The sequence below is a fragment of the Suncus etruscus genome, chromosome Y (assembly GCF_024139225.1).
Source record: "Suncus etruscus isolate mSunEtr1 chromosome Y, mSunEtr1.pri.cur, whole genome shotgun sequence".
NCBI lineage: Eukaryota > Metazoa > Chordata > Mammalia > Eulipotyphla > Soricidae > Suncus > Suncus etruscus.
The window spans coordinates 135,215-207,303 of record NC_064869.1 but is presented as its reverse complement, the minus strand read 5'-3'; the positions used below and the strand labels follow the sequence as shown (position 1 = coordinate 207,303).

The window sequence follows — 72,089 nt, the reverse complement described above, 5'->3', positions numbered from 1 at the left end:
TATCTGAGACCCTGGATTTGGGTGTAGCTACCTGAGACCCACCCATTTCTGGGAGGGATCTTGGGAACTGAATATTAGGTGTAACCTTACCTGCAAAACCCCGCCCATTCCTGGGAGGGGTCTTGGAAAATTTAGATAAGCCTGGGATCGAGGGGATTCGGGGCTTTTTCTGTGCTGCTGGGCGTTCTGGCTTTTGGGTCTCTGCGTTTTGGTCTTGGACCAGCATGGAGCCCAAAGGGAAGATGGCTGAAAGGAGTTTAAGATGCAGGGCCAAGAATAACTAGTGCTTGAAAGGTTATGATAGGCCACACACATGTGGTGAATAGGGCATGAATAAAGTTAATGCTTCCTGATGCCTGTCTCTGGATGAGTGTGATTTCGCCTTTCACCTGGGCCTGGGACCCGCCGGCTGCATGGGGTTGCTGAGCCACGTGGCCTGGGATGCCAGAGAGAGAAATCCATCGCCATCCACCACCATCCAGCACCATCTTTAATTATTTAATGCAACAACTGGCGCTCCGAACTCTGACCTGAAACCTGGACCCAAGAACACAGCAATGATGGTGAGATTTCTGCTTTTCAGTTTCATTTTGGCTCTTTTCGGGTGCACTGAGCCCAAAACCCTGGGCCACGTGAAACAATTTTCAAAGATGGCCGACACCCCATCTGGGGGCTCAAAGGCCTTTGAAACAAGGGAAGTGAAGGCTTGCATCACCTCCAGCCCAGACCCAGGCCCAGGACTGAAACTTTGTTACAATAAACAAAAACCTCGGCCTCCTCAAAAACTGATTAAAAGTCTTAATTGGAAACGGAGGAGAAAAAAGACTATTGAAAATGGACTGATTTTCTGAGAACAACCTTCAGCTTGAATTTGGATTTCGACTTTGGAAATTTCGGACTGGACTTTTACAACTCTGAACATCCAAAAGACCCCTGCAAAAAAGCTGTGGCCAAAAAGCCACAGCGGCTGTGGCAGCGAAACTTGCTTGCAAAGTGCGTCTGGAGAGGAAAAAAGGCAGCTGCAATCAACAAAGAACTCGGCCCTGTAGCATAAAAGTGGCGAAAAAGTGCCTAATCCGGCACAAAGCGGCGAGCCTGGGATCCGCCCTCCAGATCACAAAGGTGAAACAGCACAATCGAACCGGCTGCGAACCTGGAACCACATGGTCAGAAACAGTGCAAGCAAAACCGTCTATGGAACCTGAAACTATGGAAGGAAGCCACGTGGTGAGATCAGCGTGGGACAAACCAGCATCTGGACTTTAGGTGTAGGGACTAAGCGGGTAGTTATATATTTTACTCATAGTTGGTGATGGGATAAGTTTTAGTTAGTGGTTTAAAAAAAAAAATATATATATATATATATATATATATATATGAGTATTAGCAGTTTTAGCCCATTTAAACATCTGATTTCTAACCGCCTGCATCTTTGTCTTGTTTAAGTCATTTTCTTTATAATTTAAGTGTGTTTTGTTGTTTTTCATAGTTAATATTTTCAATTGCAAAACGTTTTACTGTGTGTATTTTAATGTACTTAGCCTGTTTTTAAAATGTATGTTATGCATTTATGCTGTAGTACTTCTGTGTAGAAAAGGTTAATAGGAACAGAAAGTTCCCCCAATATAGTTTAAAAGTATAGGAACATGAAAGTTCCAAAATAGTGCTTGGTAAAAAAGCATTAAAAATATTAAGTTACAGGTGTATAGTATATTTTGCAGAAATGTTATGTTTTTGAAAAGAGCTGGTATATTAATTTTCACTCTATTACATTGGTGCATGAAAATATTAACCCACCTTTGGCTAAAGGTGGAGTCAGAATTACAAAAGGGTCTTTATATTTCAGAAAAGGGGGAAATGTTGGTGTACCTATCTGAGACCCTGGATTTGGGTGTAGCTACATGAGACCCACCGATTTCTGGGAGGGGTCTTGGGAACTGAATATTAGGTGTAACTTTACCTGCAAAACCCCGCCCATTCCTGGGAGGGGTCTTGGAATAGGTAGATAAACCCTGAAGCCAGGGAATTAAGGGCTCTTCCCTGCTGCGCTCGCGGGCTTTAGGTTCTTTGACTCATTTGGTCTTTGACGAGGATGGAGGCCAAAGTAAGATGGCTGAATTATAAGATGCAGGGCTAAGAATGGCCGAATGCTTGAAAGGTTATGAGATAGGCCACACACCTGTGGTGGTTAGGGCATGAATAAAGATGATGCTTCCTAATGCCTGCCTGTGAGTGAGTTCTATACCCGTCACTTTCCTGAACCCCAGACCCGCCGGTAAATGGGGGATGAAGCCACGTGGCCGGGGCCTAAGAACAAAGGCCTCCATCCTTCACCATCCATCGCCATCCAGCCCCATCTTTAATTATTTAATTCAATAATACTTTATTTAGAAATAGAATACTATATTTAGAAAACCCAAAAGACTCTATCAAAAGCTTCTAGAAACAATAGACTCATATAGCAAAGTGGCAGGCTACAAAATTAACATGCAAAAATCAATGGCTTTCTTATAACCAATAATAATAGAGAAGAAATAGATGTAAAAATACAATCCCTTCCACATTAGTGCCCCACAAACTCAAATATCTTAGTAACTTAACTGAAGATGTGAAGAATGTAATACAAAGAAAACTACAAAACCCTGCTTCAAGAAATAAGAGGACACACAGAAATGAAGGCACATACCATGATCATGGATTGGCAGGATTAAGATCTTTAAAATGGGGGCCGGTGAGGTGGCGCTAGAGGTAAGGTGTCTGCCTTGCAAGCGTTAGCCAAGGAAGGACTGCGATTCGATCACCCAGCGTCCCCTATGGTCCCCCCAAGCCAGGGGCAATTTCTGAGTGCTTAGCAAGGAGCATCAAATGGGTGTGGCCCAAAAAACCAACCAACCAAATAAACAAAAACAGATCTTTAAAATGGCAATACTCCCCAAAGCATTGTACAGATTTAATGCAATCCATCTAAAGATACCCAGTAACATTCTTCAAAGAAGTGGATCAAATACTCCTGAAATTAATCTGTAAAATAAATAACTGCAAATAACCAGAGCAACCCTTGGGAAAAGAAATATGGGAAGCATCATTTTCCCCAACTTTAAAATGTATTACAAAGCTATAGTCATTTAACAGCATGGTATTGGAATAAATATAGACCCTGCGAACAGTATAATAGACTAGAGTATTCAGAGAATGCTCCCCAGACACACAATCAACTACTAAACTAATAAAGGGTCAAGAAATGCAAAATGGAGCAAGGAAAGTCTCTTCAACAAGTGGTGTTGAGATAACTGGTCAACAAAGTAAGAAAGTCAGATCTCCATCTAACACCCTGCATAAAGGTCAAATGCAAATGGATTAAAGTCCTTGATATCAGACCTAAAAATAATGTATATAAAACAACACGTAGGGAAACATTCCATGACTAAAACCCAACTACATTCTTGTTTGTAATCATTGTGTTTAAATAAAAATATTATTATTTAAAACTAATAAATAAATAAATTTTGTGATATGTATAAGACAACAATATAGAAGAGGCTGATTGAAAAAGCTCAAAAATTATGTATGTACAATCTAACCTTTGACACTTTTTACAATCAAGTCTGATCTCACCAGCAATAATTCCTAGTAATCAGAAAATTTCCTCACCATCTTAGTGCAAAAAAAAAATTATTCCAAGTTTTACTATCTCTATGGAAATTAACAGCTACTGTAAGTTTCCTGCCATTTTGTACTTACAGAACAACAAAACAACTTACCTTTCTCAAATTTTGAACATAAAAAAATGAATTGTCAGTTTACACTCTACTTTTGCCCATCTAGCTCTCTCTCTGTCTCTCTCTCCCTGTCTCTGTCTCTCTGTCTCTCTCTCTCTGTCTCTCTCTCTCTCTCCTTTTTGCTTTTCTGGGCCATACCCAGTGATGCTCAGGGTGTTTACTCCTGGCCTTGCGCTCAGAAACCACTTCTAGCTTGGAGATGTTGGGGAATCAAACCACAGTCTGTCCTTCATTAGCACATATAAGGCAAATGACCTACCACTGCACCACCTTCTTTTTACTAAGCCCTTTGACTTTTAAAAGTCCCCTGGATCTCAGCTTTCCTCCTGGTTGAATTTGTCTTAGTAGAATAAAAGTAGTTTTGGATTTGGCTTGGGCAGTAGAGAGAGATCACGAGGTGAGAAGCCAACCCACTCAAAAATTCTCTCCGAAATGGCTTGGTTTATTAATTCTTTGTGGCTAGCTACTCTGCTTCAGACTCATTCATCTGGGGTTGAGATACAATACATGTGGTGATTTCATAGTGATTTCACACTATGTTTATTATAAAACTACTCACAATAACTAGAATTTATAGCTGAAATAGAAGATTAAATAAGGAAACTTTAATACATATAACAATGGAATTCCATGCAGCTGTTAGAACTTTAAATCCTGAAATAATTATATATTGACAGATATGGAGAGTTTATGTTGAGTGAAATTAATCAGAGGAAGAGAGATACACACAGAATGACACTCTATTTTGTAAAATATAAAAAATGAGAGTATAGGGTAAATATCAATGGACAATAGGATGAAGATCAGTAGAAGTTTAGTAGTAAACTTGTCTCCATAATAAGAGAGTGCAGTTAGATCAAAGGTGTACCAAATGACAATGGTAGTCAGAAATGACATTCTGGACAAGAACTGGGTGCTGGAGGCAAATAAAATAATATTCATGATTCCTCTCAGTAACAATATTGAAAGCTACATTTTCTAAAGGAAAAAATAGAAGAACAATAAGATAAATAAAGTCTGTTCCTTACGTAGCCATGGGGGAGAGGAGGAAGAATGGCAGGTGGGAAAATAGGACACTGGTGACAGGAAATGTACACCAGCATGTTTATTTTATATTATAAACTAAATGAATAACTTTGTAACAGTATCTTTGAATAGTGATTTAAAAATTATTATCAAAACTAAGAATATTTATGCACCAAATGAAGGAAAATGAAGATAATAAAGCTTAACAAATATAAAGAAACACATTGACTAAATATGATAGCAGTTACACTCCAGATCCATATAAAGAACAACAAGATGGGAAAGAGAGAGGCAGAGAGAAAGAGAGAAGGAAGTAAAATGACTGCCCTAGAGGCAGGTAGAGGGGAAGGTGAGAGGGACAAACTTGGGAAATTGGTGTGGGAAATGGGAACTGGTGAAAGGGTTGTACATTGTATGATGGAAACTCAAACATGAACAATTCTGTAATCATGGTATTTAAATAAAGGATTTAATTAATTTTAAAAAGACACAAAGTCCTAAACAAGGAGTTGTAAGAATATGATGTTGGGCTTATACACAAGATTCTTCATTCTCCCAAATAGAATATAGATTCTTTTCTATTCTTCAGAATAGATCATGTTATTCAGTTCTAACTCAAACATATATGAACTTACCATATATATAGAGATTGTAAAAGTAATTTCTAACTATAACTACATAGAAATAGAAATTAACCATAGAAAGAAAATATAAAAATAAGCAAAGCAACAGGATCAAAGGGAAAATCAAGGAAAAAAAATAAAAAAGACTCCTTGGAACTAATGACAAAGTTACAAGCTACCAGAATGGGATACAGCAAAAGCTGTAACCCTGAGGAAATTAAACACAATGCAGGTCTATGTGAAGAATAAAGAGCCCGAGACCAGAGAGATGGCATGGAGGTAAGGCATTTTCCTTGTATGCAGAAGGATGGTGCTTCAAATCCCAGCATCCCATATCGTCCCCTGTGCCTCCGAGGGTCGATTTCTGAGCGCAGAGCCAGGAGAAACCCTGGATCGGCTGCTTGCAAGGCAAATGCCGCTGTGCTATCTCTCTGGCCCCTATGATGCCTTTATTTTAAATCACATGAGATATAAGACTTTAAGTTGAACAAGTATTCCATATTTATGAACTGGAAGACTCAAAATTGTTAAAATGACTAAAGTCATTTATAAAGTTACTTTATAGATTCAATGCAGTCCTCATGCAAATTCAAACATTTTCAAAACCCTAGCAAAATCAATAAAAGTCTGTATGTATAGATCAGAAGAGACTACAAATAACCAAAGCTATATTTTATTTTCTTAAAAAAATAAGAAATGTGGGGCCGGAGAGATAGCATGGAGGTAAGGTGTTTACCTTTCATGCAGAAGGTCATCAGTTCAAATCCTGGCGTCCCATATGATCCCCCGAGCCTGCCAGGAGCGATTTCTGAGCATGAAGCCAGGAGTAACCCCTGAGCGCTGCTGGGTGTGACCCAAAAAAACAAAAACAAAACAAAAAAAAGAAATGTGGGGCCGGCGCAGTGGCGCTAGAGGTAAGGTGCCTGCCTTGCTTGCGCTAGCCTAGGAGGGACCAGGCGTCCTATATGGCCCCCAAGCCAGGAGCGATTTCTGAGCACATAGCCAGGAGTAACCCCTGAGCGTCACCGGGTGTGGCCCAAAAACCAAAAAAAAAAAAAAAAAAAAAGAAATGTGGGGCCTTGTTGTGTATGTAAATATTTTGGGGGATTACTATGTTGCTCACCCTAATCTGATTAGGTGATTGTGCCCTACCCTAGGGTGTGACCTGGCATTCTGCCCCCACCCTAGGGTAGGACCTGATTCTGCTTCCACCATTGGTTGGTATCTGATCCCACCATTGGGTGGGACCTGACTCTGGACTATAAGAGCAAGGGTCTGTGGAAGGCGAGAGGCTTTTTGCTGGCTGGAACTGAATCGGAGTCTTTGGACTTCAGTTTTGTCCATCCGAATAAAGCAAATATTTCCACGAGCCTGATTGTCTGCGAGCTGTTTACCCGCCGTTTCACCTCAGAACCGTGGGCTAGACAGGGTGGCAGACACGTGCTCCGAGCTGGAAGAAAAGGGCCTCATTCTCCATCCTTCCATCAGTCAACCTCTTCAGGGGCTGTCCTGCTACATAATGACGCCCGGACAGGGACCTGAACCCTGGACCCTCAGAACTGTAAGTGAAATATTTCATTGGAAATTTCCTATGCTGACCATCAAATGGTTTCTGTGGTTAGTCATGTGGATTTTACCACCCTTAGTCTTACGCATTGGTGCTCTAGTATACAAGTGGATCATTCCATTTTGTTTAAAACTAATTGGTTTTGATCTAAGGACAATCACTGCAGTTGGATGGTTGTGGTCTATATTTCAAATGAAAAGTGTAGTGTCTCTAGCCATCATAGTTTGTGGAATTTCTGTGTTGACTAACGTTATTATTATGAGCATAGTTATTTGCTGTTATTTCTATTTAGGAAATAGAAAGTGTAGAAATGGTGAGGCTAAAACCAGTATAGATAATAAGGAAATTTATCTGACGAAAACTCAGACCAAGGTGCAGGCTGACGAATCCAGCCCCACCATCAACAATATAGAAATTTTTGCTGGAAGAAAAACAACTCAGAATGTTAAGCCTGATTCTAGTGAATTGCTTGACAGTAGTGACTCAGATAATGATCTACCTCCAGTGCTAACTCCACGAAGTATGCCTCCTTCTAGTCACAAAATTGAATCGCAGAGCAGAGCAGATTCAAAAAATGAACCACATGCTCAGTCTCAGAGCTCTATTCAGAGTAATTTTGCTAATCAGGCCTTATCCCCTATAGACGGGGTAAATGTTTCTAACTATGTACCCTATCAGATGGAAGAATTAGATCGGTTTAAAAGATCATGTAAAGAAAATGGGCCAAAATCGCCATACAGTGTGGAGTTATTAAGACTTTGGAGTCATAACTCATCTTGGACTTTGTATGATTTTAAAAGAATCGCTGAAATATGCCTGTCGTCTAAACAGCGAACTGAATGGGAAATGTACTATTCAGAAGGCGTAAAAGCTAAATTATATAGTCCGGATGGTATGAAAAAGCAAGTGGCAGGTGTTACTCTATCGTATGAATTATTGATGGCAGAAAATCAATTTGCAAATATTCAGACACAAGCAGCTTTACCTAAGGAAATCTTAAATTTAATCAGGGAGATTGCATTGTCAGCATGGGAAAAAATTGATTCTAACAGCATTGGTAGAGGAAACTTTTTAAAAATTACCCAAGGCCCTTATGAGTCATTTGCAGAGTTTGTAGGTAAGATTAAAGATGCTCTGAAGTTACAGGTGGAAGATGAGGAGATTAGAAACTTCCTAGTTAAATCTGTGGCCTATCATAATGCAAATTCAGCCTGTAGATTAGTATTGAATACATTAAATGAAAAGTCAGATCTGAATGATTACCTTTATGCCTGCCGGAATGTCTATGTGGAACCCCAACCCCCACCCCACTCAGACTCAGTACAAACCTTCCCAGTTACCAAGGGAAAAATGTCTTACTCCCCTCGGGGACAGAACACTTTCCGGAAACCAGGTCTTTGCCCAAAATGCAAAAGGGGTCGCCACTGGGCGAAAGATTGCAGATCCAGAAACCTCATTAATAATAACCTAAGTAGAGGTTTTAACACAGTCCCCAGGAGGCAAATCACCTGCTACCATTGTGGAAAACAGGGACATATCAAAAGAAATTGTCGTCTCCTTATAAATTCAGCTCCCCAAGAACACACATACAAGATGCAGGGAAACGCCCACAGGGCCTCCCCCCAGGCCCTTCCAAATCAGGGGCAAAGTTCACAGACAATAATCCTTCCAAGCCCAGCCCAAGAAAATTCATCACGATAAGGGAATTAATCCACTCTACTTCAGGGAGTGCCGGATTAGACATATTATGCCCAGAGGACATTACAATTTACCCAGGAGCATGCCCTTACATGTTAGAAACTGGCATTGTAGGCCCGCCACCCCCAGATACCATGGGTTTGATTCTTGGCAGAAGTTCCCTCAACATAAAGGGTATATCAGTAATCACTGGTGTCATTGACTCAGATTCCATGGGAGAAATCATTGTAGTTATTACTGTACCAGTTACATGGACCTTTAAAAAAGGAGAAGCGATTGCCCAGATAGTAATAGTGCCTTATGTCAAATTTGGGACTTCAGATAAGACTAGAATTGGAGGTTTTGGAAGCACAGATCCGGGTGCTGCTCAAAACCCAATCGTGGCTCTGGTTACTAAATGTAAAGATGAACACCCAATGATCAAACTTCACTTGGAAGGCAAACCCTTTGATGGAATGATAGATACGGGTGCTCAGGTTACCGTAATTTCTGATAAAGAATGGCCAGAAAATTGGCCTCTTCAGGAAATCCCGTATTCCCTAGAAGGAATAGGAGGCCTGAGTTCCTGTCTGTTGAGTACGAGGACTATACTATTTTACGGCCCAGAAAATCAAAAAGCAATAATCAGACCTCACGTGGGCCCATTTTCACCATCCCTGTGGGGCCGTGACCTACACAAACAGTGGAAAGCAGAATTCCACATCCCATTAGCTCCAGAAGAGCCCGAACCTTCTTTTGATTTAAAAACCCAAAATTTTTAGTGGGGGCCACTACCGTAAAAACACCAGCACCAATAAAAATAAAATGGAAATCTGATGAACCAATTTGGACAGGTCAGTGGCCCCTTAAAACTGATAAATTAAAGGTGCTGACAGAATTAGTGGAGGAACAGCTAAGTTTAGGACATATTGAACCATCTTTTTCTCAATGGAATTCACCTATATTCACTATAAAAAAGAAATCCGGTAAATGGAGACTTTTGATGGATCTTAGAGCTATAAATTTATCCATGATACCTATGGGCAAATTGCAGACTGGTTTACCATCACCTGTAGTTATTCCAAAGGAATGGCCACTAATTATAATTGATCTGAAAGACTGCTTCTACCATATTCCTATCCACCCAGATGATAAAAAACGTTTTGCATTCTCAGTTCCTTCTCTCAATAATACCCATCCCTGCAGACGTTTCCAATGGACTGTTCTCCCCCAAGGCATGCTGAATTCCCCAACCATGTGTCAGTTTTTTGTAGATAAGGTTTTGAGCCCTGCTCGTGAAAAATTTCCTCAAGCCATGATATTTCATTATACAGATGATATCTTGCTCACAATGAACAACGAAACAGATTTACAGGAATTATACTCTTATGTTACTGACTGTTTACAAACATCAGGACTGAAAATAGCTTTAGAAAAAATACAGATAATGCCACCGTATCAATATTTGGGTTTTATTTTGGACCGGACGTCTATACGTCCACAAAAATTTTCTATCAAAAAAGAAAACCTCAGAACGCTTAATGATTTTCAGAGACTTTTAGGTGACGTAAATTGGCTCCGCCCTGCACTAGGAATCCCAAATGCAGAGTTATCTAATCTGTTTAAAACGTTGGAGGGTGATCCTGCTTTAGATAGCCCGAGAAATTTAACAACAGCTGCAAAAAATGAATTGGACATCTTCTTGAGCAGATTACAAAAATCGTTTCTCTCAAGATTCATCCCAGGAGAAAAGGTATTACTGTTAATCTTTCCTACAATAGAAACCCCCACAGGGGCCTTGATGCAACAGTCAGGACCTTTGGAATGGGTGTATTTACATAACAAACAACCTCGCTCAGTTGTCCCCTACTTACAACTGATTTCAGAGATTATTATCAAGGCAAGACTCAGATCTATATCTTTACTAGGTTTTGATCCAGATATAATAGTTTTGCCAGTACCAAAAAAGGAAATTGAGTCAATATTGCCAACTAATGAATCTCTACAAAGGGCCCTCTCAGATTTCACAGGAGAAATATCCTCCCATTATCCAGCAGGAAAAATTTGGGACTTTTTAAAGAAAACTCAGTTTGTTATTTCTTCAATTGTTCGGGATTCCCCTATTCCCAATGCCAAGGTTTTTTACATTGATGGATCCCAAAATGGAAAAGGAGGAATAACTGGAGACAACATTAATATGACCATAGATACCAAATATAAATCTGCACAGAAAGTTGAATTAGCAATGTTAATTTACCTATTAGAAAATGTATCTGAAGCCATGAATATAGTTTCTGATTCTTTGTATGTGGTAAATTTATGTCATGTGATAGCCACTGCATCCCTTAATGCTAATAACCCGATCATACAGGACTTACTTAAACAATTACAGCAGCTTCTTCAAAAACGAACTGAGCCCATCTTCATCACACATATTAGAGCCCACTCAGGTCTTCCAGGACCTATGGCTCAAGGAAATAAAACTGCTGACTTGCTAGCAATGCCTATATTTAAATCACCTGTAGAGGAACATTCAGCCCTACACACAAATGCTCGCCGTTTACATGTGAATTACCAAATTCCATGGAGGCAAGCTAGAGAAATCGTAGAAAACTGCAACGTATGTGCACCGTTAACAAAAAAGACTCACATAGCAGGAGCAAACCCAAGAGGCTTACAGTCTAACGAACTTTGGCAAATGGATATAACTCAAACAGATTTATTTCCAAGGAAACCTTATCTTCATGTTGTGGTGGACACTTATTCTCGGTTTATGTGGGCAATTCCCATGTCTTCTCAAAAATCTAAGGCTGCTTGTAGTTTTCTTTTACAATGTTTCTCTGTGATGGGTATTCCATATTCTATAAAAACTGATAATGGGCCAGCCTATGTTAGCAAAACTTTTGAATTTTTTTGTAAGGAATGGCAGATAAGACATCTCAGAGGAATTCCTTACAATTGTAGGGGACAGGCCATTGTAGAAAGGACTCACAGAACCTTAAAAACTCAATTACAAAAAAATAGAAAAAGAGGTTTACCACCAACGGATTTGCTGTCTTTGACTCTTATCACACTAAATTACTTTAACTTACCCCAAGGGGAAAGCTACACTGCAGCGGAAAGACATTTTAAAGAAGATATTCAGAGACAAGAAACAACCCATAAACCTATTTGGATCAAGGAGGATGAAAAATGGATAGCTGGCTATCTTCTCCTAAGAGGAAGGGGTTATGCCTATGTTTCTATAAATGATGACCCTCCCAAGAAATTTTGGGTTCCATTACGTCTTGTTAGAAATCGGGCTAGCACAAATGATCAGGTTCAGACTACAAACTCCCCTTCAGAGAAAAAACAGAATACTTCAGACACTAACAGCAGTAATATTACTAAGGTCTCTGGGGCAGGGAACGATTTAGCTGTCACACACCATACAATGAGTGAGACTGATGGTAGTGATAAACCCTTACACTCCGAGATGCAAAAGGAAAGACAGGAACCTGTCTTAACTGGGCTCCAAAATATAGGAAACTCTTGCTACATGAACTCAATATTGCAATGCTTGTATAATATTTCAGACTTAACTCAGTATTTTTATAAAGATCATTATAAAAAGGATATTAACAAGAAAAATCCGATGGGGCATGAAGGTAAATTAGCCGAAGAATTTGGTCGGCTCATCAAAACCATGGGAAATGGATTTCATAGATATATTAACCCTGAAAGCTTCAAAGTAACAATTGGTTTACTTAATGACCAGTTTGCTGGACACAATCAGCAGGATCCTCACGAACTACTGATGTTCCTAATAGAGGGATTACATCAGGACTTGCTTACTGTAAATCTAATGACAGACAAAACTACACATCTCATGGGAAATGAAAATTATGAACAATTTAGTCCAGAACACCAAAAGGCTCATAAATCTATTATTTATGATCTCTTTCAAGGACAATTCAAATCTATACTCCAGTGTCTCACTTGCCACCAAAAGTCTGAGGTTTATGAGACATTTGTTCATTTGTCTTTGGCTGTTACATCTACAGATAAATGTACATTACAGGAATGCCTCTCTGAATTTTTTAAAGAAGAAGAATTAAGAAATGACAACAAAGTTCTGTGCAACAGTTGCAAAAATAGAAGGGATTTTTCAAAGAAAACGTACTTATGGAAACTGCCACCAGTACTTATAATACACTTGAAACGTTTTGCTTTTGATGGCAAACAAATAAAAAAATTGCATACTTACGTAGATTTTCCTTTAGAAGACCTCAATTTAGAGGAATTCACTTCAGAGAATAAAAGCAAGATTAAGAAATACAACTTATCATCGGTGTCAAACCATTATGGTAAAGTTCACTATGGAGACTGTACTTCATACTGTAAAATTGCTGCAAAACAACACTGGATAAATTTTGATGACAAGAAGATCAAAAAAGTCCCTAATACATTGGTGAAATCCACAGCAGCATACATCCTGTTTTATACTTCTTAGAGATCTACAATAAACACCAGATAATCATTTTACTTCCTTATCAGTTGCTATTAATGCTCTAGGATTCTTTCCACAGGCATGATCAATGAATATAGATTGAAAATCATGAATCCCCAATGTGTTTCCTTGTAGGATGGATTTATGTCTTAATTTCATTATTGCTCTAGGTCTCAGTTAATCATGAAATTTTACAAATTAATTTAGTCAAGGTTCACCTGAAAGAGAAATTTCTCATCATATTAATGTTGTTTTTCTTTCTAGGTATACTCATTTAACGACTTTCACTCTTTTTATTTTAACATCATTGCTTTATTTCCCTCAATTTAGGTTTTAAGACGCTTACATAATGATAATTTTAGGTGGACTTTCTTCACAGTGCTTCTTGCCTATGATTGATTATCATAAAGTTACTGTTATACAATAACTTTGTATATATACTGATATACACGTATAGTAGAGTTGTCCATGTTTGTATTATGCATGAAATTCTCTTTCAGATCTGCTAGGCAAAACCATAAAAAAAAATTTTTTTGTGAATTTGAAATGATTTATCTAAACAATTGCCGGCTATTACATTTTAAGAAGCTTTTAATTGATTCAGCTGAATTCTCTTTTCTTTTGCTCTATTTTGGATCCTTTCCAACAAATATTTTTTAGTATGAGTGAGTGTTATGGCCATATTTTTTGTGAAGTCTGTGTGTGTATGTCTTGTTTAGTGTCTGTCTGTTCTACATATTTTGTATATAGTTTCCTTTTTCCTAACTTTATCTTCCCCAAATTAGTCTTCCTTATCCTTCCTTCTCTCTTCCTAGTCCTTAACATTTTAATTTTCAGGATTTCACATGTGCAACCCATCTCCTTCACCCACAACTACAAGCTTCCTGATCTCGGCGGGAAGAAGAAATCCATGACTGTTGGAGTTTTACACCATATATGCTGCAAACTTGTTGGAAATGAAGCCACCTGGGATTTGTATCACAATGTAACACCAGAGAAAAGATCCATGGACAAGACCCACAGTCTCTGGATCCCAGTTAAACTGTGCTATCTGAATTTCTGGTTTTCCATCCACATACAAAATGCTATTGTTGACCGTTTCTACAATGGCTACCCCAAGATTGCACCGATCCCAAAGGAAATACAGAAGCCCAACCAACTTATGATGTAATGATGTAACGCTTGGGGATGCCCCAACACATGGATGACTGTACTGGCCTTCCTTCTTCATTCAGCTTGATGTTATCTCCTGTACAAGGCTTCAACCGGCTTTTCCAGACCCATCAAGTGTCTTCTGCCGGTCTTTTTGGAGTTCCAGACCCCTCATATTTACAGATTGGTATTGAACTCTGTAGAAATTACATCTGTTGTTTTTCCTATAACTGTAATCCTTTGAAGTTATGTTTGGTACTACGCTTCTTTTGACTATCGTAATTAATGTTTTTCTATTTTAGTTTTTAATATTAGGAATCGATGTTGTATTACATTAAGGTTTTGCTTTCTTGACTTTAGGTTTGTGAGTTATATATTATTGTCTATAATTTCCCAAATGATATTTTTGTCTGTTCTCAGGGTTTTTTGCGTGGGCGCATCATAGGCAAAATACTAGGTTTATAGAAGGTTCCATCCATTTTGGATGGGCCCTCAAGTTGTTTATTTACACAGGGAGGGTCTCTGCCTTAAACATTTTGTTTTGGTTTGTGACTTAAGCTCCCATCTATAAATAGTCGACATCAATTTCAGACATCTTATGGACTTCAGACCGGATTAAGAACTTGGACTAAGTTCAGATACCTATTGATCATCATTGCAGTGGCTCCCCACTGTGCAGAGGGTGTATGTGCCACTTCTTCCGAAATAAAGGCCTAGTTCAATGCCCTCAAAGATGGGCTTTCTGGTCTACCTGAACTTGAATGAAAATGGAGCTGGAGAGATAGCATGGAGGCGAGGCGTTGGCCTTTCATGCAGAAGGTCATTGGTTCAAATGCCGGTATCTGCCAGGAGCAATTTCTGAACGTGGAGTCAGGAGTAACTCCTGAGCACTGCCAGGTGTGACCCAAAAACGACCACCACCACCACCTACAACAACAACAAATAAAGAAAAGGTGCTTCTTCTTGCCTGCTACACAACCTTTCTGGTGTCTCTTTGAAAGATCTATGTACGTTTTAGATTTATCTTCTCAGGAGCTTGTAGTTGATTCCTTGATACATGTTTCTGGTTTTAGACACCCTGTGCTTAGGTTAGAAGTTTTTCTTTACATTTTCCTGTGATGCGCTTATGCAAACAGCCGCTCTTTTATTATTGACTAATTTTTCTTTTAATAATTGTAGACAATAAGTTTAATTGTAAACAATTAAGTTTGTTTACTAAAAACAAAAGGGGGAATTGTTGTGTATGTAAATATTTTGGGGGATTACTATGTTGCTCACCCTAATCTGATTAGGTGATTGTGCCCTACCCTAGGGTGTGACCTGGCATTCTGCCCCCACCCTAGGGTAGGACCTGATTCTGCTTCCACCATTGGTTGGTATCTGATCCCACCATTGGGTGGGACCTGACTCTGGACTATAAGAGCAAGGGTCTGTGGAAGGCGAGAGGCTTTTTGCTGGCTGGAACTGAATCGGAGTCTTTGGACTTCAGTTTTGTCCATCCGAATAAAGCAAATATTTCCACGAGCCTGATTGTCTGCGAGCTGTTTACCCGCCGTTTCACCTCAGAACCGTGGGCTAGACAGGGTGGCAGACACGTGCTCCGAGCTGGAAGAAAAGGGCCTCATTCTCCATCCTTCCATCAGTCAACCTCTTCAGGGGCTGTCCTGCTACAGGGCCTGTGAGGTGGCGCTAGAGGTAAGGTGTCTGCCTTGCAAGCACTAGCCAAGGAAGGACCGCGGTATCCCCTAGCATCCCATACGGTCCCCCCAAGCCAAGGGCAAATTCTGAGCGCTTAGCCAGGAGTAACCCCTGAGCATCAAAGGGTGTGGTTCCCCCAAGAAAAAGAAAAAAAAAAAAAAAAAAGAAAGAAATGTGAAGGTATCTCTATCTCTCATTGGAACTGTATTATAAAGCTATAGGGAATAAAACTGCCTGAAATAAAGGCAAAATAAATCCCTGTACTGGAATAAAGATAGAATCTGTGACAAAACTTCATAAATATGAAATTAATTTTGATAAAGATGTTGAAAACATGAAACGTAATAAAGATAGCCTTTTCAACTAATGGTGCTGGGAAACCTGGATCAATATATGTAAGAAACTAAAGCTTGATCCCAATCTCATATCTTACTCATATATACTCAAAAGAAACATAGGCTTAAAGGCGTCTAATATTTGCATTCAACACATAAGATAATGGTTTGCTATCAATGCAAAGGTCCAAGATTGCCAGGGCTGCAGAGGTCCAATGTTCTCAGGGCCCAGTGTTACAAGGCTAGCACCTTGGGGCCTCCTATATACCCAAGGATGCTAACATGTAGTGACCACCCATACAGAATCGAGAAAGAAAGAGGATAAAGAAACCAAGTATACTTTTTATTCCTTCTAGAGTCTAAGGCCTTACACTGCCACCCAGGGGTTTCAGAGAAAGGAGAGAAATAGATGGAAATTCACTGGACAGAAGCGGCCTAGGGAAGACCTGATATGAGAAAGAAAGAAAGAAAGAAAAAGTGATAGCAGATAGCATCTCATCAATACTTTATCTCCAGCCTCCCATAAACTGGCAGTTGCTGCTCTGATTACTATTCTGGGCAATCCCCAAAAGGTCCAAGTTTTTCCTTTTATACCCGGCATGACAAGAGGGCATGTCCTAGGGGCATGTCCAGGTTCAACTATCAGTGGGGTTATCCAAGGTGTGTTTCTAAGTCCAAATACCATACATAAACATTTCCACATTTTATGTTTTGCATATTTTTTAATTATATGAAGAGTTATTATTAATGGTGAGTAGAGGACAGTCAGGTGATAGCTGCAAAAGCCATGGTGGTTGTCAGCTGCATTTTTCTTCCTGAGAGTTCACTTAGAAACTACAAATCAGAGATGAAATAGTGTTTAAGATACAAAACAGGAGCAGGATTTTTAGCCGGCACCGACGGGCAGCTGGCAGGCCTCCCCATGTGCCAGCGGCCTTTTGGTCCGGCCTAGGGTCAGGGGGGCCCGGACCTGGGTCACCCGACCCCTCTCTCCCCCATTCCTCCGGATCTCCAGGTGGGTTCCTGGAAGGAGTTGACGGGGCACCCTGGGTTTTCCCCACTCCCAGGCCAGGCCCGGACACTGGCCTAGGGTGGGGCTCAAATCCCTGTCCTTCGGGCTTGGGAGGGTCCCTCTCTTTTCCTGGAGCAGGAATTTTAGCCGGCACGGACGGGCAGCTGGCAGGCCTCCCCATGTGCCAGCGGCCTTTTGGTCCGGCCTAGGGTCAGGGGGGCCTGGAACTGGGTCACCCGACCCCCGTCTCCCCCATTCCTCCGGATCTCCAGGTGGGTTCCTGGAAGGAGTTGACGGGGCACCCTGGGTTTTCCCCACTCCCAGGCCAGGCCCGGACACTGGCCTAGGGTGGGGCTCAAATCCCTGTCCTTTGGGCTTGGGAGGGTCCCTCTCTCTTCCTGGAGCAGGAATTTTAGCCGGCACAGATGGGCAGCTGGCAGGCCTCCCCATGTGCCAGCGGCCTTTTGGTCCGGCCTAGGGTCAGGGGGGCCCGGACCTGGGTCACCTGACCCCTCTCTCCCCCATTCCTCCGGATCTCCAGGTGGGTTCCTGGAAGGAGTTGACGGGGCACCCTGGGTTTTCCCCACTCCCAGGCCAGGCCCAGACACTGGCCTAGGGTGGGGCTTAGGGGGTGGAGTTTGATCTGGTGGTGGCAGATAGCTGCTCAGCTATACTCAGGCTGTCACTGGAAATTTCATACCAGTCTACATTTTGCAAACCACGCGGGGGCTAGCGCCCCCCGCGTGAACATTTGCTCCTCCCAACCATCAGTACCCCAGATTTATCCTTCTTAACTTTAGTAACACATAGTTCTAATCTCTGACCTAAGACATACAGTAGTTCTAACAAATCCCAGAACTATTTAGAAGGACACAAATTGAACACATATTGAACACATATAACTTTTGAATATTTTATGGGTATTTTCTTTAACTGATGTAACTTTCTATATATTTTTCTACCATGATGTTTCTATCCACTTTTCATCTTGTCTTTTCTTTGTAAGCTGTATAGTAAGGATTGTTGTTGGAACTGTCCCTCAGTTTGATGCCTATGATTGAACTATGTCATGGAAATTGCTGGTCTTATTCCTAGTGCCTCCAGATGCACCAATAACGCTTCATGGCATTGATCCTTGTTTGCATAGACACATTAAAATGGGAAAACACCATACATATAGATAAGTCCTTATCTAATAAATCTCAGTACAATGTACCTTACACCCTGAACATTGATATAATGACCTGGCAACGCCCTCAGAAGAATGGGCATCCTCCATTCATGCCGGAACCAGGCAAGCTATCTACGAAACATCCAAGGTCTTTTATAGCAACAGCTGGAAGCAGTCCTCTACCAGGAAAGACACTACCAAGGGTCTGACATCGACCCCCTAAAAAGAGACTTCCGTTTACACTGAGAAGACTTGACAACAACAATGACCTGCTCTACAGGACATGGTTCTCTCTAGTGCCCCTTAAGTGTGAGGTGAAATGAGAGCATGCTCTGCACCATCCTGACTGCAATATGGGATATGCAGACTCCAGGATCTTTAATACAGAAGCATGATACCAACAACAGAGACTATGTGAGGAATGGAGGTGTATTGCTACTACAGACGATGACTTGAATTGGACAAACTAGTTTGCCTGGAGCCTAGAGTCAGTCCTATGCCAGGAAACTTCAGGGGTAGGGTCTCCTTGTATTTAGACCGTAATTTGTCTTTCCATGTCCCTTATGTTTTGGTGGGTCTATGCAAACAAATGCCACTTTAATACCGTTTTTTACTAAGTTCCCTTGACACCAATCCTTAAGGAAAACAACCCACTAAAACTTTTGAGGTTAACTTAAACTAGTAAGCATGTGCATGGAACTAGAGAAATGTACATTGCCCTCAATGTTTAAGGAGTTACATAAGTCTAATGTCTTTAGATCATATTGTGTGCTGCTAAGAAATAGTATGTACTACAACTGGGGATTTGAGGGACAAAGTAATTGTATTGTACATGGGTTTAGTTTTGTTTTTCTTAATGTTCTTTGGCTGAAAGTTCAAGGCTGGGATATCATGGATGGGAATACCGTGAATTTTGTTTATGGGTGATTGGGCTTCCACTGTAACTTTACCCTGTCCTCTTTCTTTGCATCTTTGTTGTCATAATTAAAATAAAAAAAAAAGATACAAAACAGTAACTTTGTAACTATTTATCAAGTCTATGCCTACTCTAAGAAAGTGAAAAACTGCATTGCTTTAAGACAGGGGTCTCAAACTCAATTTACCTGGGGGCCACAGGAGGCAAAGTCGGGGTGAGGCAGGGCCACATAAGGGATTTCACAATTTACCTGGGGGCTGCAGGAGGCAAAGTTGGGGTGAGGCAGGGCCGCATAAGGAATTTCACACACACACACACACACACACACACACACACACAAAGGGACAGTGGGTAGGAGCAGCGGAAATGATGTCTGTGCTGCGCGCAAAGTATTCGCGATTATTCACTTAACAAATATTTGCAATAAAAAATCGCATTAGTAAGGAAAAAATCGCAAAAAAATCGCATTAAACATTTGCATCCCCTGAACGAAACTGCTCTGGGTATGCGAATGTTTAATGCGATTTTTTTCTTACTAATGCGATTTTTATTGCGATTATTTGGTAAGCGAATAATCGCGAATACTGCGATATTTGAAGGCTGGCCACAGGCCACAAAATGTTGTATGGAGGGCCGCAAATGGCCTGCGGGCCTCGAGTTTGAGACCCCTGCTTTAAGAGTAAAGGGATGACCAATTCTTTCTAGCTGCTTCCTTCTGATAGGAAACAGTTGTGGGGTTATTGGAGTTTTTCACTTTCTATCTCTATCTAATTTTTTTCTTTGTTTCTCTAAATCTCACTTTTCTTTTGCATTTATTTGGGATGGGTTGTGCTCAGGGGTTACTTCCTGGCTCTATGCTCAGAAATCACTCCTGGCAGGCTCGGGGGACCATATGTAATGCTAGGAATGGAACCAGGGCCATGCTGGATTGGCCACGTGCAAAGGCCCAACCACTGTACTATTTATTGCTCCAGCCCTAAATCTTTTTTTTCTATGAAATCTTTTTCACACTTGATCTATTTTTTTCTTTTTATGTTCAATTTCATTTCTCTCTGAATCTCTATTTTGAATCATTTTCTCTCTTCCATTCATTTCTCTCTTCTTTATTTCTCTCTTTACAGCGTTCATCTTTTCACTTAATTTTTTTCTTTTATTCTGAAATCCTTATGGAAGCCAGGATTCACTTAACCTGTTAAGGGCGCTATTTACAAAGGCCCAATACTGCCAGGACTGCAAACTGTAGAGGCCTGAGGCTGCCATGACCCGGTGCTGTAAGGGCATGCAGAGATCCATTGGACCTGGCTTTCCAGGCCTTGTGTCCACCCAAGAATGTGTAAGATTTTCTTTCAAAAACATTCAAATGATAATGCAGTCATGGACTGCAACAGACTCCCTATGCAAAGTCTATACTCTAGTTCTCAAGTTATATACATAATTTAATTGTTGCATATTTCATCCAATTTCCTTTAATTCTTTTAATTTTTTTGTTTTGTTTTGTTTTGTTTTTGGGTCACACTTGGCAGTGCTCAGGGATTACTCCTGGCTCTATGCTCAGAAATCGCCCTGGCAGGCACTGGGACCATGCAGATGCCGGGATTTGAACCACCGTCATTCTGCAAGAATGACAAACGCCTTGCCTCCATGCTCTCTCTCTCTCCTGCCCCTCTTTTAATTTCTTTTAATTAATTATTTTAATTCCCATCCTTCTTTCTTTGGTACCATTCCTATCCCTGCTCCTTTATAAACTTCACTAGTCTCTGTTTAGGGATTCAGTTAATTTATTTTGTCCAATGCTAGGTCCCTATTCTCTGGCATAACGTGCAATAAAAGATTCTAAAATTTGTTACTTGGTCTATTTGTATATGTGTTAACTGCACAAGAATTATGGAGGTCTCCTACAGTAAAATCAACATCATAGAATGGAAATTTTTAATTTAATTAGTTCATGATCAAATAGCTTTTAAGTGGTTAGATTATCACTTCTGGAATTTTGTTTTAAAATATTTTATGAACCTATTTTTATAGTTTTGTAATTCTGATTTTATACAAGCTTGTAACAATAAATATATATTTTTTGCCTCATGTGTAACTCAAGAAATCAGAAGTAACTCAAAGCACTGAGATTTAGACCATAATGCAAGAGATAATGCTTGTTATAATCCAACAAAAGTTGCTTGATACACAACAAAAATAGCAGTTTTCAAAGCAGAACTATAAAGAAACCAATAGATGATTAGAAGTTATGATATGTTAGAATTATCTACCAGGTTAAGCAGACATTTATATTTAGTAGTCTATAATTATGTACTAACAAAGATAGATGGCTAGATTTTAAGAAAGGTGACTTTCTGTTTAGGTTAACATATTAACCTTATTAATAAAAAAAAAGGAGGACCTATTATGACAAAAATTGCATAAGAAGCTAAATACAAATACAGTAGTGCTGAATCCATGAACACTTACCAACTGCACTCAGATATTGCAAGAATCATACCTGAAATCAGGTGACAATGCTTCACATTCCGTTGTTCCCAAAGGTTCCAGCATTCTGCTCCAGATCCCATTACTGCCTAACTGTTAACAAAAATAAAATTCGGGGCTGGAGAGTTAGCACAGCGGCATTTGCCTTGCAAGCAGCTGACCCAGGACCTAAGGTGGTTGGTTTGAATCCCGGCCTCTCATATGATCCTCTGTGCCTGCCAGGAGCTTTTTCTGAGCGATAGCCAGGAGTAACCTCTGAGCTCCATCAGGTGTGGCCCAAAAACCAAAACGGGGCCGGTAAGGTGTCTGCCTTGCAAGTGCTAGCCAAGGAAGGACCACGGTTCGATCCCCTGGTGTCCCATATGGTCCCCCCAAGCCAGGGGCAATTTCTGAGCTCGTAGCCAGGAGTAACCCCTGAGCATCAAATGGGGGTGGCCCAAAACAAAACAAAACAAAAACAAAAACAAATAAAAATAAAAAATAAATAAAATTCAACTGAGAAAATTTTATAGAACATATTGGTTTTATCCACTGATTTTAGCAAATAAAACTCAGAGAAAATGTACAAAATTAATGACTTTCATTAATGGACTAGGTAAGTAATATTAAAGAAAACAAATTGGTAAATACAAGATTATTTTTCTTTAGGTAATAATAGGATAGGCACATAACTAATTACAAACATGCAATTCCTTGCTAAGAGCATAGTTAGCAGAGTTGAGATGGAACATATGCTGTAGTTTGGTGTTAAATGGTATGTGTGTGGGACATTTAGGGATCAGCTGTCTATTCTTAAAACTAATTTGTAAGTTAATAATTTATCTAGAAAATAATAATACAATATAAATGAAATAGATATTTTTGGTTTGGAGTCACTGAGTCTGCTCAGATATTACTCCTGGTGGAATTCCTAAGACCAACAGGTGAATGGACTTGTTAGCTATCACTCCAGATCCTAAAACAAATACATTAGATGAAATGACACAACTGAAAAAGAGAGAGCTTTGTATTTGTAGCTAAAGACTTAAATTTTACATTCAAAAATAATTAAAACAACTTTTAAAAGATTTAGAAGTCAGAAAGACCAAGTCACCAAGCACCAAGTCAGCATTAATGCATGAATATTGTCAGATTCGGTCCAAATCCATAAACACAAAATATTCTTAAAATCGTAATTAAAAAGTAGACATTTATAAACAAATGTTAAAAACAGCAAAAATATATCCTCCCCTAAAATATAATTAGGGTATTTGTTTTTGTTTTCTCTTTTGGGTCACGCCCGATGACACTTGAGTTACTTCTGGCTATGCAATCAGAAATTGCTCCTGCTTTGGGGGATCATAAGGGACTCCCGGCGATCGAATCACAGGCCATCCTAGGCTAGTGCAGGCCAGGCAGAAGCTTTGCCACTTGTGTCATCACTCTGGACACAAGAGAGATTATTATAGAGGAAATATTTTTCATTTTTGCCAATTTAAGAACACATTTGATTCAGGGAGGTTTACTGTTCACTCTGAACTAAGATGACCCCTTGCTAGCTTTGGATAACCAAATAGGGTGCTGAGGATTAAAACCTAGGCCAAAATTTTGCATGGCAAATTCCAGGACTCCCTAAATCCTGAGAACTTTTAGACATAAAAGTTACCAAAATTGCATCAAGAAGTATACTACTATTAGATTATCTTTCATAATCTAAATATAAACTAAACTTTTCAAATAAAGAAAAATGAATGGTCAGAAAGATAATACAGTGGATAAGGTGTTTGACACATATTCAATCCCTGGAACCCTATGTAGTCCCCAAGTTCACTAGGACTGAACCCTTTTAAGAGTAAATCCTGTGCAATGCAAGATGGCCTCCAAGTCAACATACATTAATTACATTCTTGTTTATTTGTTTTGGGGTCCCACTCAGGGGTTAACTCCGTCTCTGTACTCAGAAATCGCTCCTGGCAGGCTCAGGAGACCTTATGAGATTCCAGGGATCAAATCTGGGTGTCTCAGGTCGTCCATGTGCAAGGCAAATGCCCTACCGCTGAGCTATTGCTCTAGCTCTGCTAACTACATTTTTTAAAACAAAAAGATGAGATGGCTTCACTAGTGAATCTTACGTATATTAAAGAGTTAGACCAGTGTTCTAGAATAAAAGTAGAGAATTTCCTCCACATATGAAGCAGGATTTAATATCAAAAACAGTAAAATATTTAGAGAGCAGACCAATATCCCCTAGTGACAGTGATGTAAAAATTCTCTACCAAGGGGCCAGTGAGGTGGCGCTAGAGGTAAGGTGTCTGCCTTGCAAGTGCTAGCCAAGGAAGAACTGTGATTCGATCCCCCGGTGTCCCAAATGGTCCTCCCAAGCCAGGGGCAATTTCTGAGCGCGTAGCCAGGAGTAACCCCTGAGCATCTAACGGGTGTGGCCCGAAAAACCAAAAAAAAAAAAAAAAATTTTTTTCCCTACCAAGTATCAGCAAACTGAGTTCAGTAGCAAATTTAAAGGATTTAACAAACCGAGGACCAATTAAATTAAAAGATGTTTCTAAAAATAAAATTAAGCGATTTTCTTTTGGAGTAGGGACACACTCAGTGGAGCTCAGGGGTTACTTCAGGTTCTGCACACAGGAATGACTCCTGGCAGGCTCTGTGGACTTTATAACATACCAGGATCAAACTTAGGTAGGCTGCAAGGCAAGTAATAGCACTCTGGTTCCAGGAAGATATAGCTTAATACATACTGAAACAAAACAAGTACTGGAAATTTTTTCTAGCATCTCATGATCAGACACTCCAAAATAAAACTGCCTTATATAATAACTACTTAAATAAAAAACCTATAGCAAACATATTCTGTAGTGAATAATTAAAATAGCTTCTTCTGTCTATGGCCAAATCACCTTGAACATGCCCAATCTCGTCTGATCTCAGAAGGTAAGCAGGGTCGGGCCTGGTTAGTACTTGGGACAGGAGACTGCATGGGAATACCAGGTGCTGTAGCTCTATATTTCCCTTTGTATGAACAAAGATGGTACAAAATAGTATGACATCGGGCCCGGAGAGATAGCACAGTGGCATTTTCCTTGCACACAGCCTACCCAGAACAGACAGGAGTAACTTAACACAGAAACTAGTGTTTCCACTCAGGGATCCATAATGACCGTAATCAGCATACCACACAGGGAACTAGTGAATGAAGAGAGATCAGCACCATGCAAGTCAAGTGCTTTGTCCTGAAAATTGCGCACTTCAAACAAGTTTCAAAAAAAATCAGTGATTTTGCACATCCTTAAGAACGATTTGGGGCCTGGAGAGATAGCACAGCGGCGTTTGCCTTGCAAGCAGCCGATCCAGGACCAAAGGTGGTTGATTCAAATCCCGGTGTCCCATATGGTCCCCCGTGCCTGCCAGGAGCTATTTCTGAGCAGACAGCCAGGAGTGACCCCTGAGCACCGCCGGGTGTGGCCCAAAACAAAACAAAACAAAACAAAACAAAATGATTTATCTGGGGCAGGAGTGGTGGCACAGCGGTAAGGTGCCTACCGTGCCCGCGCGAGCCTAAAATGGACTCTGGTTCGATCCCCAGACATTCCATATGGTCCCCTAAGCCAGGAATGCTTTCTGAGTGCATAGCCAGGAGTAGCCCCTGAGTGTCATCAGTGTGGCCCAAAAGCCAAAAAAAGAATAATTTACCTTGAACTATTTGTCAGACACTGACCAATGATCAATTTTTTCTTTCACAGATCCTAAAATTTTTTCGGAAAAAAAGGAGACTCTATATAGAGAGAGTAAATTTGGGTCAGACATTTAGTTCAGTGTTTCTTGTTAAGTGTCACAAAAGTATGTTGCTATGGTATACAGTGTATCTAAAGAGTAACATTCTTCTTTTTATCTGTACCATTTAACTGAATTTTATTATTTACTGCTTGAACTGTCAAATATGTATTAAGAGGTAAAACTGCAGGATCTTTAAAATCAGAGATACAACACTGGAAAGTGTTGCTTGTACATTGTCAAATGTGATTTTTCTGCAAAGAAAGATAATTTTATGTGGAACTTATTGATAAAGATGTGTGTGAGAAATAAAGAAAACAACACAGGCTTCTCCAGAGTAAAATAGGAAGCAAATAAAGAGACAAGAAAGTAAGATGTGTGTTTAAGTGAGAGCAAATGCTTTAAGAGTAGGCCATTATGATTTTTTTAGGCCATTAGTAATCATAAAATACCAATCTTTGCTACCTAGCATAATTTGTAAAACCCCAAAATTGTTATGCTGAAATGCAATACCAAGATAATGTTATCAGGATGGAGATAAGTAGTAACCAAGTTTAAGAATGGCATCCCACATGAGCAGAATAAATACTATTGAAAAAGTATTGAAAATATATTGAAAAGAGTATCCAAAAGTTCTCTTTTATCCATATCCAAATTTCTTTAGAAAATGGGTTCTTACTATAAACCAATATGCCAATGCTTAGACAAGGTGTGAGTTTTTATTTTTGGACCGCACCCTGGCTCTGCGCCATATGGTCCCCCAAAGCTAGGAGGGCAGAGCTAGGAGTAACCCCTGAGCACTGCTGGGTGTGGCCCCAAAACAAAACAAAACAAAACAGCCACCCTATTATAGACACAATGATCATATAATTCAAAACTCAAAATTACTTGGAAAATTACTACTTGCAAATTCCTAAGAGTAACAGTATTTGGATCCAGTCTGAAAATTAAAGCAATAAAGCATTTTGTATGATATTGCTTTGGAGAACGAAGTAAAATTAGCTTATAAAGAAAATGCTGAACAAAATAAAAAGTGTTGCTTACTGGATTAAATGAACTAAACATCCCACCCTCAATAATTAAGTGATAATTTACTCTTGATATAAAATAGACTAAACAGAAATTAACAGAAAAATATGCTGATATTTTATTTTTGAATGTTTTCTTCAAGTACACATTTACAGTAGTGTCACATTTGCTATGTGCATTTCTTATTACATATTTTACAATGTGTACAGAGGAAGTGACATAATATTTAGTAACTATATCAACAGAATAGTAACAGAACTTTATAAAAATATGTGAAACATTAAACTGAAACATTCACTTTAGCTTTGCTATTCAAATGTTTAAAACAAAAATAGTATAAATAACAATACAATGTCAGTTTTTTTCTTTATAAAGACAAGTGTTTTGTCATATTTACTTGACCAAATTCTTAAAAAACCTTTTAAAGGTTTTAATATTTTGCTAAGACCACTTGTAACTCCAGACTGTGAGAAATATACAGTATAGAAAATATGCTCATTTCTTTTTAAATGCTTATTTGTATTGACTAAACAGAATGTTAAAAATTCTTTAAATGTAACTTTTAAACACTTCCTTTCATTTTTAGAGATCAACCAAATTCAAGAATAATGTAAGCGATCTTCACCAAAAACATTGAAGAGCATTTTAGAAAAGCACAATGTATGGACTTTACGGGAGACAAAAATGGATGTCAAGAAGTCTGAGGAGGTTACAAAATCCATTTGTGGTTTTGGTTGGTAATTGGCTTATATTTCTACCTGCTTAAGGAACTGTAGTAAATTAGCTATAAAAACTGAAGAAACAAAATTTACAAAAAATCTATAACTCACCCTATAAATTACTTTTAAAACAGTATTTGTGGCAAATTGAATGTTTACCCATATATAAGAAAGCACCATAATAAAGTTGCAAGGTACTATTAAGATGGGGAGCATGTCTTTCTCATCACCACTCTGTACTCATGTTCTTAGAAATTTAAATAAACTAGAATATTCTATTCTTAAAAGTTCATAATAACACATTCAATTCTAAATAACTCCTTGAATTCATTTCTTATCTAAGTTTATAGAATACATCTAAAATGTCAACTCAAAAATAGTGTCTACTTCCAATCAATTTGGGTGCCAGTATTCTTCAGATTGCTCTAAAAATTTTTTAAATTTGCTAAGTTTAATATTAGCACCCATTCTCTAGAATCTTCACTTTCTCTTAGCTCTTTGTAGTCTCATCTATATAAATAAAAGTATTTTTTTAGTTTGGATGTTCAATTGTTCAAAAAAATTTAAGATCTAATTCTTGAAATCAATACACTGAAATGTTCTCCATAAAAATACCTTAACCTTTAAATTCCAATTATTGAAGACATTATTACTTTAAAATGTCTTATTTCCCTCACAATTCTTCACATACATCTTAGTGTCTTTAAATAACAAGTTTCCTGAATGCTTTTTTACAAATCTGCACTTTGCACATTTAATAGCTTTCATTGCAGACTTAAAATTTGGACTGTTTATATACTTATAAAATAAGCAGGACAAAAGCAAATCTAAAAAGTTAGGGTACATATCTAATTGCAAAAATACCTTATGACCCAAAGTTCTCTCTAGACTATGCCAAATTTAATTTATTTTAATTCTTACTTGGAAAATAGAAATATTTGAAAATAGCAAAGTAAGAGTAAATGAAACAAAAATAAGCATTTTTAAAAATAAGACTTTGTGGTAACAGAAGATTTAACAAGCACCAAAGTAAATTGAGTATATTTTGCCTGGAAGCAAAATATAACAAAACAGGCCTACATTCTATATTCAGTAATGTCAGAGACTCAAATGGAGTTACATTGTTGTGTGATTTAATAATTTTGAGGAATAGAGAAAATGACTTTTCTGTTTCAGATAAATACAAAAGTGAAATCTCCCATTTATATTATCAGGTATTTCAAAGAAATATGAACGTCTCAAGAGTGGATAAATCAAGTGTCGGCAACTTTCATATTACATTTTCTTATGTTTAAGTGGTTTTATAGTACCATTGAGATGAATGAAGTTAGAATAAACTGTAAAACTGCTATGATGAAAATATGCAGTAAAGAATCAGGAACTTAATATTAAAAGCAATTGTTGTTACTGCTTGTGATTGAACAATAGGATCACAATGTCCTAATGAATGAAGTGTAAAGTCAAGTAGATGTAATTACTGTACAAAGTATGAATCAAAGTACAATATTATATATGAACAAGACTAAATGGCTTTAAGATAAAATTTCTACTCAAAGCCTTTATCTTTACAATTGTATACAAATGTCAAGGCAGACCAACTTCTTTATGATGTCTCATAATATGCTGGTTCTTTTCTGAAGGTCTTCGGAACCCTTTCTCACAATGATGACAACGATGAGGATACTCTTTTGTATGAATGGAAATAACATGCCGTTTAAAGCCAGAGGCATCTGTAGTGCTATACTCACAGTATTCACATTGGTACACTTTCCTGCCACCGTGTGTTTTCATATGCTTTTTAAGCTCATTCTGCTGCCTAAATCCTTTTCTACATTTCTTACACCCAAAAGGCAGATCTTTTGTATGAACTGAAAGAATATGGCGACTTAGAACAAAAGGATCTTCAATCTTAAAGTCACAATGTCGACACCGGTGCAATTTTTTGCCTTTGTGGGCATCAACATGTTTCTTGAGTTCTGATGGTCTATGAAAGCCTTTGTCACACATGTCACACTTATGAGGGTAGTCCTTTGTGTGAACTGAAATTACGTGACGCTTCAAATCACTTGAGTTTGAGCTTTTATGATCACAATGTAAACACTGGTATGTTTTGCTCTCTTGGTGGATCAGAGCATGCTGCTGCACCTCTTTGGTATCTGAGAAAGTTAGAAGACAAATGTCACACTTGAATGATATTTCTTTACTATGCTTCGTTTTTACATGTGTTTTCAAGTTAGAAGAGTCTGCAGACCTATATTCACAGTACTGACATTGGTATGGTTTCTCCCCAGTATGGATTCGCATGTGCTTTTTGAGCTCTGATGGATGACGAAAACCTTTACCACATTCCACACAAATATGAGGGAAGTTCTTGTTGTGAACAGCCAAAAGATGATGATTCAATAATCCTTGTTCTACTGTTTCATATTCACAGAATTTACATTTGTGAGGTTTTTTGGTTCCTTTTTCTTTATGTACTGTTTTGTGAGTAAATAAAGCCCCAGCTTGAGAAAATTGCTTCCCATTTTCTTCATATTCAACAGCTTTCTCTGCCTTGCTGGTTAGTTTGTGACTTTCTAGGTGGTTATGTAAACTTATCTTCTTGTTGGTAGTGTAATCACAGTCAGTGCAGTGGTACTTCTTCTTAGTAAGGTATTCAGGATGATTCTTCATATGTCTTTTCAGAAAACCTCTTGACTTAAACTTTTTCTCACAAATCATGCAAGGGTAGACAGTCAAAGGATGTCCATCAGGGCCAATAATAATAGCTATGAAGGATAAAAATAGTAAGTGATCAAATCAAGTTCTGGATAGGGCACTTCAAAATTTCAAATATGCATTATGCAAAGCATTAGGCAAGATTTACTAATAAATTAAATAACATAAGACTTTTTAAACCAAAACTAGATTTATAGGATTTGATCAATAATACAAGTAGGAAGGGCACTTGCCTTGCATGAGGCTGACCCAGGTTTAATCCCTGTCATCACATATGGTTACATGAGCCCCACCAAGAGAGACCTTGAATGCAGAGCCAAGAGCAAGTCCTGAAACTGCTACGTTTGCCCAAAAATCTTCAAACTCTTTTGGAGTATAAAGATCTCTCCTCAAAGGTTAGCAATATTAATGCTCAGGTTCAGTGGTGCTGGTTCACCAATTTTATAACAGGTGGGACTCCAAGAATATACCCTATGAGAGTACATGGGAAAGAGAGAAATGCCCTATAAGGGAGGGTAAATGGCCAATACAGTATCAGGGATTCAAACCTGGCATCTTGATCTAGACTATCTTGCAGTCTCAATAACTTCCTTTCTTGAAATGTGGTAGTTGGGTTATACCTGGCTCTCAGGAATCACTCCTGAGAGTAATTGAGGGACCATATGAGAAGATAGAAATTTAACAAAAATTGGCAAAAAGCAAGTGTCTTTCTAGCAACATTATTTCTTCATTCCCCTACTTATGTTATGGTTTTTATTTCTGTTTTGGGTATGCACTCGACAGTGCTTATGTTTACTACTGCTTATCAAGGCTGAGCAAGGTTCAGGGATATACACGAGACAGAGAATCAAAGGTAAGACATGACCTAACAATTAATGTGTTCACAATACCCCTGTAGATACATACTTGAATTTTATCTATGTGTTGAAAAATAAGATTATATACCTCACTTGTCTGATACTGCCTGGAATCAGGTCTTCTCCTTTTCTTTGGTTTTTGTTTGGTCAATACGCTAAGCCCAGGAGACTCGTCTGTATGTACGAGAGCACTTGCAGTCCCATTCCGGTTTTCAGTTCCATCAGAGTTATTACCTAAAAATATGCATTAAAAATATATACACATATATGAAGTATTCTTAAATTACCAAATTGAAGACATTTTTTATCAACTAAAAGAATGAAGTTATTATAATACTCCTAAATGAAAATAGACCTTCACATAATAGATTTTATAACCACACATTTAAGACCATAGGAAAGCAACAAGAATGCCCTGCATCATTGCCATTTCAAATTTAAAGTCATGAATAACAAATCAATCAAGACAGAAAACTTCATTTTCCCAGTGGAGAAGCCCATATTTTTTCTTAAATATGAATTTATTTTTCTCCCCTCACATTTCTCTAAGTAAATTTCTTTCAATAAAAATTACTTTCCCTGAAGACGGATGGGACAGGCAACCTCCAAGACAATCCTACAGAGGGTAAAATGCCCAAGGCCATCCTTCAGATCATCATGCTGAACTGACCGGCTCATCTCTACGCTGGCCAAGCCTGGGTAACCCTGATATGACAGTTTAAGTTCTAATGCTTTTATAGGTCTGCTCTGTCCTTGACGAAGCCCCAGAAATTCTTTGTAAATAATGGGGTACCCAAATGGAAATTTCTCCAGTATTGTTGTGTTTATGCAAAGGAGCTATCTGGCAAGGTTCAAGGTAAATGTGGAGACAAAAACTATTTTTCTGTAGCTGACTGAATTAAATGCACTCTAGTGGACTTAAGTTAAGTGGACCATTCCTCCTGGAGTTAACCTATGTGGAAATAAGCTTACTGGTAGTAACAAACCAGGTCATAAAGAACTGAAAGGTGGGCCTGATTGGTTTAAGTAATATTTCCCTGTCTCATCTGATCCTTTTCTGGTATTGAACTACAGACCTGAAACAGTTAATTGCTAAGGTAGCATGAGATTTTACCCCTTCTTAAGTAAAGACCACAGTCCTTTGACAGCCTCTAGAAGTTATAGAAGATGGACCTTCAGCCACACTCCCTTTTAGTAACTTCTAAGGTGGTGAAATTTCTAGGGAAAACGTGAAATTGGAAGGTCAACAGAAAAGCTTCCAGTGGAATAAGGGCAAAGAAGGGCACAGGAATTCAATGAGCTCAGGCCATTGACATCAATTGGAAATTACATTATGTTTATCTATCCCAGAGGTTAGGGCAAGTAGCAAGAATTATCAAGACACTGACATTTAAAGAGGATGGTGGTATTAGTAGAGAAGGAGCAAAAATTATAGCTATGCTGGTAATATTAAGGGTAAAAGAATTAGCACCAAGTGTGGGAGACATTTCTTCATCTCTTTCTGACCTAGTGAGGAAATACAACTAAATTTTAGGGCCATGTTTTTCTCTCCACCCAGTAGCTGTTTAAGTTGCAGGACTGAAGAAGAAGCAGGATCCTCCTTTCTCTTTAAGGTAGTCACAACTTGAATAAGAAGGACACCTGCAGATCCAGCTGACTCAACTCATAGAACCAGACAGAATGCAGATGGTCCTGGTGTTCCTGCTGAATTCAGCCGTGACTGTGCAGTAACTGCAGAATGACCACCAGCAAGAATGAACATCGTCTTATCCAGATTGTACATGGGGGTTTTGTGGGTCAAACTGTCACCATGAGGATCCCTTCCCATAATTTTGACTTATTTTGATTTATTTGGAGCTTCTGGTTATACACTACAAGATCTTCTCCTACTGAGGTCTAAGTGTTAAAAGAAGTGGATACCAACCCATGGGTTTGGGTTCTAGAGTAAGGAAGTTGCCCAGGAACAATCTCATTGCTTGTACAGAATGGAGTTCCCCAAACTGTGGGGAGAGGGATTTTTCTCTGCAGGGTATAGGAATATGTCAGGGAAACCACCTGGTAGAAGAAAGGGAGCTGGACCCTGAGTCTAATGTTGAAAGTCTCCCCAGGAGCAATCTCATTGCTTGTACAGAATGGAGTTCCCCAAACTGTGGGGAGAGGGATTTTTCTCTGCAGGGTATAGGAATGTGTCAGGGAAACCACCAGGTAGAAGAAAGGGAGCTGGAACCTGAGTCTAAAGTTGAAAGTCTCAGGTTGAGTTTTGGGAGTGCTGTTAATCAGAGCTTTCTGACCCAAATATCAATAAGGCCTTTAAGAGAATGTGCACAGACTAACTTCTTAGTGGGGGTGCATCAGTTAAGTAAGGAGGAGGAAGTCAGCAGCTCCACACTGCCATAAAGTGCCAGTGTATACCCCACAACACTCTACCTCTTCTTGGACCAATAAATGAAGGAGAAGAGGAACTCAACACCATAATAATGGGGGCAGTGGTTCAGATAACAGATTCTGTGTGCCCCTGGACAGAATGGACCACCTTGCAGGAAATATAAGGCAGGGACATGTGCCTCTTATCCACCTATGGAGGTGCCACTGGTGACCTCCCCTAACCTGGACTACTGCAGTGAGACTACTGCAGAGGTCAATGTATTTTCATGGCATTCCCATTGGGGACTGAATGGGACATGGCTTTGTGAATCAAGCTGTGTCTCAACCACTGTTTTTGCAAACCAAAAGAAGTTTGATTCGTGGTCAAATGTCACACTTTGTGGGAAAGCGTGGGTGAAAACAAGTTGAACTCTCCCAACAAGTGGATACTGATCAGGATATTAGTTGAAGTTGTTCTCCAGAACAGACAGGGCCTAGACTTAGGCTCTCGGGTAACAATGTTTCTATGCTAATAAGTGACAACACTGCAGCAGGTGAAGGCAGATTTGTGATGAAAAGATTTTGCCAGCTGGTATGAACAGTGGTTCAATCACCCTGGAAAACCTCCCTGATTAAGATGTATGTGCTAAGGTCCCAGTATGTGCCAGTATGGACAAGGATGAGGAACCTTAAGGAGAGCAAAAGATTTTACTCAGGCCCAATAGAAAAGGAGGAAATATTGGGACCTGAATTCTGAACAAGGAGAGATGCCATTTTGTAAAGGCAATATGGCAGGCTTCTCAGGTTCTGAGGAGGGAGAAACATCATTTTGTAAGAACCACATGGTGTAGGTCTTTAAAAGCCCATTTCCATAGACACCGCTCCAAGATACCTGGCCATATTAGGTAGTAAATCAAGGAAGGACAAGGGAACAGTAGGAAGATACCGCAAGACAATAGCCAATCATTTTAAAGATCATCAGAATGCTTGAACCTCACTACAATCGTTTCCTATATAATCTTCCTCATGACCATGAGCAGGGCTCAACTCAATTGGGAGATGTCCCTGGCAGGCCAGTAGGGGGTCCTTTTTGGCAGACGGATTGAAGTATTAAACTTAAAAATAACTTTCAAGGGCCCAGAGAGATAGCACAGCGGCATTTGCCTTGCAAGCAACTGATCCAGGACCAAAGGTGGTTGGTTCGAATCCCGGTGTCCCATATGGTCCTCCGTGCCTGCCATGAGCTATTTCTGAGCAGACAGCCAGGAGTAACCCCTGAGCACCGCCAGATGTGGCCCAAAAACCAAAAACCAAAACAAAAAAACAAACAAACAAACAAAAAAACGTTTAAGACTGGAAAATAGTACAGTGAGCAGGACACTTACATTGCATATGACCAATCTGAGTTTGAATCCTGGCATAGCATACATATATACAACTTAGAGTAATTTTTGAGCACAGCACCAGGATCAAAGCCTGAACATAGTTAATGATAGTCCAAAAATTAAACAAACAATAACTTCGTTTATCAAAACTTTACTTAAAAATAAATTTCTTAGAAAGCATATGTATTGTCATATAGGCATGAAGAGAAATATTGTTAAAATTATATGTAATGGGTGCCACAGTAATAGTCCAGTGGGTAGGCCACTTGCCTTACACACAGCCAACCCATAAGACTGTATGGTCCTCTGTTTATGCCAGGAGTAATTCCTGAGAACAGAGTTAGGAGTTATACCTGAACTTCACCAATACAAAACAAAACAAATAAAGTAATTCCTTCCTATTTTTGTTCCTCTGAGAATTTTATAGATTCTCATTATGATACCTAAGATCTTAGAAATAATTTTAAATAATTGATCAAAAATAATAGTTATCTGATTTAGTATAGGTAGGTCACTTACCATAAGCCGCTGCCCATGCCACTGGCATGAATGTTTTGATTTCATTGTCCTCTATTTGCTGTTCATGAACAGCAGTGGCTGTAGCTGCAACAGAAGCATCTTCCTCTCCTACTATTACTTCCATATAAACTTCATCAGCAATTTCAGTAACATCTAAAATTTTAATAGAACATATTTATACCATACACACAAAAATTATAAATTAAATGACAAGATCATTACTTGCATATTAAAATAATTTAAATACACAGCACATATTCTATACAATATAATCATAAAATTGTTATTCAATAAATAATTTTTTGGCTGATAACAGTATCTTTCTTATTATGTTTGGGCCACACCTGGCAATACTCAGTGTTAACTGCTGGCTCTGTGCTCAGGATTCATGCCTGGTAAAGTCAGGGGAAATAGATGGGAACCAGGGAACAAGGCATGGCTGCGTACCCCATATAACTTACCAAAGCAAACTCCTAGGCATAAAGAAATCCATGAATGTTCTTCCTTGGAATATAGCAGTATAAATATCTTTTTAATAATGCTGACATTCAGGGCCAGAGAGGTAACACAGTAGTAGGGCATTTTCCTTGCATGCTGCCAACCAGGATGGAACCCATTTCGATTCCCCCATCCCATATGGTTCCTGGAGCCTGCCAAGAACGATTTCTGGGTGTATAACATGAGTAACTACTGAACACTGCAAGGTATGCTCCAAATACAAAATGAAAAACATAACAAAAAATAATGTTGCCATTTTCCTTAAATAATGGCTGTAATTTTTTTTTCTTCTTTTAAAATTGTGGCCACATGTAGCAATGCACAAAGTTCTGGGGGTCACTATTGGGGAAACATAACCCAGTGAGTTTTCATGGCTGTGGTTGAAGCCCAATGGAACTGGAGTTCAGTAGGTTCACATTTTCATAAGTAAGGCAAATGTTTTACTGCTCTCCACAATATTCCCTGGCAACATTTTAAAAATGGAAGAATATAAAAATGAAAATTATTGCCACAAAAGGCCACCTACTTACTTAAATCATCATTTTGCTGAGAGTCATTAACAGTCATATAAACCATTTTTTCCCTTGGTACATGAATGTTGCAATTTGGATTAATCAACTCAACATCATGGTCATTCTTAGGTTCATTTTCCACAACGTCTACAGTACCACCTATACGGGTAAACAAAAATTCATTAACAAATAACATAAATTTGTTATTTATGAATAACAAATTCATAAACTGTTTTCACTTACCCATATTTGCTGGTGTATAAGACGACTGGCCATATAAGACGACCCCCTAATTTTGCAGTTGAAACATAGGTTTAGGCCTGTATTCGCAGTATCAAACAGAACGTTCCTGTGCTGCAACTGTATCTTCCACAGTGAGCCAATCACAACAAGCAATGGTTCAAAGGTTATATTATAATAGACTTCCTCTCTGACTCTGGCCAATCTGAGCAGGGTTTCTACAGTGTAGATTCGGGTCCAGAACATTGTCTAATTTGCATGCATAAAAAGCCTGCTTGGATTGGCTGAGTTAGAGAGGCAGTCCGAGCAGCTTTGCAGTGATTGGTGCAGGATCGAGTTGGAAAATTCGTTTTGTGGCAATATTCAGACAATTTTCGTGTAGTGGCATATTGAAACATTTTTCGGGATATACACGGTGTATAAGAGGACCCCTAATTTTCGGTTGACTTTTTATTGTTTCAAAAGTCGTCTTATATGCCGGAAAATACGGTAAATATTACTTCTACTTGTGAAGTATCTCTTTTTTTTTTCTATAGTATTTCTTCTGATGCTTATTTTATCATATACTAGTATTAAAACTTACCTTCACAGAGTAGTATGCCTTTCTCAAATACAGGAGGGGATGGGGAGCATTGGTGATGGGAAGTTTGCACTGGTGAAGGGAGGTATTCTTTTTTATAACTAAAACCCAATACAAACATGTTTATAATCATGGTTCTTAAATAAAGTATTTAAAAAAAATAAAATTGATAACTATATTGATCCATGCTATCACTATAATTCCCTTCTAGTGCACTAAAGGGTGAATGTAAGACTGAAAAATTTAAAAATAAATCACTTTCAGAGTATAGTAAATATACCCAAAGACAATAGAGATTGTAAAATGCTACCCAGCTCTACCTGGCTCTTATTCCACCCTCCTCTGCCTGATGAATTTTCTACTGAGAATAAACAAAAAGTCAGTCTGGCTTTGTCATGCTCAGGAATATCACAAGGTGAGAAGCAAACGGACTTCACAATTCTTTCCTGAAAGGCTTGGCTTATTAAGTCTTCACGGCTACTCTACGTGCATCAGACCTATCTGCCTAAAGGTAGAGATATGATGTGTGTAGTGATTTCACAATGTGTAATTTATTTTACAGAGATGAGGGCTAGGCAAATAGACTATTATAGAAAATATGCTACAAAGCAGTAGAGTACAATTAAGACAGAGAAAAGGTCACTATGACAAAGATAGTTAGAAATAACATGCTGAACAAAAAATGGGTGCTGAAAAGAGATAAAGTGATATGCATGAAACTCCTTCAATATTACCAACCACATTTCATGAGAGAGAGAGAGAGAGAGAGAGAGAGAGAGAGATGTCTTTCACAGAGGCAGGCTGTGGGAAGGTGTTGTGGGAGGGAAACTGGGACACTGGGACACAGCTGTAAATGTGCACTAGTGAAGAAATGGGTGATGGGAGTATTGCATAACTAAAATTCAATTGTAAACAACTCTGGACTGTGTATCCCAGGGTTATTCAATTAAAAATCTTATCAAGGGGCTGGAGAGATAGCATGGAGGTAGAGCATTTGCCTTGTATGCAGAAGGAAAGTGGTTCAAATATGGGCATCCAATATGGTCACCCAAGCCTGCCAGGAGTGATTTCTGAGCGTAGCCCTGAGTGCTGCTGAGTATGACCCCACCCATCCCCAAAATCGTATTAATTAAAAAAGGAAAAAATTGGGCACAGTGGGAAAGTGCTTGCCTTGCATGTAGTTGACCCAGGTTACAATCTGGGTTCAATTCCTGGTATATCATATGGTTCCCCAGCCTGCCAGAAGTGATTCCTAGGTACAGAGTCAGGAGCACTGCTGGTGTAGCAATGAAGAGGAGAGAATAAGAAGAAAGGGGAGGGGACGAAAGGGGAGAGGAAGGGAGGAAAGAAGAGAAGGGAAGGGAGGGGAGGTGAGGAGAAGGAAAAATTATCATCAGGAAACAATTCACCTGTATGCATCTAAAAGTAACATGGACATCATTTAGATAAGGTATACAGAAAGTTAAAGTTTTCTTACCCAAGTCATCCTCTCCAGGGTCAGCTTTAAAAATGTATACCTTGATGACTTCAGGGCAAGTGCCATCTACTTTACAAGGATCAATTTCTGGATGTTCTTCCATAGTTATTCCAGAGGAAACATCATGTTCTAGTTTGCCTGTATCATCTACTAAAAAAGAGAGAAATGGTACATCATTTCTGAATAATTGCAGATACTTAAAAATACTGTAATTTCTCAAAATATTTTTGAAGTTTAATCCACACTTAGAATATATAAAAATCATTCCTAATAATGCTTGAGTATATAGTATACAATGTAGAAACCACACTCCAAAACTCATTCATGCAAAATATATTTTCTAACACTTTGGAGTAAAAATTTGGCCCCTCAAAATTCTTTTTACAAATACAGTCTACCTTAAATTAAATAACAAGAAATATTTTACCAAAGAGCAGCTGAATTTAAAATTAAATGAAAAATATTGTAAGTCTGCTAAAAATGGAGTAATATATTCAGAAAAACAAAACTTTACACACACCCCTGATTCAATGTCACTATGTATCTAAAATATTACCGTGAAAGACTTGTAATATAAATAAATAAAATTAAAAAATAATACTTTACATACATATGGGGCCAGAACAATGTCACAACGTTAAATTGTTTGCCTTATACAAGTCTGACCCTGGACGAACCACAGTTCAATCCCCCAGCGAACCATATGGTCCCCCAAGCCAGGAGTGATTTCTGAGTGCATAGCCCAGAGTAACTCCTAGAGTCACAGGGTCTGGCCCCAAAATAAAACAAACAAACAAAAAAAAAACCAAAAAAAAAAAAAAACCCTTTACATAAAGGGAATTCGTGGTGGCTACAAACATTGAAAAGACTGTTATAGTATAATCAAAATATTTTATACTAGTCCTAAATACTCTTTTCTACATGTTCTGATAAAATAATGTTTGAAATAAATCAGGAGCTGAAGCAACAGCACAGCATTTGCCTTGCATGTGAGTGATCTGGAGTTTGATCCCCAGTATCTTATATGGCCCTCCGAGCCAGTCACAAGTGATTCCTGAGTGCAAGACATGCGGTAACCCTTAAGAACCATCAGGTACTTAAAAAAAACACAACAACAACTTATAACTTCTATTTTGTGATATAATGCATACAAATTATGTAAGTTTACTCACTAAGCCAAGTATCTGATCTTACCATTGTTATTTAATTCTACTATAAAACTACATAGATATGCATGATATAAGTATACTTCAATAAACTGTCATAATGATGTATTACGTAACTGACATACTAAGTTTATAAAAGTCTGAAACAGCTTTCAGATCCTACAAAATGTACAAACAAATATATTCTGAATTCCTTAATAAATGTAGGTTTAACTAGTTATTTTTTGTTTTTATTTTTGGGCCACACCCCCCATGACACTAGAAATTACTCCTGGCTATACGCTCAGAAAAACCACATGGGATTCTGGGGATTGAACTTCAGTTTTTCCTAGGTCAGCTGTGTCCAAGGCAAACACCCTTCTTCTGTGCCATGGCTCCAGTCCCTAAAATTATTTTTTTCTTTTTTTCTTTTTTTTTTTATTTATTTAAACACCTTGATTAATACATGATTGTGTTTGGGTTTCAGTCATGTAAAGAACACCACCCATCACCAATGCAACATTCCCATCACCAATGTCCCAAGTCTCCCTCCTCCCCACCCGACCCCCGCCTGTACTCTAAACAGGCTCTCCATTTCCCTCATACATTCTCATTTGCGTGTCATCCTTGCGCATGGCCATGCTAATCTTCTCTGTATCGTTCCAATTTTAGTATATGTGCTGCCGAAGTGAGGACCTAAAATTATTTTTTAAATTATTTTAAAAAATATATATTCACAACCAAGGAGTAATAACGTAACAGTTGGGTGTTTGCCTTGCATGCAGCTGATCCTGGTTTAATCCCTGGCAGGTGTAATTCCTAAGTGCAGAGCCAGGAGTAATTCCTGAGTGTTGCTGGGTATGGTCCAAAAACCACAAACAAAACAAACAAGCAAAAAAAGAAAAATCATGACCCATATCTGTAATCTACTGATAAAGCAAACAGATGATTTGGTGAAGTAACAGGGATTATAACTGGCAGAGCTCAATTATGATCTGACTCTGCTCTCAGCAATCACTACTAATGGGCAAAGAGGATTATATGCAGTGCTAGGGATTGAACTCAGGTCAAGGAAGGTGAGGCCTGACCTGCTGTACTATATTCTATACCTCTATAGTCTCCAACTGATTATTTTCCCCCATGGTTCTTAAGTGTTAATTTGACTTTATGCTGCTTATCTTTTAATCTAAAATTTTGCATTAATATCTTTGTTTATAAACATGTTTGTAGTTGGGTTTCCATCATAAAAAAGTGTACCCCCCTGGGCCCGGAGAGATAGCACAGCAGCGTTTGCCTTGCAAGCAGCCGATCCAGGACCAAAGGTGGTTGGTTCGAATCCCGGTGTCCCATAGGGTCCCCCGTGCCTGCCAGGAGCTATTTCTGAGCAGACAGCCAGGAGTAACCCCTGAGCAATGCCGGGTGTGGCCCAAAAACCAAAAAAAAAAAAAAAAAAAGTGTACCCCTTTTATCAGTGCAACCTTTTCACCACCAATGCAGCCCATAATCCTCCTTCCCCCTCTCCTGCATGTCTTCAAGACAGGCATTCTATTTCTGTCAGTACCATTACCACGTGTAATGGTGTAGTTATTTTTCTAACTGCACTTACCAATCTTTATGGTAAGCTTCATATCATGGGCTGGTTATTCCAGCTCTCATTATCTCTGGGTATTATTACCATATTATCTATTATTTTTCTGAAATCCCACAGATAAATGAGACTATTCAGGTGATTATTTTTAAATGCAATAATCATAGTCATACTACTTTCAAATGATTGATTACTCTAAGTGCTATTTAATACTTAATAAGGCTGAGATATTAAAATTTTGTCAAGAAAACTAACAAGAAATGTGAGAGAAAGTGTTGCTATATACTATAAAACACTATTTATTACATCCCAAGAATATCCTATTAGATATTCTTACTAATGTTGCTTTGCAAGTAACAATATAAAAATGTTGGGAACTGAAAGAGTTATTTTGTAGCATATAAAACTGTAGTTTGCAAAACATTACCATGTTTAAAAAAAAAGACCTAGTTCTGACTTTTTAAAGTTTGTAATTATTAAAACACAAAGACCAGGGCCTAAGTGATAGCATAGCAAGTAGGGTGTTTGCATTGCATGGAACCAGTAAGGATTCCACCCTCCTCACACTATGTAATTCTTCAATCCCACCAGGAGTGATCCCTGAGTACAGAGCCAGGAGTAATCCCTAAGCACTGCCAGAATAACCCAAAAATAATAAACAAAATAAAATACACATGCACAAATAAATCCACAGAGGCCAAAAAATTAACCCACAGTAAGCAAGTATATGACAGGTATAAGTTCAAATCCCAAAGTTCCAACCTATACCCCATGACCACCCTGAAAACAAGTGTGGCCCTTGTGCCCACCAGTTAAAACCAGATTCAAGCAGCAATATATAACTGAGTCAAGTACAGTTAGGTTCCCAAACTGAAAGCATTGCTTAGAAGGAGAGAAGCAGTTATTTGGATACTAAAGTAAAAATTACCTCAAAAATTTTTTCTATCTTGGAATGAACATCCTACTAATTTAATCCTTAAAATTAAATAGAAATATTACCAAATGGCTTATTTTACACATTTTATGTCATTTATTGGGGGTGGTGGTGGTTGGGTCTCACCTGGTGGAGATCAGGGTTATTCTTGGTTCTGCACTCAAAAACTGCTTCTAGCAGGCTCTGGGGATCATATGGGATGCTGGGAATCGAACCAGGGTCTGTCCGGGATTGGCTGCATGCAAGGTAAACACCTTACCGCTATGCTATCGCTATAGCCCCATGTTTTATTTTTAAAATAAGACTAAAAAATTAAGACTTCAGTGCCAGAGTGGTGGAGCAAACAGTAGGGCATTTGCCTTGCACATGCTAACCTAGGACAGACCACAGTTCAATCCTCCCCTCCCAACCCCCGCATCCCATAAGGTCCCCCTAGTCAGGAGCAATTTTGATTTCTGAGCGCAAAGCCAGGAGTAAGCCCTGAGCGTCACTAGGTGTGACTCAAAACACACACACACACACACACACACACACACACACACAAAGAAATTAAGACTTCAAATGTTGTAGTGCATGCTTTTCATGCTCTGGGCTGACCGGAATTTGACCCCTGGCACCAATATGCTCCCCCATAGCCCCTGAGCACTGAGCCAGGAGAAAGCAGTCAGAACTGATGAGTGTGTTCCCTTATTGTTATTAAAAAAAAAAAAAAAGCACTGATTTTAAAATTGCAATAATAAGAGGTAAAGTCAAATTAAGCCTTTGAAAACCATGGAAACCAAAGAGTAACAAAAAAACACTAACTCTTGTCAATACAATTAAATTTTATCTTGCATCATTCAAATGTACCCTTTCCAAATTATGGTTTTATTTCTGAGTTAACTTTCTCTCTGCCTTCAGCTAGGAATGGAAAAGTCCACTTCACTAGGGTTTGGATTCGTCTTAGTCTAGAGTTATCCTGAACTTAGGGATGAGATCTTGGTTCTTACAGTTCCTGGGTTATTCTTGGCTCTTCACTGCTTACCTGTTGTACTATCATGCTGGTCCCTATATGATCATTTTTAAAATTCAAAATTGATATATTCTGTTACCCCGATTAGAGAAAGGAGGGGACCAATGTAATATACATTATCAACAAAAGTGAAGATCAAGTTATAAAATAAATTTTCTCCTATTTGTGCATGGAATCTATTACTTGTTTTTTGGTTTTTGGGCCATACCCGGCGGTGCTCAGGGGTCACTCCTGGCTGTCTGCTCAGAAATAGCTCCTGGCAGGCACGGGGGACCATATGAGACACCGGGATTCGAACCAACCACCTTTGATCCTGATCGGCTGTTTGCAAGGCAAACGCCGCTGTGCTATCTCTCCGGGCCCTGGAATCTATTATGCTAAGTGAAAAAAATCAGAGGGAGAGAGACAGACACAGAATAGTCTTACTCATCTATGGGTTTTAAGAAAAATTAAAGACATTACTATATTAAGGCCCAGAGGGAGTAAAGTTAAGGGCTGGAAGGACTGGCTCACAATTTAAAGTGGTGAACTTTGTTAGGGAAATAACTAAACTAACAAATAACATGACAATGTTAAAGAATGAGAAGTAGAATACTTGTGATTACAGGCAGCGTAAGGGAGATGGGGGGCATTGGTGATGAGAATGTTACACTGGTGATGGGGGGGTGTTGTTTATAACTGAAACCCAACTACAAACATGCTTGTAATCATGATGCTTAAAGATTTTTTTTTAAAAAAATATAACAATAAGAAAAAAGAAAAGTATATTTCCAACAAGATAAATATAAAAAGAAATTTTCTCAGGATGAGCCATTTTCAACAAACCCACAACCAGAAAAACCTAAAGCCTTCCTTCTGGGATCAAAGATGCTGCAAGAGTACCCACTATCGTCACTGTAATACAATATAGTACTGGAATTCCTAGAAGCAACAACTAGGCAAGAAAAAGAAATCAAAGGGATCCAACTGGAATAAAGTCAGTAAATAGGGTGCTTGCCTTGCAGGAGACAACCTGGATTCGCTTCCTAGTATCCCATATGCTCCCCTGAACACCGTCAGGAATAATTCCTAAGCACTGCCAAGAATAGCCCCTGAGTACTGCTAGGTGTGTCCCCAAACCAAAACAGTAGAAATGAGGCTGAAAACAGTTCAAAGAGCTAAAGTATAAACTAGTCCTAGGTTCCCAAGCATAATATAGGTGTGACTCTTGAGGATCTGGCCAATTGGAGCCTCAAGCCCCACTACCACCACCACCAATCTCAAGAAAGTATAAAATAATGGCACACTTTATTTTAAATGAATCTTAAATTTCAAGTTTCAATGATATCAGAATCACTAATTCTAAGGCAGGTAATAAACCACATCTTACATGCTATATAAAAACTACTATTTTCACTGTTTACCTTTCTCATAATTTTATTTCAACTCAGATAAAATGTGACTCAATTTTAAAAGTAATAAGATTAGATCAGTTTTTTTATGTCATAGAATCCATTCAAACGAGGGGCAGAAGCTATAGACAGTGGTAGGGATTTTGCCTTACACATGGCCAAACCTGAACAAACTCCAGGTTGATTCCCAGCATCCTATTTGGTCCTCTGAGCCTGCCAGGATTGACTTCTGAGAGTAGAGCAAGGAGTAACCTGAGCACTACAGGGTATGACTCAAAACCCCCCAAACAAAACAAAACAAAAAGAATACATCCAAACTAAAGTAACATGCACTTACATTTCTGAAATTTATTTTAATTTTCTAAGTATTAAGTCAAGAACATATTCTGAGGTACACTCTTAATGAAACTTTTGAAACAGCTTTGTTATAATCATTGTAACCCAACACTTACAGGAAATCATAAGGTAGTCCTCACAATTTTCTCTGTCATCATCTTGATGGTCCACAGGGATCCCGCTGACATCTATGACTGCTTCAGAGGCACAATCTGCTACCAAATCTTCTTCTGAAACTATGTCAGTTGTCAGAGGATCAGTGATGATTTCTGCTTCTACTACACTATCATGAACAATGTGATCAACATGTCCAATGTCAGAAACATGTACGGATTCACTTGTCAAGACGTGTTCTGGCATAGACACTGTGGTTAAGGTAATGTCTGAAGCTAAAACATCATCTGGAACTGTGCAATGTGCTAAAGAAACTTCAGTTACATCTGAGCCAAATACTTGCTCAGACACATTGGCTTCTTCTAAGATATCTGAGCACTGAACATCCTCAATAACAACATCCTCAATAACATTCTGGATTACAACAGAATCTGGGTCATCAGGAACAAAATTATGCACAGTAATATCTGCATCCACAACATCTGAAACAAACACAGTTTCTTGAACTTCCACCACAATTTGATCACCATCCATGTGTATAGCATCAGTTCCTTTAAAAAACAAAAAATTAGAATGACATATACATTTCAGGTAGGCATAACTATCTCTAGTCTGTCTGTTTTTAAACATTAAATTGATTAATTCTACCTAAGAAGTAACATGAAAAGTTAAGGAATAGTAAAATTTAAATACCCAACACACATAAATATTAAAGTTTCTTTCACATTTGTTACTTATTTACTTCTTAGCATTTCTCCCTCAATGCAACATCTTTTTTCATTACTCCACATAGCACATAATTTTTCTCTTCCCTTCTTTTGGTTCTTTAATTTTTGAGATACTCTGCTTTTAATACAAAATTCCAACAGAATCCTCTATCTCTTCATTAGAACTTATCTTCTAAATTTATAATATTAAAAAGATGGGACATTGTTCAAAGGTGAGATCAGTTCATTTTTATATTTTTTAGTTCATTATGTTTTGGGTATTTGGGTCACACTCAATGGTAATCAAGACTTACTCCTGGTTTTGCACTCAGGGTTCATTCATAGCAGGGCTATGGGAACCACCTGAGATGCGAGCTATAGAACCAGGGATGGTTTCATGTAAGGTAAATGCCTACCTATTGTAATATTGTTCTGACATAGGACTACAATTAAACTATGGAAGAACTGGAGAGATACCACAGTGTAAAGGCACTTGTCCTTCATATGCTCAACCCCGGTTCAAACCCCTATAGTGTAAGGTCCCCTGAGCATCCTGAGGCATGATCTTTCAACAAATATGGAAGAGAAGCCTCTGATCATTACTCATCCTCTGGAGGGTGTAGGAGGTATTGGGCAGGATCAGAGTGTTGTATTTCATGCCCAACACTGAAAGGCTTTCTAGGCATCATCAGGGCTACTTGCTCATCTTAGTCCAAAAAGCATAAGATCTTCACCTGAGGCATTAGTTGATATTTTCAGCCACTGGATAGAATATTACTGAAAGTGACCCCGTAGGTATTGAGTCCTGCCTGGGAAGTTTGTCTCACCTTCTCTCACCCAAATAAAGTTTAAAATTTATTCATAGAGAAGGAAAAATAATAGTTTAAGAAATTCCTGTGAAAAAACAAGATGAGTAAGAATGTAGCTTTAGAGTGGTAAAGATGAGGTCAGTTTGCATATAGCATGCTCTCACTTTACTTGGTTTCCATCTCCAAGTTGCTGAATAAGTTCCTAAATACATATCAAGTGATTTACATGTCAGGTTATATGTACACATCAGAAAGAACACATATAACACCTAATGAGAGACCAGTAAAATACATAAAACAACTACACTTGATGACACTGAGAGTAGCACAACTATAGTTGGAGAGTTCGGCAATGTTGTCACTTCTCAATAATCAACAAGATTGTATCTTAGTAAGGAAATACTTGCCTGAAAAGAAAATGGAAAGGGGTTAGAAAGTACTTTTCTTTCTCAAAGGATCAGATACTGATTATTCTTCAATATACAAGGGACATTCTTTAACATAGTTCTCATACGGGGAACAGAAAACATACTTCCAGAAAGAAGACAGAAAGCAAACCAACCAACTACTTAAGACCACAATGCACTGCAAATACATATTATGCACAAACAAGAAGAAACAACTAAAAACTAAAATAGCTCACTACTGAACCATCAGTGATCGAGAGGAAATCAAAAATAAACTCAAAAGATTACAAGAAATAAAAAAATATTACAGGAAATAATCAAGAATGAGAACATTCGCTACCAGATTTTGTGGGACACAGTGTTAAAAGGAATGTTTAAAGCTCTGCAAACATTTATAAAGGAAAGAAAGGCTCACAAAAATAACCTGATTTCACAGCTTGACAAATTGGAGAAGGATCAACATAAGTAACCAGTAAAAGGGAGGGGAAAAATAATGAAATGTAGAGCAGAATATTAATAAACTCGAAAAAAATTCCCAAAGAGAAATTAAACAAACAGCTGATTCTTTGAAAAAAAAAAACATGATAAAACACTAGCAAGACTCATGAAGGAGGGGAAAATGCTAAAAAAAACAAATCAGAAATGAAAATGACAGCATCATAATAGACATCACAGAAAAAAATTCAATGATTCATCAGGGTCTCTATGCCACAAATGATAAAAACCTACAGAAAATGGATAAATTTTTGGAACTCATAACCTTGCAAGGCTGAATGAAGATGATCTGAAAGACCTGGACAAACCTATCCTACCAAAGAAACTAAAATGGTAAACAAAAGTGTTTCCAAAATGGGCCAGAGTGATAGCATAGCGGTAGGGTGTTTGCCTTACACGGGGCTGATGCAGGACAACCGTGGTTTGACACCCACCCCACCCCACACCCTTATCCCAGATAGTCTCCCAAGAAAGGAGCGATTTCTGAATGCATCAGGAGTAACCCTGGTTTCCAGGTGTGACCCAAAAAAACAAACAAATAAAAATAAGTGTTCCCAAAATAAAAGGTCTGGATTTGCTGGCGAGTTCTTTGAAATATTTCAGAGGATTTACTGCCAATCCTTTCAGAGTCTTTTATGGAAAAAAGAGGAAAAAGAAACATTTGCAAACAGTTTCTATGAACCAAACATCATCCTCATAATAGAAGCAGTCAGAGAAACCACCAAAACAGAGAATTACATACTGATTCCTAGATGAACATATACAAAATCTTCAACAAAATACTAACCAATAGAATCTAACATTGCTTCAAAAAGATCAGGACCAAGTAGGATCTATCACAGCATGCAAGAATGTGAGGCTCACATTTAAGATATGTGAGTCAATCAGCATAATATATCTTACTAATGAAAGAAAAAATAAAAATAATGATCATTTAACTAGATGTAGAGAAAGCATCTGAAAGGATCCAGCACAATTCATAATAAAAACTCTCAAAAAGTACTGAAGAAACTTTTTTCAGGCACAAGACAAAGCTAGCCATGTTCACCATTTTTATACAATATATTACAGAAAGAACCTGCCATATCAATCAGGTAAGGAAAAGTAACAAGGGCATCCAAACAGAAAATACAGAAGTCATGCTCTCACTATTTGTGTAATATAGGACAGTATATTTAGAAAATTTTCCCTTTGGGCCGGGGGGATGTTACAACAGTGACAGGACACTCAGGGATTACTCCCTCTGGAACCTTTATTTAGAAAATCTTAACTATATAAAACAAACTAACTTCTGGGGCTGAAGTGATAGCACAGCAGTGGGGTGTTTGCCTATCTACCCAGGACATACCCAGGATAGACCTGGGTTCAATCCCCAGAATCCCATATGGGCCCCGAGCCTGTCAGCAGCAATTTCTGAGCATAGAGTAGGAGTAGCCCTTAAGGGCTGCCGGATGTGGCAGGCACGCACGCACGCACACACACAAACACCTTCTAGAACAAGGCACGCACACACACACACACACACACACACACACACACACACACACACACACCTACACCTTTTAGAAACAATATGTTTATATAGTAAAGTTGACATGCTAAAAAACTAATATGCAAAAATCCATGGCTGGGGCCTTAAGTGATAGTTCAGTGTAGGTCATTTGCTTTGCACACAACTGACCCAGGTTCAACCCCACAGCACCTCACTGAGCCTGCAGTGATTCCTGAGTGCAGAATCAGAGCCAGCAGTAATCTCAGAAAATCGCTGAAATTTTCAAAACAAAACAAACACACATGATTTTCCATATGTACAAATAATGAAAATAGTATTTTTTTAAATTCCATTCTCACTTATGCCTTAGAAAATAAGTGCCTCAAAAGCAGCATAATTAAAGAGCTGAAAGACCCCCCCCCACAAACACATTACTTCAAAAAATAAGGTAACACTAGTAAATAAAAACAAATCCCATACTCATGAGAAGGGAGAATCATCATTAAAATGGAATCAACCCCAAAAAGTCTGTACATATTCAAGGCAGACACACCCAAGACATTTTACAAAGAAAGGGATCAAACATTCCAGAAATTCATATCAAACAATAAACTACTCCAAATAGCTAAAGTAATCTATTTATTTAAAAAAATTCCTGAAATGAAGCTACAAAACAGCAAGTAGGGCATTTGACTTGCATAAGACCAAACTCAGTTCAGTCCAAAGCCATGAGTGATTTCTAAATGTAGAGCCAGAAGCAACTCCTGAGCACTGCTACATGTGACCCAGAAACAAAACAAACAGATAAACAAACAAAACAATTCTAAAGAAAAAAAGATGTGAGTTATCACTTACCCCAACTTCAAACTGGACTACAAAGTGTGAGTCATTATAAAAGCATGATTTGAGTAAAACTGAAACTGTCAGGTCAATGAAATAGAATGGACTACCCTGAAACAGAACCATGGATAAATGATCTTAACTAAACTTTAATAAAGAAACCAATAAAATAAAATAAAATAGGACAAGGAAAATCACTTCAACAAATCATGCTGTGGAAAACTGGTCAGCTACATGGAAAAAATAAAAGTATCAGATCTCTTTAAGACGCCATGCCTAAAATTCAAATCAAAGTGGATTAAAGAGTTACATTAGACTTAAATCAGTAAGGTACAAAGATTTATACATAGACAGAACCATCCACAACATTAAAACTAAAGACATATTCAAGTATAAAACACCACTGACTATGCAAGTAGAAATAAAGATAATCAAATGAAACTACATTAAAGACAGAAGCTTCTGCACCTCAAAGGAAATAGAAAACAGAATACACTGTCCATGAAATGGAAGAAATTATTTACCCAGCACCATCCGACAAGGAGTATATTAATATACGAGATAAAAAAAACTACAGGTAGACTATAACAAGAAAAAACAAAATTCAAAGCCATCAAAAAAATAGGGTAAAGACATAACCAGAAACTTCTTAGAGAAGAAAAACAGATAGCCAGAGGGCATGAAAAAAGTACCTAAAAAAGGTCTCTAAGATTATTCATCAGACATGCAAATTAAAACAACAGTAAGATACCATCTCATATCACAGAGACTAGCATATATCAAAAAGAACAAAAATAGTAGGTGCTGATCAGGATGCAGGATTAAGGGACACTCCTTGACTGCTGGTAAAAATGCAGACTAATCCAACATTTCTGGAAATCAATATGGACATTCCTAAAAAAAATAAAAAAGATATTGGGACTGGAGTGATAGCATAACATCTAGAATGTCCGCTTTGCACATAGCCGACCAGATTCAATCCCCAGCATCCTATATAGTATCCCAAGGCTGCCAGGGAGTGATTTCTGAGTGCAGAGCCAGGAGAAAATGGCTGTAACCTAAGTGCTGCCAGGCCCAAAAACCAAAAGGAAATTGAGATTCCAGACCCAGTAATAATACCGTTCAGAATATACCGTAGGTACCCACAAACACAATGCAGAAAAGGCATTTGTACTTCTATACTCACTGAAGCACTATTGATGTTGCCAGAAGTGGAAATAACCTAAGAGCCTGAGAACAAATGAACAGATTTCAAAGAAACCATGCTTCATGCACAAAATGGAATACTATACAACAGTAAGGAAAAATGTCACAAACTGTGCTTTGTGGGTGGAAAGTTCCAAGCTGAGTGAAATAAATTAGAGGACAAGCGATGGACAGAATGATCACACTCATACGGGATTTAAAAAAAATCTGATGAGGGGCCGGTGAGGTGGTGCTAGAGTAAGGTGTCTGCCTTGCAAGCGCTAGCCAAGGAAGGACCACGGTTTGATCCCCTGGTGTCCCATATGGTCCCCCCAAGCCAAGGGCAATTTCTAAGCACTTAGCCAGGAATAACCCCTGACCATCAAATGTGTGTGGCCGGAAAAAAAAAATCTTATGAGAAATACCCAAAGACAAAGCCAGGGAACTAAAAGACAGGCCCATGGTAGGATGCTTGTCATGAAAGGGTGAGGAATACTGTTATGACAGAGCAGAAATTATTATGTCCATAGTAGTTGGAAATGATCACTCTGGACAAGTATTAGATCTTGAAAGGAGATAATATACATGACAATCTTTTAGTAAAAGCATTGTAAACAACAAGCCTAAAATAAAAAAAAAAGGAGTGGGGAGAGAAGAAAAGTGTCTAAAGAGCAGAGAGGAAAACTGAGGAGTTGAGGAGTGAAGTCAGGAAGGCCAAGGGAACATTGGTGGTGGGAAGTGTACACTGGTGAAGGGATGGGTGTGGGAACATTATGTGACAATGTTCTAAGGAAAGAATGCCATTGCAACAAGAAGAAAAAAAATCACACTAAGAACTGTGCTGGATTACTGAAGCCCAGCATTTCTCCCAGACTGTCTTCTCTGCTGCATACTCGGGCATAAGATTTGATCCTGTATGAGGCTTAATCCATGGAGGACTCCCCTTCCTTGGAGGCAAGTCAACCCACCCATAAAGGGCGGAGCATGTCCGCGTACATCATTTAGCCAATGAATACCACCACAACACGTAGAAAAACCCACAATACAAGTGTGACAATGGGGAAACAATGCAGGCCAGCATCAGACATAGAGAATGAAGATGACAATTCTGATGAACAGAAAATGACCAACCAAGTAATAAATCTCTCAGATAAAAAGTTTAAACAAGCAATATGGAAGATGCTCAAAGAACTCAAAGAAACCATGGATCGAATTGAACAGAACACTAATAAGAACCAAGAAAATATGAAGAGAGAAATCACAAAACTCCAAACTGAAATAACAGGTCAACTAACAGGTCTGAAAATCTCAGTAAACAAATTGAATAAGAAAATGGATAAGATCTAAACCAGGGTAACAGACTCTGAGAATAGAATTGGTGCTGTGGAAGATGAGATAAATAACAACTCCATACAGCGGGATAGATTGGAAAAAAAACTTAAAGCAAATGAACAGACAATGGAAAAATTAGTCAAAGAATGGGAACAGATGAAAATAGAAGTTTATGATAAGCTCAACAGAAACAACTTAAGAATCATTGGAGTCCCAGAAACCCAGGAAGAATATTTCCAGGAAGAATCAATGGTCAAGAACATCATTAGGGGCCGGTGAGGTGGCCCTAGAGGTAAGCTGTTTGCAAGCACTAGCCAGGGAGGACCGCGGTTCGATCCCCCGGCATCCCATATGGTTCCCCCGAGCCAGGGGTAATTTCTGAGCGCTTGGCCAGGAGTAACCCCTGAGAATCAAACGGGTGTGGCCCAAAAACCAAAAAAAAGAAAAAAAGAAAATGTTAAAAAAAAGAACATCATTAAAGAAAAACTTCCAGAGCTAAAGAATATATATGATCAAATCCTGCATGCCCGAAGAGTACCAACCAAGAGACCCCAGAAAAAAATACCCCAAGACACATCCTAGTCACAATGACGAATCCCACAGATAGAGACAGGATTCTGAAACAGCAAGATCAAAAAGGGAAATTACATTCAAGGGAGCATCCTTGAGATTTACAGCAGACCCGTCATCAAAACACTCAAGGCCAGAAAGCAGTGGTGGGGCATAGTGACAAAACTCAATGAAATGAATGCTTCACCTAGAATACTATACCCAGCAAAACTCACTTTCCAGTTTGACAGAAGAATACATGGTTTCACAGACAAAAACAGCTCAGAAACTTTACAGACTCAAAACCAGTCTTAAGAGACAAACTGAAAGACCTAATTTAAGTCATGACTGACCAAAATACATCAAATTTCGATATAAAGATGGCATTAAATCAGGACAATTCTTTCTCTCAATGTCAATGGACTAAATGCACCAGTTAAGAGACGAGAGTGGCTAAATGACTTAAAAAACTCAATCCAACCTTCTGCTGCCTACAAAAAACACATCTGAATAGTCAGAACAAACATAGACTCAAAATAAAAGGCTGGAGGAAAATTATCCAAGCAAACAACACCCATAAAAAAGCTGGAGTGGCCATACTAATATCAGATAATGTAAACTTTATACTCAGGAAGGTTGTAAGGGACAAATATAGAGCAGGAAGAAATCACTCTCCTAAACATATATGCACCCACGGAGGGGACAGCAAAATATTTAAAACAAATCTAAAAATAATATCAATAACAACACAATAATTGTGGGGGACCTCAGCACGGCTTTGTCAACAATGGCTAGGTCAACCAAACTGAAACCCAACAAGAATATACTAGACCTGAGAAGAGAAATGGAAGAAAGAGGCCTAGTGGATATATGTAGGACACTCCATCCCCAGAAACCTGGATACACATTCTTCTCCAATGTACATGGGATATTCTCCAGAAGAGACTACACGCTGTCACATAAAACATACTTCAATAATATGAAGAGGATGGAAATCTTGCAGGCTACCTTCGCTGACAAGGCTCTGAAATTATATGTGAATTCTAAAGGGACACAAAAGAAAAACTTTAACACCTGGAAGTTAAACAGCCTCATACTATTAATAAACAGTGGGTCTGAGATGAAATCAAAGAGAAAATCAAAACTTTCCTGGAAACAAATGATAATAAAGACTATCAGAACTTATGGGACACAGCAAAAGCAGTACTGAGAGGAAATTTTATAGCTTTGCAAGCACACATCAGGAAGGAAGAAAGGGCTTACCTGAGTAGCTTAATGAAGCAGCTCATAGAATTAGAAAGTGCTCAACAAAAGGATCCAAAAATAGAGAAACAGAAGGAAATTACAAAGCTGAGAGCAGAAATCAATGAAGTGGAAACCCAAAAAACAATCAGAAAGATCAATGAAAGCAGAAGTTGGTTCTTTGAAAAAATAAACAAGATTGATAGACCACTGGCAAAACTAACAAAGAAAGGGAGAGAGAAACTTGATAACTCATATTAGGAATGAAAAAGGAGAGCTCACTACTGATATGGCAGAGATTCAAAGGGTAGTCAGAAACTACTTTGAGAAACTCTATGCCACTAAAAATGAGAACCTGGAAGAAATGGATAAATTTTTGGACTCATAATCTTCCATGGTTGAATGAAGAGGATATAGCATATCTAAACACCCCCATCACTATTGATGAAATTAAAACGGTAATCAAAAGTCTGCCCAAAAACAAAAAGCCCAGGCCCAGATGATTCACTAATGAATTCTTTCAAACTTTCCAAGAGGAACTACTACCAATCCTGGCAAGACTCTTCCATGAAATCGAAAAAACAGAAACACTTCCAAATAGCTTTTATGAAGCCAACATCACCTTGATACCTAAACCAGACAAAGATGCTACGAAAAAAGAAAATTACAGACCAATATCGCTGATGAATGCAGATGCAAAGATCCTCAACAAAATCCTGGCAAATAGGATTCAATGCCTCATTAAGAAGATCATCCACTACGATCAAGTAGGTTTCATCCCAGGAATACAAGGATGGTTTAACATTCGTAAATCTATCAACATAATATACAACATCAAGAACAAGAAAAATAAAAATCACATGATCATATCAATAGATGCAGAGAAAGCATTTGATAAGGTCCAACACACCCATTCTTGATCAAAACTCACAGCAAGATGGAAATGAAAGGAACCTTTCTCAATATAGTTCAGGCCATCTACCACAAGCCAGTGGTGTAGCATTAAATAATTAACGAAGGATCTGGATGGAGGTGGATGGATGGAGGGAATGGAGAAAAACTAAAAGCCTTCCTTCTAAATTCTGGCACAAGACAAGGCTGTCTTCTCTCACCACTCCTATTCAACATAGCACTGGAAGTACTCGCTATAGTGATTAGGCAAGCAAAAGATATCAAGGGAATACAGATAGGAAAGGAAAAAGTCAAGCTCTCGCTGTCTGCAGATAAAATGATACTCTACTTAGAAAATCCTAAAGACTCTACAAAAAGCTTCTAGAAACAATAGACTCATATAGCAAGGTGGCAGGCTACAAAATTAACACACAAAAATCAATGGCCTTTCTATACACCAATAGTAATAAGAAGAAATGAACATTAAGAAAATAACCCCATTCACAATACTGCCACACAAAGTCAAATATCTTGGAATTAACTTGACTAAAAATGTGAAGCAAAGAAAACTATAAAACTCTGCTCCAAGAAATAAGAGAGGACACACAGAAATAGACACATACCCTACTCATGGATTGGCAGGATTAACATCATCAAAATGGCAATACTCCCCAAGGCATTGTATAGATTTAATGCGATCCCTCTAAAGATACCCAGGACATTCTTCAAAGAAGTAGGTCAGGCACTTTTGAAATTCATTTGGAACAATAAACACCCTGAATAGCTAAAGCAATCATTGGGAAAAAGTATTTGGCAGGAATTACTTTCTCCAACTTTAAACTTTACTACAAAGCAATAGTTATCAAAATAGCATGGTATTGGAATAAAGACAGGCCCTCAGATCAGTGGAATAGGCTTGAATACTCACAGAATGTTCCCCAGACATACAATCACCTAATTTTTGATAAAGAAGCAAGAAATCCTAAATGGAGCAAAGAAAGCCTCTTCAATAAGTGGTGTTGGCACAACTGGCTAGCCACTTGCAAAAAATTGAACTTAGACCCCCAGCTAACATCATGTACGAAGGTTAAATCCAAATGAATGAAAGAACTTGATATCAGACCCGAAACCATAAGATATGTAAAACAACACGTAGGCAAAACACTCTGGGACATTGAGATTACAGGTATATTCCAGGAGGAAACTGCACTCTCCAAGCAAGTGAAAGCAGAGATTAACAGATGAGAATATATTAAACTGAGAATCTTCTGCACCTCAAAGGAAACAGTGCCCAGGATACAGGAGCCACCCACTGAGTGGGAGAAACTATTTACCCAATACCCATCAGATAATGGGCTAATCTCCAAAATATACAAGGCACTGACAGAAATTTACAAAAAAAAAAAAAATCTAATTCCATCAAAAAATGGGAGAAGAAATGGACAGTTTGACAAAGAAGAAATACAAATGGCCAAAAGACACATGAAAAAATGCTCCACATCACTAATTATCAGGGAGGTGCAAATCAAAACAACTATGAGGTACCACCTCACACCACAGAGATTGGCACACATCACAAAGAATAAGAACAAGCAATGTTGGCAGGGATGTGGAGAGAAAGGAACTCTTATCCACTGCTGGTGGGAACGCTGCCTAGTTCAACCTTTATGAAAAGCGATATGAAGATTCCTTCAAAAACTGGAAATTGAGCTCCCATGTGATCCAGCTATACCACTCCTAGGAATATACCCTAGGAACACAAAAATACAATACAAAAATCCCTTCCTTACACCTATATTCATCGCAGCACTATTTACCATAGCAAGACTCTGGAAACACCAAGATGCCCTTCAACAGACGAATTGCTAAAGAAACTCTGGTACATATACACAATGGAATATTATGCAGCTGTCAGGAGAGATGAAGTCATGAAATTTTCCTTTACATGGATGTACATGGAATCTATTATGCTGAGTGAAATATGTCAGAGAGAGAGAAAAAAACACAGAATGGTCTCACTCACCTATGGGTTTTAAGAAAAATGAAAGATGTTCTTGCAATAATAATTTTCATACAGAAAAGAAAAAAGAGCTGGAAGTTCCAGCTCACTTCAGGAAGCTCACCGCAAAAAGTGATGAGTTTAGTTAGAGAAATAACTACATTCTGAACTGTCCTAATAATGAGAATGTATGCGGGAAATTAAAAGACTGTCTAGAGTACAGGCGGGGGTTGGGTGAGGAGGAGGGAGATTTGGGACATTGGTGATGGGAACGTTGTACTGGTGATGGGTGGTGTTCTTTACATGACTGAAACCCAAACACAATCATGTATTTAATCAAGGTTTTTAAATAAAATATATTTAAAAAAATAGACCTTGGATGCAATATGGAAAATTTTACTTTTGGCTTAAAAAAGTGTCCATTGGTGATGGGAATGTTTCTCTAGTGAAGGGGTGTTCTTTTGAATACTGAAATCAAACTACAGTCATGTTTGTAATTATGGTGTTTAAATAAAGATATTTAAAAAAAGAAATGGATGAAGCCCTATTAACACCAGTATTGTAAACAACAGTGCAAGATTATATATAGATATATATATCTATTATACATATTATGTATATATACATATATTTATATCTATTATATATACATAATATGTATATATATATATATATATATATATATATATATATATATATATATATATAAAGTGTCTCTTGTAGAAGCAAACTAGTAAGAGGCAAGTGAGGGTAGGAGGGTCATTGGTGGAGGGAAGCAGACAATATTAAAGGGGTTGGTGTTGAAACTGGGACTCAATCATAAATAATTTTGTACTTTCATGTTGATCAAATAAAAAAGAAAAGAAAAGAAAAAAAGAATAAAAAGAACTCAGTATGTTTTGTTAATCTATTTTGGGTCAATAAGGAAAAATGTTCAAAAAGCACTGATTAGCATCTTAATATTTAAATTACAGAAATAACTAAAATAAGGCAGGTATATAATAGAAAACATTATAAACAGAATCACTTTACATACATACATTCAGAAACAGTATTAATCTAAAATTATTATGTAGCTGGAGCGATAGTATAGTATAGCAGATAATTTCTGCCATGCTCATAATCAACCCAGATTCGATTCTTGGTAACCTAAAATTGTCAGAAATAATTCCTAAGCATTATGGGGTGTGGCTGAAAAACAACCAAACAAAAATATTATCTATACTTCTGGGCCAGAACAATGTAAAATAGGTAAGAAACTTAGCTGAAAAATAGCCAACCTAAATTCAATCACACCCCACCCACCCCCAATTTGGTCCCCTGAGCCCAACAGGAGTGATTCCAGAGAGCAGAGACCACTGGCTGTTGCCCGAAAACAAAACAAACAAAAACTATGTATACTTCTCTATTAGAACTTCAAAAACATAAATGACCTTGTCCAACTGAAGAAATTAAGTAAAATTCAATCATATATGTAAATGCTATTTTTGGAAAAGTAAATGTTCTTTTAAAGTAAGGTTTTAAAACACAAGGACTCTGCAAGTCACAATGGTCTCAATAAAATACAAAAATAAGTAAAACACAAGAAACCGTGTTTATGCTATATCATTGGGCAATGAAGAACAGAAAATCTGAAGTAGAGTACTCTACTTTAGGCTGACAGATTCAAAAACTACCAACAAGCCACTTCAGAGGGAATAACCCAACAACCCCGGATTATAGGTAGGGATGGGATATTATAATGCATGCCAGCAAATCAGGAGGAAAAAGAAAACAGGGAAAGTGCTCTGTTTAAGAGAAAATAGGACATGTTCTCAGTTAAGAGAACAACCAGAGGGGCCCGGAGAGATAGCACAGCGGTGTTTGCCTTGCAAGCAGCCGATCCAGGACCAAAGGTGGTTGGTTCGATCCCGGTGTCCCATATGGTCCCCCGTGCCTGCCAGGAGCTATTTCTGAGCAGACAGCCAGGAGTAACCCCTGAGCACCGCCGGGTGTGGCTCAAAAACCAAAAAAAAAAAAAAAAAAAAAAAAAAAGAGAACAACCAGAAAGTAGACTGTTAAGGAGAAAAACAGTAAGTTTACTCTGTTAGGTTCTGTGTCTTTAGCTACAATCTAATTTATATCTTAGAGATGAGGGTTGAGTGGTAACTGGCAAAAAGGAGTACTAAGATGATATCCCAACTTAGTGGAAACGTTCAAATAAATTTTAAGACACAGTAATTATATAGAATAATTGGGATTAAATAAACCCTTAATGCAGAAATCTTTTCCTTACAAGGCATCAGAATTCAAGCAGAAGTTTAAGTCTGAAAAAGTATGTGAAAAAGTCAGTTCACTCTTGTTAGAGGAGTAACGAAGTAGAAAGATACATGCAGTCTGGATGGAGGAAAAATAATAAATGCCAGTGACATTCAGTCTATTAATGAGGATTTCAAACCCTACTAAGTCAACCAACTATTTGAACAAGACAAGAAATGGAGGCCAGAGTGAAAGCATAGCTGTAAGGCATTTGACTTGCACTCTGCCAACCACAGACAGACGGGATTCGATTCCTGGCAGCTCATATGATTTCCCCATTGCTAGGAGGGATTTCTGAGGAGCACAGAGCCAGGAGTGACCCCTGAGCATACTAGGTGTGGCCCAATAATCTAAATAAATAAATGTTCAAAAATAAAAGACTAGAAATGGTTTCAACCACAGAGATTCTGAGAGAAATGATACTCTGTTGCCATCTTGACTTACCTGAAATACAAAAATTCAAAATAGCTAATCCAGTCATGCCATAATAGGATTCTAATATATAGAGGGCCAACACAATTTAATCCAACAGGTAGGGTACTTGCCTACACAGTTTATCTGGATTGAATCCTCAGCAACACATATAATCCCCTGAACACTGCCAGGAGATAGCCCTAATTGTAGAGGAAGAATAAAATCTGAGCACCACTAGGTATGGTCCAAAAAAAGAAAAGCTTCCAACTTTTGGAATAGAGCAATGGCTGGAAGGCATTTGCCTTGAACACAGCAGAACCAGGACAGACCACAGTTCATACCCCGGCGTCCCATATGGTCCCCCAAGCAGAAAGCAACTTCTGAGCACAGAGCCAGAAGTAACCCCTGAGCATCACCAGGTATGGCCCAAAATAAGAAAAAAAAAAAAAAAAAAGCTTCAAACTGTTATAGTTGTTATTTTGGCTGTAGTCACAGGTGTGCGTGTGTGTGTGTGGGGGGGGGGGGGGGGGGGAAACACACAGAGTTTTTATAACACAGTGCTTCTGAACCAATACCTAAAAAATATTCAGTGGCTTTAGTTGAATCGTAGATCAAAAATACATTAAGCTTTGTTCAGAAGTAAAAAACATCTAGAATTCTTTGGAAATAACACTATTGAAAACATGGTAATGAATAACAATAGTAGTGAAATAGTAGTGAAAACTTGGAAGAAATAATATAAATATATTCTAGAAAGATGTAAAGTCAAGATACATCACTACATTTGTTCTAGGATCAAATGAATATACCACACCTGTTTTAGATATTGACAGAATAAAAATTCTTATTATATAGTGGTTCATAGCTTGATAAAACTGTATCCTGATGCGATGTGTAAATCTTAGAAACAAAAATTTTTAGAACTTGGTATATTTCTAAAGATGTCTTTGTTTTCCCTTACTAGGTACTGTAAAATTCAAACAAAGATGAACTGAGAGGAAAAAATATGAAAATAATAATGATTACAAGGCTAGGGCTGAAGCGGTGGCGCAAGCGATAAGGCATCTGCCATGAGCGCACTAGACTAGAATGGACCACGGTTCAATCCCCTAATGTCCTATATGATCCACCAAGCCATTTCTGAGTGTAGAGCCAGGAGTAACCCCTGAGCATCACTGGTTGTGGCCCAAAAACGAAATTGAAAAAAAAAGATTAAAAGGCTAAACTTGGGAAATTCACATGCTAAAGAGATGAAAAAGGAAAATCAGGAAAACATGGTGTTAGAAAAACACATACTAATAGACTGGAGCAATAGAACACATTTTGCCTTGCACAATTTTTGCCTTTCTTTATGGACATCCCAAGCCTTCCAGGAATGATTTCTGAACACAGAACCAGGAGTAATGCTTAAACACTGCTGAGTATGAGCCCCCCCCCCCCCACAAATAAGATAAAAAGAATACATACTTGAGAAAAAGCAATATGTGATTCAACTATTCTTCCCTGAAATCTCAGGAAGATTTTTAAGTCTTTAGTCCTAAAATGTCTCTTAGAGACGACTGAAAATGTACCCCACAGATAATCTCAATCATATGACAATACTTTTAGGAAGCTCTAAGTATTATTGCCTACTCATTTCACCATAAGTCAAAATATATCTGAAAGCAAATTCCCATTATACAATAATGGAGATGCTTAATATCTCAATTTTCATATCACAAAAAAATTAGGAATATGAAGTGAAAAAAATATCACCATATGAAAACCCAAACTCCAGTATTAAAAAACAGATTGGGGAAGAGGGCACAGAGCAATAACACAGCGGTAGGGCACCTGCCTTACACGCAGCCAATTTGGACAGCCCCAGATTCGATCTCCAGTATCCTATACAGTCTCCTAAGCCTGCCAAGAGCGATTTCGAAGTCCAAGCCAGGAGTAACCCCTGAGCATTGCTGAGTGTGACCCAAAACACAAAAAAAGGGGGAAAAAAAAAAAAGAAAGAAAAGAAACAGATTGGTGAAATTTGATTCAGCAGGGTCTAGAGTGATACAGAAATAGGGCATTTGTTTTAAATACAGCAAGCCCAGATTCAATCCCAACATCCCATATGGTCCTCCAAGCCTGCTAGCTCGGATAGATTCCTTTGCGCAGAGCTAGGAATTCCTGTGTGCAGTGACCCAGAGAATCACTGGGTGTGGCCCCAAAATAAAAAACATTGATTCAGCAAATGAGAGTAAAAATTTTCATTCTTATTTGCATCCAACAGGTTTTCAAAGGTTTTTTTGTTGTTTTAAAACTGTTGGCAGCATTTTACCTTCATTTTTATCCTCTTTTCAAAGGACTGTTCAAAACTTATTACATTGTAAAAAAATAATAAAATCATTAGCTTTAGATGTTTAAGTTTCAAATGTATAGAGAAATCATAATCCAAGAGTTATAATTAAAGTATTATAAGTTCCTGCTTTAAGTGACTTTGGGATTTGAGTTGATGGCAATTCTGAATGTTGAGTGAGCCTGACAACTTTAAGAGACATGAATGAATGAATTTTACATTTTAGAGACATGAATGTTTGCAGATCAAAATACAGTTGAGAAGCAGGATGTTTCCCCCAAAGACAACCAAATAATCCCAGAAATTGTAAACTGTGTCATGATAGAGAAATATTACAAAAATTAATTAAGATTGTGAATGTTCTGAGTAGGCTTCTAAATAATCTCCTGGCTGGCAAATGAGGAAATTTAATGAGACAATTTAAGAAATATTGAAAGCATTTTTCTGAGGTATACAACTTGTTGCTAAAGGAAAATACATGGAATATAAGAAATAATGTGAGCAACTGTTTCTTGATGCAAAAAGTTTCTGCTATATATGGCTAATAGTAAATAAAAAATAAGAACTAGCTATTTACAAATATAAGAATTCTAATTTTACCTAAAGTCTGAATACTCTCTAAAGAGGCTCTATTAAAGTTTCTACCAGTACTTTGATTATGACTTTAAAAAACAAGCAACTCTTATAAAGAAAAAGTATTTAATGTCAATATTAACTATAAAAGATGAATACTAAAGTTAAAAAAATTTTTCTAGTAGTTGATGTAATGACAGTTTATAAGTTCTATACTAATTCTAAAATAAAAACAGGTAAGTACAATTCACCCTATAATGGCATTTCCAAATTAGAAAAATAAAAAGAGGAACAACCCAGGTAAAGTTATACCTATTTCATCAAAAAATGAGTTTTGTTCTTGTGGCTGCAATTCAAGTTCATCTTCATCCATGGCCTTTAACTGTCATCAGGCACAGCTCCTAAATCGACACATAAAAGTATAATAACCATTAATTTTCATATTACATTTAAAATAAATTATTTTATTCTATCAACATTAAGTAGCAAAAAATAACAAAAGAAGTTGACATGTTCACACTGGGCCTTGTTTTACTAGAAACAAAGATCATCTATTTGTTCATAATTTAGTTTTACCCCTAAACAGACTGTCTTACATGTAAACCTGGACAGGATTGGTCACTTAATCAGAGATATCTATCCTTACTCTGTCCTTACTACCACACCCAGAGGTTGTCTCTGCATTCAATAAAGATGGACAGTTCTGACAGGTAGCTCACTCTGGTAGACTGCCAGACCCTCAGCCTGGTTTGCATTTTTCAAGTGCGACCCTACTTCAAACTCATTCACCTGGATTTGGAAATATGGCTTGTGGGCTCTTTTTATACCAGACTCTTTTCTTGAAAAGAGGTGTAAACCACACAGTGAAACTAAATGGGCACATAATTATGACATCCTAGGTCAGCCCTGAGCAAGGCGACACCCTGTTGCTGCACAGGCAAATGCAGAAAGCTTGGCAATCTTGGTGGGTGAAGGCAAACCCTGTTGAAGACATGCCTGCTGTATCTATCACCCAGAATCATAATTTCTCCCCATTTTCCCAACTCACCACCACTTTATAATTTTTCTGATGAAACCAATCAGACCAAAGGTATGCCAGTATTTGGGCTAATATCAAAGCTTTTGTAATTGAATGTGAACACCCTTTCCCCTCAATCTCCTTCCAGCAGACTTTATAGCTGAGAACAAGTCCATAATACAGTGTCATAATACAATGTCAGTAATACATAATATTATACATAATACATAACAAGTCCATAATACAGTGTTAGTAATAGTGGTTTGAATTTCTAGACAACTTAATTAGTTTGATACTGTCATCATTAAAGAAATACACCAATTTAATACAATGGACAACTAACAACTTACTAAACCTTCTCTTCTTATTAAACCTTCTGCCATTGTATTAAAGACTTCACTGGAAATATAGTATTTTTCACAAATGTTCTTGCATCTTCCATTCTTTGGGGGGAGGGTTGGGTTACACCTGGTGACGCAAGGAATTACTCCCTATGTACTCAGAAGTCGTTCCTGGTTTGGGGGACCATATGGGACACCAGGGGATCAAATTGCAGTACATCTAGGTCAGCCATGAGCAAGGCGACACCCTATTGCTGCACAAGTCAAATGCTCTACCACTATGTCACTGCTCTGGCCCCTCTTATTTTTAAAATTTTTTTCTTTCTTCTCTTCCTTTTTCTCTTATTTTTTTCCTTTCTATTCATTTTGAATAATTTTGCTCTCACTTACCTGGTAATAAATGTATAATGGTCAACTATGTCGACTATGTAATAAATTTTCTTTAAAGTATAAAAAAAGCAAAAGAGTAAAGAAAACTACAAGAGAATTACATATAACTAAAGAGTTTATGCACTCGGGCTGAAGCAATAAATAGCACAGCAGGTACGACTTGTTCGCAACCTTGGTTGCAGCCAATGAGGTTCAATCCCTGGCATCTCATATGGTCCCCCGAGCATGCAAGGAGCAATTTCTAAGCAGAGCCAGGAGTAATCCTTATGCACCACTGGGTTTGGCTCAAAAATCAAAAATAAATAAATAAAGCCTACTGAAAGACAGAAAATAGTCAAACATCATGCACATGACTAAGGCTAGTTTTTAAGATATATTCATATAACAATAAATCACATAAAAAAATGAGGAGCACTGAGGGGTTAACCTAGATCACTTGGCCCTAAAGTATAGTGAAGAGAAAAAAAGAATCCCTGCAAGGTCCAGGAGGAACACTTTTGGTGGTGCCCAGTATTTAACCAAGGTTCAACAAAATCAAGATATGCAGTACAATACAATCTCTTCTGGCTCAATCTCATTTTTTCTTTTAAAAGGAACGTCTTTCTTTTGTCTGAATTGCAATAATCTATATGGAACTTGTAGACCCACATAATACAGGATTTGCTGTTTCTATTGTTTTTGAGTCACACCCAGCTGTGTTTAAGGCTTACTCCTGGTGCTACACTCAGGAATCCTTCCAAGCTGTATTTGGAGAATGTTACAGAAGCAAAGGATTGATCTGGGGTCTCTGAAAGCAATCACCCTACATATTGTGCTGTCTCATATGATATTCAATGAGATTATCAATTAAAAAAATACCTTAATGCTGAAAAGTGAAAGAGAGAAAAGGTAATGCACAAACCTATTATATGACGATCTCAAGAACCTGGATTTGTTTTTTAATTTGTTTTGAGCTATGTATTTTTTGGGAAGCCCTCACAGCTGTTGTTGCTGGGGGGGGGGGGGAACGGACATATAGAATGACAGAGATTTGATCAGGGTTAGTAGTTGTGTGGTAAAGCAAGTCTTCAAGGAGTTTTTGCTTAACTTTTTAAGAAAATGCTTACTGGGGCGGAAAGACAGCACAGCGGTAGGGCATTTGCCTGAACTTGGCCAACACAGGAAGACAGATGGTGGTTCGAATCCCAGTATCACATATGGTCCCCCAAGCCTGCCAGGAACAACTTCTGAGCACAGAGTCAGGAATAACCTGAATGCTTCTGGGTGTGACAGGAAAGAACAAAGGAAACAAAATAGGAAGGAAGGAAGCAAAGAAGGAAGGAAGCAAAGAAGGAAGAAAGGAGGGAAGGAAGGAAGAAGGGAAGGAGGGAAGGAAGGAGGAAAGGAGGGACAGAAAAAGCTTACTAAGAGAATCAAATTGGGCAGAGGGATAGTACCAAAGGGAGGTTACTTGCCTTGCATGCAGCCAGCATGAAGACTAATTTTGATCCCCAGCATCCCTGTAAGAGTACAAAGATATGGGCACATATCTTGAATACATCTAGTCCCAATTATCAGTACCACCTATCACCCACACCTCCAAGTATTAGCTTCAGAAGCAAACCTCCAACCAATTCTCACTTCCAAGAATAACCTTAAGGAGCCAGAGCAATAGCACAGTGGACATTTGTCTTGCATCTGGATGAACTGGGTTTAATCTCCAGCATCCTAGATGGTATCCTAAGCTTGCCAGGAGTAACTTCTAAGTGCAGAGCTGGAAGTAACTCTGAGCACTGTTGGGTGTAGCCCAAAACCCAAATAAAAATATAAATATATTAATTAATTAATAAGAATAGCCCTCAACACCCCCAAAATGACCAGCTATGGTTCTGAAATTCCCCAGCACAGCAGAATCTGGTTAGCACCACATATTCTAATATTCAATTCTCTGGCAGAATTAGCCTAGAACACCTGAACACCAATTGGGAGAATTGGGAGAGTACAGAAACAAAAATAAGGAACAAAGCAAGCAATAGCATCACAAGTGACAAAGACCCACATTACAGAAACAGCTGACCCCAAAAAAAGAAGGATGAAAAACTACTTAAATATTTTTGCAAATTAGTGTCTAGGAGGAGAGATAGAGAGAATGAGGGAGGGGAAAAGAGAAAGATGTAATTTACAAACATCTTACAAAATTTAATCAGAATTTCAGGTTCAAAAATCAACTGTAAAATTCAGCAAATTATAACTGGGGGATAGATCACAGGACTAGAGCACACACTTTGCATTCTCAAAACGTGGAAATGTTTCACACTACATCCTCCACTTACACACTAGTCAAATATAGTGACTCTGGTGGCTCTCAATATCAACAGATCCATATACTAAATCACTAGTCCACACCCCTATGCCAACTATTACAGCAATTAGGAGCAGGTGCAGGAGCAATAGCACAGCGCTAAGGTGTTAATCTTGTATATGACTGACTAGAACAACTGGATTTAACTGGATTTAATTCCCGACATATCCAGATGGTCCCCTGAGCCTGCCAGGGGTGATTTCTGAGCACAGAATCAGGAGTAACCTCTAAGCATGCTGGGTGTGGCCCAAAACCAACAACAAACAAACAAAAATATCGCAAAGACTAGCCACCGATCCTGGCTTGATTATTGGTCCTAGACTAGACATGGTCCTGAGTGCCAGTAGGACTGCCACTGGAGTAAGCCCTGAGAACTACTTGGTGGGAAATAAAAGTTCACATTTGATTTTACTAAAGCTAGTACCACAAGGATGATACTTGCCCTGGTCTGATACCCTGCATCACATATGACCACCAGAGACCATGGGTAATGTAAAGAGAGCCTTGGTGGCCAGAGCAATAGAACAGCAGGTAGGGGATTTGCTTCACAATTTCTGACTGCTGAATCAGGAGTAACATCTGAGCACCTAGGTGTGGGCCACTTTCCCCCAGAAAAGACTAAGCCTTGGAGAGCCAGAGAAATAGTACAGTGAGGTAGAGTGCTTGCTTATCCACAACCAACCCAGGTCCAATCATTGGCACCCTATATGATTCCCAGGGACCACGAGGCGTAATTCCTGAGTGCTAAGTCAGTGCTAGGAATGACTCCTGAGCATGGCCAAGTGTTGACCAAAAACAAAAACAAAAAGTAAGCAAGCCCTGTAGACCACCAGATATGACCCAAATACAAACAAAAATAAAATAAATCTGTATTTTATCTAAAAGTAAAGTTGCCATCTTTTAAACCACAGTTTGGTATTTTGTTGTTGTTATTGTTGTTTTGGGGCCACGCCGGGCTCAGGGCTTAAAATCTGCCTTTGCTCTTAGAAATCACCCATGGCAGGCTCGGGGACCATATGGAATGTCGGGGATCAAACTGCAGTCAACCATGTACAAGGCAAATGCCCTATCAACTTTGCTATCACAGAATCCCCCTTAAAACACAAGTTTTAGGGGCTGGAGCAATTGCACAGTAGAAGGGCATTTGCCTTGCATACAGCTGACCCGGGTTTGATCCCCGAACTCCAAAAGGTCCGCCAAGCTTGCCAGGAGCAATTTCTGACCCCAGAGCCAGGAGTAATTCTTGAGTGCCACCAGGTGTGGTCAAAAAAGAAAAACAAAAAACAAAAACACAAGTTTTAAAACACTTCAATTACCCACATTAGCAACTATTCTACATATCGACTTTCCAAACCAAGCTTGGTAGTTCAGGAATATTTAATCATTTCTGATAGAAATTATTTAAAATTATATGGGGCCAGACAGGTGGTGAACTGTAGCCTAGGACTGCCTGCCGTTTGATCCCCCAGCAATCCATATTCAAGCCAGGAGCGATTTCTGACATAGCCGGGAGTAACCCCTGAGCTTCACTGAATGTGGCTGAAAAAAAAAAAAAAAGAAATCATTTAAAATTATACACTTACCTATTTTCTTTATTATGTACTTGAGTCTAATACAATCTTAATGGTGAATATCCATGGCTGTTGTACTGGAACATCTTCTTTAGAGTTTTTCTATCTCTTTCCCAGCTGTCAAGATACAAAACAACTACTTCTACAGTTTATGTTTACCTTAACTGCATTAGGAACTTGCTTTTCAGTATCATTTTCTCCATTTTTTAAAAATCACTTTTCTAACCATGACCTTCATAATATACATGAGAACTTCTCATGTAGAATAGACTCATCATTGAACTGCTACAATCTAGAAAAAGGCAGACTGGTTTTTATTTTCATCATAAAAGTCTGAAAATGAGAATTGCATGCATTATCTGTACCATCTGACCTGGGATATTAAATGTAATAAATTATACATGTTTGTTTATGCATTATAAACATGTATCACAAATATTTTAAAATTACATACTCTCTGATGAGAAATAAAAATATTTTTACCAGGTAAGAAATATAATGTAGAAGGTAAAGTGCTAGTCTTGCATGCAGCAGACACAAGTTCAATCTCCAGGATCGCACCTAATCTCCCAAGTGCTTGCTATCAGGAATTATTACTGAGGATAGATTCAGGAGTACCCCGAGCATCATCAGGAGTGGACCAAAACCAAAAAAAAAAAAGTAAAAAAACATTCTTATCTTTATACCCAGTAGTAATATGAGCTAATTTCTGGCTCTGTGTTTAAGAGAAATAACTTCCTAAACAATTCCTACTGTTTTCAAAATAGGAAAAGTTTTGTCCATAATTAAAAGTATAAACTTTTATGCACAAGATTATTTGGTGTTAAAATACAGGGTTTAAATAAAAAACAAGCAAGCATACAAGAAGAGATGAATCATTCAAAAGCAGCAATACTAAGAGAGATACTTGAGCATGCTTACATACTAGAAAACTGGATTAAAGTTTCTGCACTGACTTGTGACCAAAAGTAATCCAATATTAATGTACAGCAATAAATGTGACCCAAATAAAAAACAAAACAAACAACCTAGATGGTATTCCAGTAAAAAAATGAGGTTACTAATGATTGCTGCCACAATAAAATTAAAACATATTTAAAGAATGGTCTGAATCTCTGTGGTACTATGCATATATTATTGTAATATGCCTATGTATATGAATATAACATACATGCATAATACATTAAATATCAATATATTTTTCTATTAAAATTTAATTTTGTTTTTCTCAGCTTCAAGAAGTTAAAAATTATGAGCAAATATTAAGATTTATCTTAGTAAATATTAAGATACATAATTCCCCATTGTGAATTTTGTACTCACTTCCCAAAAGCCCCACAACACAACCTATTCTAAACTGTCAAAATTTCTATATTCTCATATCATCATTATAATAATTGTCTTTCCATCTTCACTTCTATTTTTTTAAAAAAAGAAAGAACCTTCCAAATTTACATACAAAAAAAAATAAAGTCTGGAATGACAGCACAGTGGGTAGGACTTTTGTATTACAAATGACCCAGGTTTGATCCACAGTATTCTACATAGCCCCTTAGCCCGCCAGAAATTATTTCTGAGCGTAGAGCCAGGGTAACTCTAGCACCCCGAGATGTAGCCCAAAAACCAAAAAAAAAGAAAAGAAAAACTGTCCCCAAAACCATCTAATACAAGAAATTACATCTAGTAACAAGGAAACCTTACCTTGTTATCCCAAATGGTCATTTCTTTCATATAAAAGCAGAGTGGACATTTTATATGCTCCATCAACATTATAAGAAATTTTTGAACTCTTTTCTCAGAGAACATTCCCAGGCATACAATTACCTAATTTTTGACAAAGGAGCAAGAAATCCTAAGTGGAGCAGGGAAAAATCTCTTCAACAAGTGGTGCTGGCAAAACTGGTTAGCGACTTGCAAAAAAGCGAACATAGACCCCCAGTTAACATCATGAACGAAGGTAAAATCCAAATGGATTAAAGACCTTGATATCAGACCAGATACCATAAGGTATATAGAACAACACGTCGGTAAAACACTCCATGACATTGAGACTAAAGGTATCTTCAAGGAGAAAACTGCACTTTCCAAACAAGTGGAAGCAGAGATTAACAGATGGGAATACATTAAACTGAGAAGCTTCTGCACCTCAAAAGAAATAGTGCCTAGGATACAAGAGTCACCCACTGAGTGGGAGAAACTATTCACCCAACATCCTTCAGATAAGGGGCTAATATCCAAAATATACAGGGCACTGACAGAACTTTACAAAAAACAAAACAAAACAAAAAAATAAAAACATCTAATCCCATCAAAAAATGGGGAGAAGAAATGAATAGACACTTTGATAAAAAAGACATACTGGACGCTCAATGCACTATTTTTTAATCGTTCTTATGTATTTTAAGACTTACAAATAACATATTAAAAGCTATAAAATGTGAACTCCAAAAATGATGTAATACATTTGGTTGTACTTCAGTAAGAAAGCTTTTTGTGAAGCCAGAGTGAAAGCATAGATAACAGTTGCTATTGCCTTGCACATGGCTGAAATGGGTTTGATTCCCAACATCCCACAAGGTACCCAACACACCAAGAGTGATTTCTGACCGCAAAGCTAATAGTAATGACAGTACAGCCCAAACCCCCTCAAAAAGGGAGAGGGAAGTGTTTTATTTCAATTTTGTTTTGGGATTAGGAAAGCTAGTACTGTGAGCAGAACTTTTATTTCGAATGGACTAGCCCCAGTTCATATCTGGCATTCCATAATGCTCTCAAGCTCATCAGAACTAATTAGCCACTTTTGTACAGTTACTAATTCTGGAGGTGCTTAGGTGCTAGAGCTAGTAGATCTGCTACAGGGTAGATTGGGGGAAGGCTTTCTACAAGGTTAAAAGATGATTTTAATAAGATTAAGAAGACTTTAATAAAATAAATGATATGTTTTAGATTGGTAAGAATTTAAATTTAGCTTTCCCATAAAGACTTCCAATATAAGAAAATGGCTTTAAATTTTTCTTTCATCATCTGAGTCTAGAAACCGTACTTTTCTCCCTTCTGGAGTACCGTACGTCAAAACTGCTCAATTTAGTCTAGTTTAGCTTTGTTTTGAGGCCAAACCGGCGGCACTCGGGTTATTCCTGGCATATCTGGAGAACATATGGAGTGGCAGGGGATGGAACTCGGGTCGGCCGCGTACAGAGAATATGCCGTCACTGATGTGCTATCTCTCCGATCCCCATAACTTCAGTTTTATTTAGTTACTCCGGGAAAAATTAATACATAGTCAAAGACATAGTAATAATCGAGTAAAAATAAGATACAAAATCTTAAGTTGCCACTGACAGTTTAACCAAATACTCTGACTCTACGAGGCAAAATATGACATAAAAAGACATAACTATAACGCTAGCTCATCACAACCAAAATATACCAATGTCTGTAAAGTCAAGTGGAACGGTCCGTTTGCACTTGCGCACAAGCATCTAACAAGATATGGAAGGCGGCAGTAGGGAGTTGATGACATGAGCCCTGCGAGAACAAAAACTGCTGAGCCACGCCTCTAAGCCTCACCGGTGAAGCCAAAACCTGAGGGATTATCACTCTCATTAATCGAACTCTCTGACACCCTTTAAGGACTACCACGGAATTTTCTGCTACGGCACCGCCTACAAAATGGCGGCTCCCTCAAGGACCCGCCTACAAAATGGCAGCTCCCTCAAGGACCCAAGGCCTTAGCATAAATTCGCCGCCA

The 72,089-nt window shown here is 38.2% G+C and overlaps 1 protein-coding gene, 1 non-coding gene and 1 pseudogene across 2 annotated transcripts; 1 reads left to right on the top strand and 2 right to left on the bottom strand.

The window, feature by feature from the left end:
• The first annotated feature begins 24,803 nt into the window (after positions 1–24,803).
• On the top strand, positions 24,804–24,923 carry LOC126000418 (uncharacterized; annotated as a pseudogene).
• Positions 24,924–29,026: 4,103 nt separating this feature from the next.
• On the bottom strand, positions 29,027–63,068 carry LOC126000415 (zinc finger X-chromosomal protein-like). The gene is made up of 7 exons (XM_049767716.1): positions 62,990–63,068; positions 45,115–45,663; positions 38,593–38,742; positions 36,314–36,454; positions 35,286–35,438; positions 31,111–31,251; positions 29,027–30,210 (listed from the first exon to the last, which is right to left on the bottom strand). The coding sequence occupies exons 1-7, from the start codon at positions 63,048–63,050 to the stop codon at positions 29,027–29,029; spliced, it is 2,379 nt and encodes a 792-aa protein (XP_049623673.1). The 5' UTR covers positions 63,051–63,068.
• LOC126000431 (U6 spliceosomal RNA) lies at positions 40,331–40,433 on the bottom strand. Its single transcript, XR_007492744.1, has one exon. It is a non-coding gene; the product is annotated as a U6 spliceosomal RNA (small nuclear RNA).
• Positions 63,069–72,089: the final 9,021 nt, after the last annotated feature.

Excerpts from the sequence above, each read along its gene's own strand:
- LOC126000415 (XM_049767716.1), bottom strand. The coding sequence starts at position 63,050 with ATGGATGAAGATGAACTTGAATTGCAGCCACAAGAACAAAACTCATTT. Across the intron at positions 36,455-38,592 it reads CCCTGGAGAGGATGACTTGG|GTGGTACTGTAGACGTTGTG; the intron begins GTAAGAAAACTT and ends TTACCCGTATAG. Across the intron at positions 30,211-31,110 it reads TTCCAGGCAGTATCAGACAA|CTATTATTATTGGCCCTGAT; the intron begins GTGAGGTATATA and ends TATCCTTCATAG.